The 72,089-nt window shown below is 41.1% G+C and overlaps 1 protein-coding gene across 1 annotated transcript; it reads right to left on the minus strand.

Annotated features, from left to right (window-relative positions):
* Nucleotides 1-12,802: 12,802 nt before the first annotated feature.
* mylipa (myosin regulatory light chain interacting protein a) lies at nucleotides 12,803-44,241 on the minus strand. Its single transcript, XM_080787490.1, has 7 exons — nucleotides 43,983-44,241; nucleotides 42,201-42,391; nucleotides 25,439-25,624; nucleotides 22,607-22,804; nucleotides 21,800-21,964; nucleotides 20,114-20,525; nucleotides 12,803-14,781 (listed from the first exon to the last, which is right to left on the minus strand). Exons 1-7 carry the CDS (start codon nucleotides 44,067-44,069, stop codon nucleotides 14,566-14,568), a joined length of 1,455 nt encoding a protein of 484 aa, XP_080643616.1. The 5' UTR covers nucleotides 44,070-44,241; the 3' UTR covers nucleotides 12,803-14,565.
* Between the last annotated feature and the right edge of the window lie 27,848 nt (nucleotides 44,242-72,089).

The following is a 72,089-nucleotide window of genomic DNA, read 5'->3' on the forward strand; positions in this document are numbered from 1 at the left end:
ACGGCATACTATAGCGCGCCGTTTTTCATCATTTTTGAAGATTTGAAAAAAATGACGAAATGACAAAAACGATGGGTTATAGCGCATGTTTTTTGAAATTTTGAAAAAATAATTTAGCCTCGTTTCTCATCATTTTGGACCGTGGGCTATAGCCCATATCGTACGGCATACTATAGCGCGCCGATTTTCATCATTTTTGAAGATTTGAAAAAAATGACAAAAACGATGGGTTATAGCCCATGTTTTTTGAAATTTTGAAAAAATAATTTAGCCTCGTTTCTCATCATTTTGGACCGTGGGCTATAGCCCATATCGTACGGCATACTATAGCGCGCCGTTTTTCATCATTTTTGAAGATTTGAAAAAAATGACGAAATGACAAAAACGATGGGTTATAGCCCATGTTTTTTGAAATTTTGAAAAAATAATTTAGCCTCGTTTCTCATCATTTTGGACCGTGGGCTATAGCACATATCTTACGGCATACTATAGCGCGCCGTTTTTCATCATTTTTGAAGATTTAAAAAAAATGACGAAATGACAAAAACGATGGGTTATAGCCCATGTTTTTTGAAATTTTGAAAAAATAATTTAGCCTCGTTTCTCATCATTTTGTACCGTGGGCTATAGCCCATATCGTACGGCATACTATAGCGCGCCGTTTTTCATCATTTTTGAAGATTTGAAAAAAATGACGAAATGACAAAAACGATGGGTTATAGCCCATGTTTTTTGAAATTTTGAAAAAATAATTTAGCCTCGTTTCTCATCATTTTGGACCGTGGGCTATAGCCCATATCGTACGGCATACTATAGCGCGCCGTTTTTCATCATTTTTGAAGATTTGAAAAAAATGACGAAATGACAAAAACGATGGGTTATAGCCCATGTTTTTTGAAATTTTGAAAAAATAATTTAGCCTCGTTTCTCATCATTTTGGACCGTGGGCTATAGCCCATATCGTACGGCATACTATAGCGCGCCGTTTTTCATCATTTTTGAAGATTTGAAAAAAATGACGAAATGACAAAAACGATGGGTTATAGCGCATGTTTTTTTAAATTTTGAAAAAATAATTTAGCCTCGTTTCTCATCATTTTGGACCGTGGGCTATAGCCCATATCGTACGGCATACTATAGCGCGCCGTTTTTCATCATTTTTGAAGATTTGAAAAAAATGACAAAAACGATGGGTTATAGCCCATGTTTTTTGAAATTTTGAAAAAATAATTTAGCCTCGTTTCTCATCATTTTGGACCGTGGGCTATAGCCCATATCGTACGGCATACTATAGCGCGCCGTTTTTCATCATTTTTGAAGATTTTAAAAAAATGACGAAATGACAAAAACGATGGGTTATAGCCCATGTTTTTTGAAATTTTGAAAAAATAATTTAGCCTCGTTTCTCATCATTTTGGACCGTGGGCTATAGCCCATATCGTACGGCATACTATAGCGCGCCGTTTTTCATCATTTTTGAAGATTTGAAAAAAATGACGAAATGACAAAAACGATGGGTTATAGCCCATGTTTTTTGAAATTTTGAAAAAATAATTTAGCCTCGTTTCTCATCATTTTGGACCGTGGGCTATAGCCCATATCGTACGGCATACTATAGCGCGCCGTTTTTCATCATTTTTGAAGATTTGAAAAAAATGACGAAATGACAAAAACGATGGGTTATAGCCCATGTTTTTTGAAATTTTGAAAAAATAATTTAGCCTCGTTTCTCATCATTTTGGACCGTGGGCTATAGCCCATATCGTACGGCATACTATAGCGCGCCGTTTTTCATCATTTTTGAAGATTTGAAAAAAATGACGAAATGACAAAAACGATGGGTTATAGCCCATGTTTTTTGAAATTTTGAAAAAATAATTTAGCCTCGTTTCTCATCATTTTGGACCGTGGGCTATAGCCCATATCGTACGGCATACTATAGCGCGCCGTTTTTCATCATTTTTGAAGATTTGAAAAAAATGACGAAATGACAAACGATGGGTTATAGCCCATGTTTTTTGAAATTTTGAAAAAATAATTTAGCCTCGTTTCTCATCATTTTGGACCGTGGGCTATAGCCCATATCGTACGGCATACTATAGCGCGCCGTTTTGCATCATTTTTGAAGATTTGAAAAAAATGACGAAATGACAAAAACGATGGGTTATAGCGCATGTTTTTTGAAATTTTGAAAAAATAATTTAGCCTCGTTTCTCATCATTTTGGACCGTGGGCTATAGCCCATATCGTACGGCATACTATAGCGCGCCGTTTTTCATCATTTTTGAAGATTTGAAAAAAATGACAAAAACGATGGGTTATAGCCCATGTTTTTTGAAATTTTGAAAAAATAATTTAGCCTCGTTTCTCATCATTTTGGACCGTGGGCTATAGCGCATATCGTACGGCATACTATAGCGCGCCGTTTTTCATCATTTTTGAAGATTTGAAAAAAATGACGAAATGACAAAAACGATGGGTTATAGCCCATGTTTTTTGAAATTTTGAAAAAATAATTTAGACTCGTTTCTCATCATTTTGGACCGTGGGCTATAGCCCATATCGTACGGCATACTATAGCGCGCCGTTTTTCATCATTTTTGAAGATTTGAAAAAAATGACGAAATGACAAAAACGATGGGTTATAGCCCATGTTTTTTGAAATTTTGAAAAAATAATTTAGCCTCGTTTCTCATCATTTTGGACCGTGGGCTATAGCCCATATCGTACGGCATACTATAGCGCGCCGTTTTTCATCATTTTTGAAGATTTGAAAAAAATGACGAAATGACAAAAACGATGGGTTATAGCGCATGTTTTTTGAAATTTTGAAAAAATAATTTAGCCTCGTTTCTCATCATTTTGGACCGTGGGCTATAGCCCATATCGTACGGCATACTATAGCGCGCCGTTTTTCATCATTTTTGAAGATTTGAAAAAAATGACAAAAACGATGGGTTATAGCCCATGTTTTTTGAAATTTTGAAAAAATAATTTAGCCTCTTTTCTCATCATTTTGGACTGTGGGCTATAGCGCATATCGTACGGCATACTATAGCGCGCTGTTTTTCATCATTTTTGAAGATTTGAAAAAAATGACGAAAACGATGGGTTATAGCCCATGTTTTTTGAAATTTTGAAAAAATAATTTAGCCTCGTTTCTCATCATTTTGGACCGTGGGCTATAGCCCATATCGTACGGCATACTATAGCGCGCCGTTTTTCATCATTTTTGAAGATTTGAAAAAAATGACGAAATGACAAAAACGATGGGTTATAGCCCATGTTTTTTGAAATTTTGAAAAAATAATTTAGCCTCGTTTCTCATCATTTTGGACCGTGGGCTATAGCCCATATCGTACGGCATACTATAGCGCGCCGTTTTTCATCATTTTTGAAGATTTGAAAAAAATGACGAAATGACAAAAACGATGGGTTATAGCGCATGTTTTTTGAAATTTTGAAAAAATAATTTAGCCTCGTTTCTCATCATTTTGGACCGTGGGCTATAGCCCATATCGTACGGCATACTATAGCGTGCCGATTTTCATCATTTTTGAAGATTTGAAAAAAATGACAAAAACGATGGGTTATAGCCCATGTTTTTTGAAATTTTGAAAAAATAATTTAGCCTCGTTTCTCATCATTTTGGACCGTGGGCTATAGCCCATATCGTACGGCATACTATAGCGCGCCGTTTTTCATCATTTTTGAAGATTTGAAAAAAATGACGAAATGACAAAAACGATGGGTTATAGCGCATGTTTTTTGAAATTTTGAAAAAATAATTTAGCCTCGTTTCTCATCATTTTGGACCGTGGGCTATAGCCCATATCGTACGGCATACTATAGCGCGCCGTTTTTCATCATTTTTGAAGATTTGAAAAAAATGACAAAAACGATGGGTTATAGCCCATGTTTTTTGAAATTTTGAAAAAATAATTTAGCCTCGTTTCTCATCATTTTGGACCGTGGGCTATAGCGCATATCGTACGGCATACTATAGCGCGCCGTTTTTCATCATTTTTGAAGATTTGAAAAAAATGACGAAATGACAAAAACGATGGGTTATAGCCCATGTTTTTTGAAATTTTGAAAAAATAATTTAGACTCGTTTCTCATCATTTTGGACCGTGGGCTATAGCCCATATCGTACGGCATACTATAGCGCGCCGTTTTTCATCATTTTTGAAGATTTGAAAAAAATGACGAAATGACAAAAACGATGGGTTATAGCCCATGTTTTTTGAAATTTTGAAAAAATAATTTAGCCTCGTTTCTCATCATTTTGGACCGTGGGCTATAGCCCATATCGTACGGCATACTATAGCGCGCCGTTTTTCATCATTTTTGAAGATTTGAAAAAAATGACGAAATGACAAAAACGATGGGTTATAGCGCATGTTTTTTGAAATTTTGAAAAAATAATTTAGCCTCGTTTCTCATCATTTTGGACCGTGGGCTATAGCCCATATCGTACGGCATACTATAGCGCGCCGTTTTTCATCATTTTTGAAGATTTGAAAAAAATGACAAAAACGATGGGTTATAGCCCATGTTTTTTGAAATTTTGAAAAAATAATTTAGCCTCTTTTCTCATCATTTTGGACTGTGGGCTATAGCGCATATCGTACGGCATACTATAGCGCGCTGTTTTTCATCATTTTTGAAGATTTGAAAAAAATGACGAAAACGATGGGTTATAGCCCATGTTTTTTGAAATTTTGAAAAAATAATTTAGCCTCGTTTCTCATCATTTTGGACCGTGGGCTATAGCCCATATCGTACGGCATACTATAGCGCGCCGTTTTTCATCATTTTTGAAGATTTGAAAAAAATGACGAAATGACAAAAACGATGGGTTATAGCCCATGTTTTTTGAAATTTTGAAAAAATAATTTAGCCTCGTTTCTCATCATTTTGGACCGTGGGCTATAGCCCATATCGTACGGCATACTATAGCGCGCCGTTTTTCATCATTTTTGAAGATTTGAAAAAAATGACGAAATGACAAAAACGATGGGTTATAGCGCATGTTTTTTGAAATTTTGAAAAAATAATTTAGCCTCGTTTCTCATCATTTTGGACCGTGGGCTATAGCCCATATCGTACGGCATACTATAGCGTGCCGATTTTCATCATTTTTGAAGATTTGAAAAAAATGACAAAAACGATGGGTTATAGCCCATGTTTTTTGAAATTTTGAAAAAATAATTTAGCCTCGTTTCTCATCATTTTGGACCGTGGGCTATAGCCCATATCGTACGGCATACTATAGCGCGCCGTTTTTCATCATTTTTGAAGATTTGAAAAAAATGACGAAATGACAAAAACGATGGGTTATAGCCCATGTTTTTTGAAATTTTGAAAAAATAATTTAGCCTCGTTTCTCATCATTTTGGACCGTGGGCTATAGCACATATCTTACGGCATACTATAGCGCGCCGTTTTTCATCATTTTTGAAGATTTAAAAAAAATGACGAAATGACAAAAACGATGGGTTATAGCCCATGTTTTTTGAAATTTTGAAAAAATAATTTAGCCTCGTTTCTCATCATTTTGTACCGTGGGCTATAGCCCATATCGTACGGCATACTATAGCGCGCCGTTTTTCATCATTTTTGAAGATTTGAAAAAAATGACGAAATGACAAAAACGATGGGTTATAGCCCATGTTTTTTGAAATTTTGAAAAAATAATTTAGCCTCGTTTCTCATCATTTTGGACCGTGGGCTATAGCCCATATCGTACGGCATAATATTGCGCGCCGTTTTTCATCATTTTTGAAGATTTGAAAAAAATGACGAAATGACAAAAACGATGGGTTATAGCCCATGTTTTTTGAAATTTTGAAAAAATAATTTAGCCTCGTTTCTCATCATTTTGGACCGTGGGCTATAGCCCATATCGTACGGCATACTATAGCGCGCCGTTTTTCATCATTTTTGAAGATTTGAAAAAAATGACGAAATGACAAAAACGATGGGTTATAGCGCATGTTTTTTTAAATTTTGAAAAAATAATTTAGCCTCGTTTCTCATCATTTTGGACCGTGGGCTATAGCCCATATCGTACGGCATACTATAGCGCGCCGTTTTTCATCATTTTTGAAGATTTGAAAAAAATGACAAAAACGATGGGTTATAGCCCATGTTTTTTGAAATTTTGAAAAAATAATTTAGCCTCGTTTCTCATCATTTTGGACCGTGGGCTATAGCCCATATCGTACGGCATACTATAGCGCGCCGTTTTTCATCATTTTTGAAGATTTGAAAAAAATGACGAAATGACAAAAACGATGGGTTATAGCCCATGTTTTTTGAAATTTTGAAAAAATAATTTAGCCTCGTTTCTCATCATTTTGGACCGTGGGCTATAGCCCATATCGTACGGCATACTATAGCGCGCCGTTTTTCATCATTTTTGAAGATTTGAAAAAAATGACGAAATGACAAAAACGATGGGTTATAGCCCATGTTTTTTGAAATTTTGAAAAAATAATTTAGCCTCGTTTCTCATCATTTTGGACCGTGGGCTATAGCCCATATCGTACGGCATACTATAGCGCGCCGTTTTTCATCATTTTTGAAGATTTGAAAAAAATGACGAAATGACAAAAACGATGGGTTATAGCCCATGTTTTTTGAAATTTTGAAAAAATAATTTAGCCTCGTTTCTCATCATTTTGGACCGTGGGCTATAGCCCATATCGTACGGCATACTATAGCGCGCCGTTTTTCATCATTTTTGAAGATTTGAAAAAAATGACGAAATGACAAAAACGATGGGTTATAGCCCATGTTTTTTGAAATTTTGAAAAAATAATTTAGCCTCGTTTCTCATCATTTTGGACCGTGGGCTATAGCCCATATCGTACGGCATACTATAGCGCGCCGTTTTTCATCATTTTTGAAGATTTGAAAAAAATGACGAAATGACAAAAACGATGGGTTATAGCCCATGTTTTTTGAAATTTTGAAAAAATAATTTAGCCTCGTTTCTCATCATTTTGGACCGTGGGCTATAGCCCATATCGTACGGCATACTATAGCGCGCCGTTTTTCATCATTTTTGAAGATTTGAAAAAAATGACGAAATGACAAAAACGATGGGTTATAGCCCATGTTTTTTGAAATTTTGAAAAAATAATTTAGCCTCGTTTCTCATCATTTTGGACCGTGGGCTATAGCCCATATCGTACGGCATACTATAGCGCGCCGTTTTGCATCATTTTTGAAGATTTGAAAAAAATGACGAAATGACAAAAACGATGGGTTATAGCGCATGTTTTTTGAAATTTTGAAAAAATAATTTAGCCTCGTTTCTCATCATTTTGGACCGTGGGCTATAGCCCATATCGTACGGCATACTATAGCGCGCCGTTTTTCATCATTTTTGAAGATTTGAAAAAAATGACAAAAACGATGGGTTATAGCCCATGTTTTTTGAAATTTTGAAAAAATAATTTAGCCTCGTTTCTCATCATTTTGGACCGTGGGCTATAGCGCATATCGTACGGCATACTATAGCGCGCCGTTTTTCATCATTTTTGAAGATTTGAAAAAAATGACGAAATGACAAAAACGATGGGTTATAGCCCATGTTTTTTGAAATTTTGAAAAAATAATTTAGACTCGTTTCTCATCATTTTGGACCGTGGGCTATAGCCCATATCGTACGGCATACTATAGCGCGCCGTTTTTCATCATTTTTGAAGATTTGAAAAAAATGACGAAATGACAAAAACGATGGGTTATAGCCCATGTTTTTTGAAATTTTGAAAAAATAATTTAGCCTCGTTTCTCATCATTTTGGACCGTGGGCTATAGCCCATATCGTACGGCATACTATAGCGCGCCGTTTTTCATCATTTTTGAAGATTTGAAAAAAATGACGAAATGACAAAAACGATGGGTTATAGCGCATGTTTTTTGAAATTTTGAAAAAATAATTTAGCCTCGTTTCTCATCATTTTGGACCGTGGGCTATAGCCCATATCGTACGGCATACTATAGCGCGCCGTTTTTCATCATTTTTGAAGATTTGAAAAAAATGACAAAAACGATGGGTTATAGCCCATGTTTTTTGAAATTTTGAAAAAATAATTTAGCCTCTTTTCTCATCATTTTGGACTGTGGGCTATAGCGCATATCGTACGGCATACTATAGCGCGCCGTTTTTCATCATTTTTGAAGATTTGAAAAAAATGACGAAATGACAAAAACGATGGGTTATAGCCCATGTTTTTTGAAATTTTGAAAAAATAATTTAGCCTCGTTTCTCATCATATTGGACCGTGGGCTATAGCCCATATCGTACGGCATACTATAGCGCGCTGTTTTTCATCATTTTTGAAGATTTGAAAAAAATGACGAAAACGATGGGTTATAGCCCATGTTTTTTGAAATTTTGAAAAAATAATTTAGCCTCGTTTCTCATCATTTTGGACCGTGGGCTATAGCCCATATCGTACGGCATACTATAGCGCGCCGTTTTTCATCATTTTTGAAGATTTGAAAAAAATGACGAAATGACAAAAACGATGGGTTATAGCCCATGTTTTTTGAAATTTTGAAAAAATAATTTAGCCTCGTTTCTCATCATTTTGGACCGTGGGCTATAGCCCATATCGTACGGCATACTATAGCGCGCCGTTTTTCATCATTTTTGAAGATTTGAAAAAAATGACGAAATGACAAAAACGATGGGTTATAGCGCATGTTTTTTGAAATTTTGAAAAAATAATTTAGCCTCGTTTCTCATCATTTTGGACCGTGGGCTATAGCCCATATCGTACGGCATACTATAGCGTGCCGATTTTCATCATTTTTGAAGATTTGAAAAAAATGACAAAAACGATGGGTTATAGCCCATGTTTTTTGAAATTTTGAAAAAATAATTTAGCCTCGTTTCTCATCATTTTGGACCGTGGGCTATAGCCCATATCGTACGGCATACTATAGCGCGCCGTTTTTCATCATTTTTGAAGATTTGAAAAAAATGACGAAATGACAAAAACGATGGGTTATAGCCCATGTTTTTTGAAATTTTGAAAAAATAATTTAGCCTCGTTTCTCATCATTTTGGACCGTGGGCTATAGCACATATCTTACGGCATACTATAGCGCGCCGTTTTTCATCATTTTTGAAGATTTAAAAAAAATGACGAAATGACAAAAACGATGGGTTATAGCCCATGTTTTTTGAAATTTTGAAAAAATAATTTAGCCTCGTTTCTCATCATTTTGTACCGTGGGCTATAGCCCATATCGTACGGCATACTATAGCGCGCCGTTTTTCATCATTTTTGAAGATTTGAAAAAAATGACGAAATGACAAAAACGATGGGTTATAGCCCATGTTTTTTGAAATTTTGAAAAAATAATTTAGCCTCGTTTCTCATCATTTTGGACCGTGGGCTATAGCCCATATCGTACGGCATACTATTGCGCGCCGTTTTTCATCATTTTTGAAGATTTGAAAAAAATGACGAAATGACAAAAACGATGGGTTATAGCCCATGTTTTTTGAAATTTTGAAAAAATAATTTAGCCTCGTTTCTCATCATTTTGGACCGTGGGCTATAGCCCATATCGTACGGCATACTATAGCGCGCCGTTTTTCATCATTTTTGAAGATTTGAAAAAAATGACGAAATGACAAAAACGATGGGTTATAGCGCATGTTTTTTTAAATTTTGAAAAAATAATTTAGCCTCGTTTCTCATCATTTTGGACCGTGGGCTATAGCCCATATCGTACGGCATACTATAGCGCGCCGTTTTTCATCATTTTTGAAGATTTGAAAAAAATGACAAAAACGATGGGTTATAGCCCATGTTTTTTGAAATTTTGAAAAAATAATTTAGCCTCGTTTCTCATCATTTTGGACCGTGGGCTATAGCCCATATCGTACGGCATACTATAGCGCGCCGTTTTTCATCATTTTTGAAGATTTGAAAAAAATGACGAAATGACAAAAACGATGGGTTATAGCCCATGTTTTTTGAAATTTTGAAAAAATAATTTAGCCTCGTTTCTCATCATTTTGGACCGTGGGCTATAGCCCATATCGTACGGCATACTATAGCGCGCCGTTTTTCATCATTTTTGAAGATTTGAAAAAAATGACGAAATGACAAAAACGATGGGTTATAGCCCATGTTTTTTGAAATTTTGAAAAAATAATTTAGCCTCGTTTCTCATCATTTTGGACCGTGGGCTATAGCCCATATCGTACGGCATACTATAGCGCGCCGTTTTTCATCATTTTTGAAGATTTGAAAAAAATGACGAAATGACAAAAACGATGGGTTATAGCCCATGTTTTTTGAAATTTTGAAAAAATAATTTAGCCTCGTTTCTCATCATTTTGGACCGTGGGCTATAGCCCATATCGTACGGCATACTATAGCGCGCCGTTTTTCATCATTTTTGAAGATTTGAAAAAAATGACGAAATGACAAAAACGATGGGTTATAGCCCATGTTTTTTGAAATTTTGAAAAAATAATTTAGCCTCGTTTCTCATCATTTTGGACCGTGGGCTATAGCCCATATCGTACGGCATACTATAGCGCGCCGTTTTTCATCATTTTTGAAGATTTGAAAAAAATGACGAAATGACAAAAACGATGGGTTATAGCCCATGTTTTTTGAAATTTTGAAAAAATAATTTAGCCTCGTTTCTCATCATTTTGGACCGTGGGCTATAGCCCATATCGTACGGCATACTATAGCGCGCCGTTTTTCATCATTTTTGAAGATTTGAAAAAAATGACGAAATGACAAAAACGATGGGTTATAGCCCATGTTTTTTGAAATTTTTTATCAGGTTCCTGCGGGGGGATTTCGTCCATGCGCACCGTAAGACGAACGCCTTACGACGAACGCCACACGACGAGTGCCATTCGACCTCCTCCCCAAAGACTCCAGGGTCGGCGACCCCCCCGGAACCTACACATCCGCATTCCTTCATCCCTCCATCTATTCACTGTCAATAAATTCCTTAAACCTCCCCAATGGCGTGTTTATTCCTACTAGTGAAGAGAAAGTTTAAAAAATCAAAGCAAATACAGGTAATTCGAAAATGTTATTTTTGTACTTTTGTGTTTCTCTTCTTTATATATTACTTTACTGTTGAAATGTAAAATTTACATTTCAACGAAAGGACCTGTAAATGACAACACAAAAACTAAGGCACTGGTGTCGTACTTCTGGTTTACCGGAACGGGGTGCAACTCCCTGCAGTGCCCTGCTCAATTTGTTGTATTTACATGGTTCATTGGTGTCCATGGTCTCAGAGGTCATCGCTATAGTCTTAATCATTGTTGAGGATTTAAAAAAAAGTGAAAATCGTTTTTTTTATTATTCTTTTCTTCAAATTCCAATTTCAATTCCATTTCCGCAATTCCACAATTTCCGCAATTTCCATTTCCGCAATTTCCTAATTTTCCGCAATTCCGTAATTTTGGAAAAAAAGTTATCCACCATTTCCGCAATTCCGCAATTTCCGCAATTACCATTTCCGCAATTTCCTAATTTTCCGCAATTCCGTAATTTTGGAAAAAAAGTTATCCACCATTTCCGCAATTCCGCAATTTCCGCAATTACCATTTCCGCAATTTCCATTTCCGCAATTTCCGTAATTTTGGAAAAAAAAGTTATCCACCATTTCCGCAATTCCGCAATTTCCGCAATTACCATTTCCGCAATTTCCGCAATTTCCGTAATTTTGGAAAAAAAAGTTATCCACCATTTCCGCAATTCCGCAATTTCCGCAATTACCATTTCCGCAATTCCGCAATTTCCATTTCCGCAATTTTGGAAAAAAAAGTTATCCACCATTTCCGCAATTCCGCAATTTCCGCAATTACCATTTCCGCAATTCCGCAATTTCCGCAATTACCATTTCCGCAATTTCGATTTCCGCAATTCCGCAATTACCATTTCCGCAATTTCCTAATTTTCCGCAATTCCGTAATTCCGTAATTTTGGAAAAAAAGTTATCCACCATTTCCGCAATTCCGCAATTTCCGCAATTACCTTTTCCGCAATTTCCGCAATTACCATTTCCGCAATTTCCGCAATTTCCATTTCCGCAATTTCGATTTCCGCAATTCCGCAATTACCATTTCCGCAATTTCCTAATTTTCCGCAATTCCGTAATTTTGGAAAAAAAGTTATCCACCATTTCCGCAACTCCGCAATTTCCGCAATTACCATTTCCGCAATTTCCGTAATTTCCATTTCCGCAATTTCGATTTCCGCAATTTCCATTTCCGCAATTCCGTAATTTTGGAAAAAAAAGTTATCCACCATTTCCGCAATTCCGCAATTTCCGCAATTTCGATTTCCTCAATTTCCGCAATTCCGCAATTTTACAAAAACGATGGGTTATAGCCCATGTTTTTTGAAATTTTGAAAAAAAAAGTTAGCCTCGTTTCTCATCATTTTGGACCGTGGGCAAATGATTCATTATTTTTTTTACTTTAAAGCCTATAGTCTGTATTATTGTAATCCGGTTCCATTTGTACACTGTCAAAGTCACTAACTAATACTATCAACATCCATCTATTCTATATACCCTCTACAACAGTGGTTCCCAAACACTTTCTTGTCAAGGATCCCCGAATTTAACCTTTATTAGCCCGTGGAACCTAACCCTAACCCTAACCCGGCTATAATCCATGGTCAAAAATGATGAAGTGATTGTCTTTTTTACAAATCCCCGTTTTTCACACAAATGGTCAGTGTCATGATGTAACTGCAGATTAATCACAAATCCACAGGCACTCCAGGTGTTCTTTTAAAAAACAACTTTATTAATACTTTCTCTCTTGTTCCAGGCATAATATATAATATATATATATATATATATATATATATAAAAGTTTAATCCTAAGAGTTATGTCTACATTTTACAGAGCATAGTGGCCTTTGCTTCAGAAAACAGAAACAAATTGCTACCTTGTACAAATCATAAAAGTCCTTCCCCTGCAGTGACTCGTCAGCGATAAAGAATTATTCCTCTTCTTGCCAAGACAAAAAAAAAAAAAAAAGTGCAAAGAAAGGATATAGTCTAAACAGTAAACACACAGTGTTGCTGCTACATATAGGCCAAGACCCTATGGGTAATACACTTGGGAAAAAGTTCTTGGTAAAGTGACGTAGATTGTTTTTTTCCTTTGCATTTCTCCAATCTTACAAATGATAAAACTTGGGGAAAATCTTTAAAAAAAAGAAAAGAAAGAAAAAGCTTTTCAAAAACTGAGATAGTATTGCACAGACAGATCTCCTAGTACCATTATAAATAAAACCAAATGGAAACCCACACGTTGCCCCCAAAGAGGACAGCTGAGAGTTTCACAGGATGAAAAACACTGGACAAACAACTACATCATATCATTTCCTGTTGAACTAAATATATAAGAGGCAGGATTTCAGACAGTAGATAATCTCTATTACTTTTCAAGTAGGAAAGAAAAGACCCTCTTTTGAAAGGCTCCCTCGTTTCCGGGATTCTGTTGGCATGGATCATTTAAAAAAAATGGGGCGTCAAACCGCGGCAGTCCGTGTGAAAACAGGGCTTGTGGTTTTGGCAGTTATTCTAAAAACAATACAAGCCAAAAGAAGAACACAACAAACTTTTGTGAGGTGTGGAGTGGTGGGGTGGGTCTGGGGGTGTCAGTTTCTCATACACGGTCGGAGTTTTATGGTGGGATTTGAGAGGCCACCAGACCCCAGCCACCTCCCTAATCACCCTGCCATAGAGATGGCTGTATGGGCAGGAACAATGGCCGCCTTATCACCTCTGCTTCCTGATCAGTATGCAGCGCTGTGACCAGAGCAGAGCTTCCAAAAACCCCTTTAAGACCTCCTCATTGGCATGGAAAAAATCACCAGAACAAAAAACACATTTAAATGAGCAGAGAGGGAGGAAAAAAAAGAAACTGTTGCATCATAAAATGAATTCTGAAAAGTGGAAAAGAAAAAGCTTTAAAATGTAAGAAAGTAAAATTTCACACAAAAATCTCTTATATACAATGTTTCGCTGTTCTCCGAAAGCACACAATTTGGTACATGTTTTGTGGGGATATAGGAGTCTGATGTGGAGTAAAGACAAAACGTCTACAAATCAAAGCACAAAACAAGAAATAAATGATGCTTCTACTGTGTATCAGATCAACTGATGCAATAATTTAAGAAAAAAAAAACAATAGGAGTCTATTCTTAAAATAAAGTGGTAAATTAAAAAAACCAAAAAACAAGGAGTGACATCACTGCCTCGCCGGGTTACAATCAATCAAAACAAACTGGAGAAAATACTACCAACCAATAATGGCTGGCTGGTTTGAAATGAAGGCCAACGACCAATGAAAACGGCAACGCTAAAGTTGAGTGGAGTGGTTTTGGTATGAGACGAACCTTCGGTGCAGCAGATTTCATGTTGGGTGGAGTTGGGGAGCTTGGAAATCTCATGTCGGGTGGAGTTGTTGTGGAAAGTTAGTTCATTACTATTGTTGTTGGTTCCGGCCCAAGCAGACAACATGGATGGAGTTAACGGTTACGATGTGTGGTACGTCATCTTGTGGTCATAGTCACTAGAGGAGCAGGTGAGAGGTGGTGACGAGGCCATGTCCCTGTGAATGGGGGCCGGGCCGTTGTTGCGGTGATGGTGGTGGTTGTTGTTGTCGGTCAAGGCCAGGTTCAGCAGGCTGGTGCACGTGGGGAGGTAGACGTGCTGGACGTGTTCCACCTCGGAACGACACACGGGACACGACTGCATGGGGGGGGGGCATACAGAAGAGACATGGTCACACACCAGCGTTGTTTTTGGCAGTAAAATCGTTGTGTAAACACAATACTGTTTCAGTTAGTCTTAGTTAACTATAATAAGCTTGGTCTACACTGACCTCTATTGTTCCTGCTACAACAAATCTCTTAGGTGAACAACTTAGCCATCTACAAGCTGCGCTGTGAGCCGGTAGAGCAGCTATATTTATCAAATGCCTGCCGATTATCATGTACTATGACATGCCCAGAATAGTAATGCCATCAATTCATGGTCACGTTGTGACTATATTCCTGATAATGTCATGAGACGAGTCATAAAAATCCACCAAAACAGATAAGACCGTCACCACACACACACCCATCGATAACATTATTATGTCAGTGCGTTGTTCCACGGTGTCAACTCCTGACCTAGTGTTCCGTCACCGTGTCGAAAATGTTGGCCACAATACAAAGGCATAAAGTCCTGGTCAGCCACACAAGGTTCACAAAGACAATAAAACAATGTCTTGCACTGTATCAAAGTGTGCACAAGTTCAACCACCCTGTAATGTTTCCTTTGGCCTCCCATGTGGCTGGACTGCGGTTCTACTGAGCCACCTTGGCTGCGCAGGCCTCCGCTGACCACATGGCGGGCCATGTACTGCCAGCTCTTTGACACATTCCACACAAGCACCAGGACGTGCGCACAAAGGTGCCACATTAAAGGGCGGCGGCTGTGGCTCAGGGGTAGAGTGGCTGGATGGTAACCGCAAGGCTGCCAGTTCGAACCCGGGCTGACACTGACACCTGACACACACTTGCATGAATGTGTGTGTGTGTGTGTGTGAATGGGTGAATGTAATGCACAATCTTTGTAAAGCGCCTTGGATAAAGGCGCTATATAAATGCACCATTTACGGGCAAATATCTCAGATTGTGTATGGGAGGGAGGGATACAGAATTGCACTCAGCCATCAAAAATGCTGTTCTGCCATCAAACTGAATTGATTATATTAGTGAATTAGTTACGGTCATCAAATGAATCTTGGGGACAATGGGATCGAAGGACAGATTTGTATCCTGTCAGTCTGTTTTATGCCCATATATGGAGAACTGTCAGTCCTTGTCCATTTTAAGTCCATATATGGAGATCCCTGATCTGATGTCATCAGTATATGCCCACATATTGGAGTGCCCGTGGGCATATTGGTCGGATTGGCAGTTCTACAATTGACCATCTAGGATTGTGTCAGGCCCAGAGCCTTAGATTGTGTTACGCAATAGTTACGCAAACTGCGTTCACTTCAAGGGGCTTCAGTCTAATGGCGGCTCTCCTAGATAGACTTCTATTGAGAATGGGGCCAACCAAGTGGGACAAGTCCTGGACTGGAAGTAGGCAGAAATGCATTGGACTCAGGCAACAGCCCAGCTTTAATGATCTTGTTTTGTAGAAATAGTACAACAAAAACATTAAAGAGACTTTAGTTGTTGCTGTACAATACTTTAAAACAGCCGTCATGTTGCACACATGCTTAAAATAGCTCTTATTTGCGCCGCCCTCGTTTTTCATCATTTTTGAGGATTTGAAAAAAATGAAAAAAACGATGGGTTATAGCCCATGTTTTTTGAAATTTTGAAAAAAAAAGTTAGCCTCGTTTCTCATCATTTTGGACCGTGGGCTGACACTGACACCGGACATATCGTACGGCATACTATGGCACGCCGTTTTTCATCATTTTTGAGGATTTGAAAAAAATGACGAAATGACAAAAACGATGGGTTATAGCCCATGTTTTTTGAAAATTTGAAAAAAAAAGTTATCCTCGTTTCTCATCATTTTGGACCATGGGCTATAGCCCATATCGTACGGCATACTATAGCGCGCCGTTTTTCATCATTTTTGAGGATTTGAAAAAAATGACGAAATGACAAAAACGATGGGTTATAGCCCATGTTTTTTGAAATTTGGAAAAAAAAAGTTATCCTCGTTTCTCATCATTTTGGACCATGGGCTATAGCCCATATCGTACGGCATACTATAGCGCGCCGTTTTTCATCATTTTTGAGGATTTGAAAAAAATGACGAAATGACAAAAACGATGGGTTATATATAGCCCATGTTTTTTGAAATTTTGAAAAAAAAAGTTATCCTCGTTTCTCATCATTTTGGGCCATGGGCTATAGCCCATATCGTACGGCATACTATGGCACGCCGTTTTTCATCATTTTTGAGGTTTTGAAAAAAATGATGGGTTATAGCCCATGTTTTTTTAAATTTTGGAGAAAAAAAAGTTAGCCTCGTTTCTCATCATTTTGGACCGTGGGCTATAGCCCATATCGTACGGCATACTATGGCACGCCATTTTTCATCATTTTTGAGGATTTGAAAAAATAAAAAAACGATGGGTTATAGCCCATGTTTTTTGAAAAAAAAAAAAAAAAAGTTTGCCTCGTTTCTCATCATTTTGGACCGTGGGCTATAGCCCATATCGTACGGCATACTATGGCACGCCGTTTTTCATCATTTTTGAGGATTTGAAAAAAATGAAAAAAACGATGGGTTATAGCCCATGTTTTTTGAAATTTTGAAAAAAAAAGTTAGCCTCGTTTCTCATCATTTTGGACCGTGGGCTATAGCCCATATCATACGGCATACTATAGCGCGCCGTTTTTCATCATTTTTGAGGATTTGAAAAAAATGACGAAATGACAAAAACGATGGGTTATAGCCAGGGGGGCAGTCAGACGGATATTTTGTGAAGCCACTAAGGAAATGAAAGTTCATATAATGGCCTGTTGTGGCGCTCTCATTGGGCTCAAAAAAACCCATAGCCCCATAGAAGTCCATGTATTTGGGCCCAACTTCACCTAGACTGTATTACCTTAATAAACATGGTCATGAATACTTTTTGCTTCCAGTCACTAGTTTAAAGTCTCATTTCTAATGTCATAATATTCTTTTTGGAAAATTATGGTCCCATTTATTAGAAAAATGACCATAAAGTCGCGCATGTTCTGAGGGGCGTGGCTACCGTTACAGTCTATGAACGGGATCCCCCACCCACTCGAGTCAAAATAAAAACCAACGAAGAAGAAGGGGGAAGTCCCGCCTCGTTGTCTGGGCCAGCCAATGGGCCAGCTGGCCTGAACTGGGCCAAAACGGATCTAGAAAGATGGCGACTTCCATTGCAAGGACTGACAGGCTTCATTTTACGTTCACGTTAGACCCGCGGAACGCTTTGTCCATATTTTTTACAGTCTATGGTTATAGCCCATGTTTTTTGAAATTTTGAAAAAAAAAGTTATCCTCGTTTCTCATCATTTTGGACCATGGGCTATAGCCCATATCGTACGGCATACTATAGCGCGCCGTTTTTCATCATTTTTGAGGATTTGAAAAAAATGACGAAATGACAAAAACGATGGGTTATAGCCCATGTTTTTTGAAATTTTGAAAAAAAAAGTTATCCTCGTTTCTCATCATTTTGGACCATGGGCTATAGCCCATATCGTACGGCATACTATAGCGCGCCGTTTTTCATCATTTTTGAGGATTTGAAAAAAATGACGAAATGACAAAAACGATGGGTTATAGCCCATGTTTTTTGAAATTTTGAAAAAAAAAAGTTAGCCTCGTTTCTCATCATTTTGGACCGTGGGCCCATATCGTACGGCATACTATGGCACGCCATTTTTCATCATTTTTGAGGATTAAAAAAAAAAAAAAAAACGATGGGTTATAGCCCATGTTTTTTGAAAAAAGAAAAAAAAAAGTTAGCCTCGTTTCTCATCATTTTGGACCGTGGGCTATAGCCCATATCGTACGGCATACTATGGCACGCCGTTTTTCATCATTTTTGAGGATTTGAAAAAAATTACGAAATGACAAAAACGATGGGTTATAGCCCATGTTTTTTGAAATTTTGAAAAAAAAAAGTTATCCTCGTTTCTCATCATTTTGGACCATGGGCTATAGCCCATATCGTACGGCATACTATAGCGCGCCGTTTTTCATCATTTTTGAGGATTTGAAAAAAATGACGAAATGACAAAAACGATGGGTTATAGCCCATGTTTTTTGAAATTTTGAAAAAATAAGTTATCCTCGTTTCTCATAATTTTGGACCATGGGCTATAGCCCATATCGTACGGCATACTATAGCGCGCCGTTTTTCATCATTTTTGAGGATTTGAAAAAAATGACGAAATGACAAAAACGATGGGTTATAGCCCATGTTTTTTGAAATTTTGAAAAAAAAAAAGTTAGCCTCGTTTCTCATCATTTTGGACCGTGGGCTATAGCCCATATCGTACGGCATACTATGGCACGCAATTTTTCATCATTTTTGAGGATTTGAAAAAATAAAAAAAACGATGGGTTATAGCCCATGTTTTTTGAAAAAAAAAAAAAAAAAGTTAGCCTCGTTTCTCATCATTTTGGACCGTGGGCTATAGCCCATATCGTACGGCATACTATGGCACGCCGTTTTTCATTATTTTTGAGGATTTGAAAAAAATGAAAAAAACGATGGGTTGTAGCCCATGTTTTTTTTTAATTTTGAAAAAAAAGTTAGCCTCGTTTCTCATCATTTTGGACCGTGGGCTATAGCCCATATCGTACGGCATACTATAGCGCGCCGTTTTTCATCATTTTTGAGGATTTGAAAAAAATGACGAAATGACAAAAACGATGGGTTATAGCCCATGTTTTTTGAAATTTTGAAAAAAAAAGTTATCCTCGTTTCTCATCATTTTGGACCATGGGCTATAGCCCATATCGTACGGCATACTATAGCGCGCCGTTTTTCATCATTTTTGAGGATTTGAAAAAAATGACGAAATGACAAAAACGATGGGTTATAGCCCATGTTTTTTGAAATTTTGAAAAAAAAGTTAGCCTCGTTTCTCATCATTTTGGACCGTGGGCTATAGCCCATATCGTACGGCATACTATAGCGCGCCGTTTTCCATCATTTTTGAGGATTTGAAAAAAATGACGAAATGACAAAAACGATGGGTTATAGCCCATGTTTTTTGAAATTTTGAAAAAAAAAGTTATCCTCGTTTCTCATCATTTTGGACCATGGGCTATAGCCCATATCGTACGGCATACTATAGCGCGCCGTTTTTCATCATTTTTGAGGATTTGAAAAAAATGACGAAATGACAAAAACGATGGGTTATAGCCCATGTTTTTTGAAATTTTGGAAAAAAAAGTTGCAAAACAATGCATTTCCAACTCCAGCTTGTCTCAGTTCAGGCTGCATGAACAGCGCTCGGTTTCTGCCCCCTCAATAATCGCAACTCTTCTATTAGATGGCTCTGGTCAGGCCTACCTGGAGCTGGTTGGCGCAGGTCTGGCAGCACACCATGTGGCCGCATGGGCAGAATGCGGCGTCGATCTCCTCCTCGCAGCAGAGCATACACAGCAAGGCCTCCCTCAGCTTCTGCAGCCTCTCCTGCAAGGCCCGGCTCTGCTGGCAGCTGCCACAGTCCAGGCCCTCGTCCTGGTGGTCGTCATCCCTGTTCGGGGAGCGAGAGGGGGGTGTGCGCTCGCCGTTGCGGGCCATCAGGTCGGCGTTGTACAGTGCGCGGCGCGCGTGGTCGTACACCTCCTTGGACGTGCGGCGGATGTCGAAGACGTACTTCTTGCCCAGGTTGATGTTCTCGTTGAGGAAGAGCGACGCCAGGTGGCCCTTGAAGTCGCGGCTGTACTGCATCATGACCGCGTTCGTTACGGTGTCACACCTGGGAGGAGGAAACGTCGTTATCTCACCAAATATTAAAATACAGTACAATCTGTATATCTGTCGTTTTTTTCGTCGATGTCATGGCAATGCAAGTACAAATAAGTGAATTTGCTGTACTCAGCTTTCAATGCTGGTGTGAGGTGAAAATATATTAGATGCACTAGAAAACTCAGTCTAGCCAAAACCCTACAGACTATAGACAGACGCACCAGAGCCTGTTGAAGACATTCCAAAAAATATGCAGACTCAGAGCTGTATCCCATCCCAGAAACAAAGGGAGAGGCTCGTCTTTTGTACCATTGTGACTGTGGCTGAGAACAATTTCATAGCTCAGCCATTTGGATTGTCTATGCTCGCTGCAAACTGCACGCATGCACATATTTAACTAGGAACCGAACAGAAAAAAAAGAAAAAATAAAAGAATCATGCCACCCATCCCCCACAAGACTGTCCTACATGCTCTGCTTTCACGGAAACCACTGCACAACAACACTCAGATGGGAGCGTTAGCTACAGTACATGATGTGTTGTGTGTGTGTGTGTGTGTGTGTGTGTGTGTGTGTGTGTGTGTGTGTGTGTGTGTGTGTGTGCGCCTTCCTTGCACCACGGTTGTGAGGATGCATATTCAGCAAGTGAATATAAGTGCTCTGTGCCAAATAGAGCAGAACCTGCCTTTAGGAAACACATTTAGGACAGGTTCTCTCCGTTGCGCTGCATCTGGTGGTTGTTTATCAAAGCAGTGGTGATGGTTGGCTGCGTCATGATGGCACCATCATGACACGCTACAGTGGCCAGGAATTGTTTGCCTTCTCTTGGCACAGTAAAGATGGGTAAATGACTGACAGAGCCATGTTTCAGAGCCAAGCAAGCCCCTTCCAAGAGAGGGCAATGTTTGGATCTCTGTCATGCAAAGATATTGCTTTCAAATGGTTGTATACTACATTAACGATCAGAGAAATTACAGTCAATAAGTTGACCGATCCAATGCACAGACCAAACATCACTGTAGTACGTTCCAACTTGCTTGAGGGAGTGAATTCAACAGAACACCATACAACGAAGTATATGCTTTTCAAAAAGTGAAATGGGGCTAATGTATTGATTTAACCCATTTTGGGCGGGAACCCCTTTTGGTGTTTTAAACATGTTATGATTTAGCTATTGAAAAATCATGAAAATATTTATTTCAGAAAACTGTAGGATTTAGAAGAATCTTTTGAAATTTTGAGGTCAGGCCTAAATGGGTTAACGTCTATAAAAAAACAAGCCCACCTGTAGAAGGCGTGCGTTTCTGTGATGGCTCGGTACAGACCGCTGGCTGCCCGGTTACTGATCAACTTGAAAAGGAGCACCACGCTGTCACTAGTGTCCTTGGTCACCGTCAGGTAGACGCTCTTCCCCGACTGCGTGGCGATCTGGATGATGGGATAGCTTATTCTGTGTGGGGGGGGGGACACACACAAAAAGGGTAGGTTAGGACTGACAATATGGACAGTTATTTAACCTTTATTAAACACTTTGAGACTGTGTCTTTTACAAGTGGGAACTGGCCAAGAGGCAGAAATAAAATGACACTTCAATACCACTTCGTCAATGTTACATTTTGGACCAGCAAATACAACATCCATAATACACCTCAAAGTACCTATGAATTACAACACATCACCAAAGAAGCAGGGAAAATACACAAAATCTGAACAGACATAATAAATATATAGGCATGAACATAGGCTAGTACATATCCAATGATATGTATATAGCTAATGAGAACCAACCGACTGCAGCATACAACGTGCAGTGGTGTGTTCTGAAAGGTGAGTTAGTTATGAATCTCAACGCAGCATGGTACAATATACAAATAATATGGACAAATATCACAATATTGTTTTCCGAAACACCTCAATATTGTAATATTGTATTGTGACTATATATATTTTTTAAGATTGTGAAATTGGTTATTTAAAAGCTTACATGTTGCCATGTAATGTGATGCGTCGTCAAGTAGGGCTTGACAAATACAGATGTGTCAAATGGTCCTGACCAAGGAGCTCTGAAGCCGGCCTATAGATCTGCATGTACCTGTTGACTAAAGTGAAGTCCTCCTTGCAGATGGCGATGCCCTCGGGGCCGACTCCTATGGCCAGCCGCTGGCCCTCAGCGTCGCGGGCCCAGTGCCATTCTACACCGTAATGCTCCAGCGAGGACACCAGCTGAAGGGCCTGGTACTCCACAGAGCCTTGAGTCACACCCTCCAGAGCCTTGTGCCTGGCGATAATGCTGCACCGGAAAGATGGGAAAAGACTGGTTAATGCAGGGTTGTTGCTCAATATGTGCAAAGGGCACACGAGACTCCTGAACACAGAGGCGTAGGCCCGGTGGTGCACTGTATACTAATGATTACACATAAAGTAAGCCTAACTGTGCACTGTACACTAATGAGTACAGCGAGTACATTTAGTTCATTATGCAAGCAAGACAAGTATTAGGGCCGGCGGGGAGGTCGTTATTTAAAAATCGGCATCAGGATGGAAGAGGAAGATGTGAAGAAAACTGTTGGTGGAGCCATGGTGGATAATTAATTACGTATGCACCACAGTGCATGAGGAAGACAGGTTTCTCTGTCACGACAAGACTTTCACAATATAGGGATGCCAGGTTGAAAGCGGTTAAGTAGTTGGCAGAGGGACAGACAATTATGTAACAAGTGATTGTTGGAGACAGATGAGGTGTGCGTTAGTTTGCTTGGTTCGTGTTGTTACCCAACCCCCCCCCCCCCCCCATATCTTGGAATCTGATTAAATCACTTACTAAAGTAACTGAACTGCTGTGGGATTACGATACAATAACTACTGTGCTGTCGCCAGACCACAATCAATCCTTTACTCTGTAATCACTTAAATGTGACCCCACAGTAATGCGGTACTTGTTTACATCCGATAAACACATTGCGTGTTAACAAGCCTCTCACATCAAACAGTCATCAGTGGTTCTGCCTCTTTTCACTGATGTGATTAGACGTCGATGTGTCCCAGACATTTATGAACAATCTAAACATTGTGGTCGCTGATGTGGACATTTAGCGATCAAATGATAAACAACAACACGTCATTAAGAGAAAGGGGCACATCATAGCGTAACAGAAATCCTCCTTTAATTTCCTTGTTAGCCTGATTAAGCTGGTTGGAGCAACATAGTACGGCAAGTGCGTTTGTGAAAATGCCAGAGATTGTGCAGCATTTGTAAACAAGAGGGGTGGTGGGGTTCACTGTGGAGTGCTGTGATGTGAGCCAGGACTAACATTGGAGTGGTTTGGCAACACTACTCTTCTCTCATCCTGTTCTGTCATTTTCCCTTCCCTCCTCTGTGTCAATTACCACTTTTCTCGAGTTCTCTCCCCCTTCAGCACATTCTGTTTTTGCTTTTTTGCAATTTTTGCAAAAGTATCACAAGAGACACCTTGGGATGTATGCAATATCAGTGAATGGGTGTAAATAGGTTTTCAATGTAATGGGTCCTGAGACCCAGGTGTGGTCTTTTAGATGGGTCCCATGGACATTTTAGGAGTGCCGCTTCAACGACATTAGGAGTCATATTTTGTCATTTTTACAAATTACAGCATTTAACTCCCATTTCATCTTATTCTTTCACCGATTATTTCTGACCTTTATACAGGTCATTATGCTGCATTTCTCTAAAATGAGGGCTGGGGGCATGGGTGGGAGAGGAACTCCATCTGTACGTGTATAGTATAGGGCATTCACTTCTAGTCATTTTTACTAGTTGCCTAGTAAACTAGTCAACTAGCTGCTTAATGCCCTAGTATAGTACATCATGTTTGACCTGTGCTTACAGTAGGACCCCCTCTAAAAATATCAAGGGGCTATCCCCTCTATAAATTGACCAAATTAGGTTTTAGTTATTTTAAATAACGATGACTGCCACATAAAAACATCTTTCCAATGAGTTTAATAAAGGCATATTTGGCATATACTGCCAGCTTGGTTGCCATTTCACAGCAGCCAGAAGAATTCCAAGGATGTTTTAGACTAAATACCCCATGCTGTATGACTCCACCGCCTTTGCAAGAGTGTTAGTTACACTTTAGCTACCCCAATGCCCAACATGATGGGCTCAGAAGAGAGAAAAACACTGCATGAGAGACAGTGGTTAAGGCTTTCTCCGTCAGAGAACTCAGTAAGGGCGCATATCTGGTTTCCCAGTCTGCTGCTCAAGCTGGCTCATACTGATGCACACGCAGCATGTTGTATTTTCAAAGGCAAGTCTGGAATGGTTTGTGTGTCGAATGTTTACATTGTGGGGTGGTGTTTCAGCTGTGAAACAGTGGATGAAACAATGCCATAACATCTGATAGTGGCAAATATTTACTCATAAAGAAGACTCTTCTAAAAAGGTAAAGTAATACAAGCTACAAGCTCCAGTAATGCACAACGTCCATGGTTTGGATCTTGCTCAGTAATTACATGAACATTGGCATTAAAACTAAGGTCCTTGAACACACACACCACTCCTTCACATCATCCGACACATCAATCTAATCTGGAATTCATTGCATATTTAAATCCGATATGATTGAGGTCATAAGCTGTTATGAGTGACTGTTCTGTACATCATTATACAGTAGTTTCATAATAACTCAATTACATATCCATGACATTGACCGGTCACAATGCGCCATGACTTGCTCAAGGTCAGACCACTGTCCTTTTATCACATTAGATGGTTCTGCTCTATTAATGTGTCTACATGCAGTATGTAAAAACACATATGAAACCTATAAATTAATTAAAATGCAAACCCAGAATCCTTCCTACAACATTGAGGATATGAAAGGCCATGCAGTGTCTCTGCTCTCCTGAACTTCACTGCCTAGTCCCTCAAAGTCTTCCGTACCTGTTGACTGTTGCGGGGCTGGGCTCTTCGCCACACAGCTCAGAGTACCAGTACTTGGCTGTGTTTTGATTGTAGTCGCCAAACTCCGCCTGTGCCAGGAGTGCACTCAGTTCCTCGGCCTGCTCCGAACCCATGCGCAGGTGACCCCTCTGTAGGTCCTCCTTCACGTGCATGAAGAACACGTGCCTGTGTGGGGCGAGAGGCAGACAAAATTAACCATGAATTAATTAGGCACGTCATGGTAATTACATAATTGCCTCATTGCAATTATTTTCATAATCGTCAGTCGTTTCCATGTTCATACATTGCAAACATTTTCAGAAACAGATCGCAAAACAAGCTCGCAATGTGATGTGCTGAGTTGTGCACTGTTTTTTGTAAATGTATTAATGTCAGAAATGTCTTTGTCATATCTACCCTATGCAATGTTTGTCTTTATCCAGCCTGGAAGCCAAAACAGAAATGTAATGCATTATATGTCCCAATGCCAAAAACAAAAAAACTATTACATTATTTGTATGACAATTTCATCAATTAAAATGTTATGTGGATAATAACCTAATGCTTCTTCCATGTCATGTCACTTGACGGCAAACCTTTAAGTTCATATGTCCAGAGTAGTAATTCAGATTAAAGTGCATTAGTTGCGTGATAATTATGGGTAGGATTACCCATATGCACATCTTTCATGAAAGAAATATTTGATCACATTCTCTGCAAGTCTCTCTCCCGCTTTCTCACGCACACAAATAAACTGTGTTCTTATGTACAGCGGGAACGTATAAAGTAGGTTCGCGTTGTGAGCTTGTAGATCTGCTATTTTGAGCAAAGACGTGTAGAGGGAAAAAGACTGCACCAAAAACAGTGCAACTTGGGTCAATTGAACTAAGCATGTAGAGGGTCTAAAAGTGTTTAAAAGTGTCGTTTCCTAGACACAGGGGAAGCCCAGAGCAGTGGACTTTGTAACCTAGCCTGTGAAGTGCTTTCACTTTTACCTCTGTGGCTCACTGAACTATTTGTAACCTCTTCTTTATCATCCAACAGAGATACGAGTGCATTAAGCAATGGAGCCCATACTGTGACACCATGTGACGTTGAACCCTAGCTAGCCGCCTGCTGCCGCAGAGCGATAAAGGCCATCGGTGTTGCCACATGGCCGGGGTCCAAGACCAAGTGTGATAACGGAATGCAGCGGCCCTGCCGTCTGCCCTCCCACGCCGTCTCAGTCACAGTCAAGTTGACGTTCGTTCACTGACCCCATAAATGCTCCAACTCCCATGTTAGGACACACTAACTGAGGCCGATGTTATCACCCCCAACACTCCCGTTATTACTAGTGTTTCCTTTTTGATGCCCGAGGTGATGTGGGAGTCAGGTTTGTGTGCGCGTGTGGTGACGCGGCGCTGAATTTTTTTTGCTAAATGTCAACATGAGTCAAAAACAACAAATGTCATTGTTCAGGCCTCAGCGATTAGGTTAGGAGAACAGCGGGTGCTGGTGCGCCTAACAAAAATAACCAAATTCTCTAAAGGGATCATTCATGGCAGGCCTGTTCCATTGTTTTGACCGAGGGATCTGAAGAATTCCTTCCTTTCTGCAAGCGGCAGGAAAGCCATCCTGGACGAACAGCCTTGAAATGATGATGTTGATGATGATGAATTTAAAGGACAACTTTAGTTTTTTTCAACGAAGGTTCATGTTTGAGGTAGTTATTAGAGAAAGTAAAAGATGAGTTCCTTTTTTTTCATTTGCTGCTTTCTTTCGTTTTAGCGATTTTAGCCATTTTTGACAGGGGGCGGGGCATTTGAACATGGGGCTAAATATGTATTTCTTTACACAATTTTATAGTGATTTATTTATTTACTATAGCCCTACTAGACCCCAGGAAATTACATCTGGCCACAAAAGATCACAGCATCTACTGAATGTGAAGGGTACTATAGGGGGCTGCCATACTGTGTTGTATGGCTCAACATGTCAGTTTGTCACCCCCTTCACATTCAGTAGATCCTGTGATCTTTTGTGGCCAGATGTAATTTCCTGGGGTCTAGTAAGACTATATTAAATAATAAAATCGCTATAACATTGTGTAAAAGAATACATATTTAGCCCCATGTTCGAATGCCCCCCTGTCAAAGAAAGCAGCAAATGAAAAAATAATAACACTCATCTTTTAGTTTCTAATAACCTAAAACATAAACCTTGGTTGAAAAAAACTAAAGTTGTCCTTTAAGTAAGAAAAAACCTGGCATGCTCACCTTTCAGACATTTTACTGTGTATGCTACACTCTAAATTCAACCCTTGACTATACATTACATTCGCATGCAAGTAAAATTTGTCCTCTGCATTTATTCATCCTAATTATTAGAAGCAGTGATACTGATACTGTAGCACTTTGGGGGGGAAGTTAAGGAGTGTCTTGCTCAGTGATACTTACACGGGTCCAATTTATTTGGTTCCATTTGTACATTCTTCCGAGTCAAATTAAATCTTTGCTTCTGAGGCAGTCCCTGGAACAACATCTTTTCAGATGGGGTTCAGCGGCCTGGGGCGGCGGTGGCTCAGGGGTAGAGTGCCTGGATGGGAACCGCAAGGTTGCCAGTTCGAACCCGGGCTCCCCCAGAGTTACTGTCGAAGTGTCCTTGAGCAAGACACTGAACCCCTAATTGCTCCCGATGTGCTAGTTGGTGCCTTGCATGGTTTCCGCTGCCATCGGTGTATGAATGGGTGAATGTAATGCACAATCTATGTAAAGCGCCTTGGATAAAGGCGCTATATAAATGCACCATTTAATAGGCCTACATATAATTCTGGGGCTCCTTTTTGACATTAAATTGTTTGAGAAACACAGGTCTTTCAGAAAACAAGCAAGCATTCTCCACTTATCCAGATCTACAGTATGGAATAAAGTCTGTCCTAGAGGCAGGTTTTCACAGGCTTTGACCACCTGTCACCTTGCATTACAATCACCTGCTACTGTAACTCAAGAGCTCAGTGGCCTTGTGGATACAGTGTCCGCCACAGAGATTGGTCATACCAAAGACCCAGAAAAATGGGACCCAGTGCTTTACTGCTCGGCACTCAGCAGCATCATGGGATAGATCGGGGTAACAAGCTACCTCACACTATGGAAACAGGATAGGCACCTGCCCTATAAATGGGCCTCATGGCTTGGCAAGGCTTACTTAGTGTAACTCAGAGCTGCCAGAAACCGGTCTGGCAGCTAGCAGCTGGCTGACACTGTTTGGAAACTCCGGTTTGGAACTTTGGAAACTCCTTTTGGTTTCGTCTTTGTCCTGCTTTCTCGCTGATTTCTCCCAATCACTCGTTCCATTTGTCGGTTTTTGACTAGGGCATAGTACATTCAATCATATTTCTTCCCATCTACACATTATGTAGTACTTTAGGAGAACTTTTAAGCTGTCATGTGAAGAAAACAGGACACAGGTAAACACAGGAGACACTCTTCATCATCCTGCAGAGCCAGACCGTGAAAAAACAGGGTACACACGTCATAAGATGATGCATCTACCCTGATGAAGGCTCTTGTGCTCAGCTGGCCAGTAAGTGTTATATTTCGTTATCGTTGCCAAGCCATGCATCAAAAAAGGCTTTTTACTAGTTTGACGGAAGTTAAAGTGCACATGTTACCAAGGACTTGGTCCCCAAAGAGCACAGCTTCCCAGTTGTATGTACCAATGGGGAGGGGACAAATGGGGGCACCAGGTTTAAGGTCGTTGAACTACGAGATCAACTATTTCATGAGATAAATACTTTTATGAATTGAAATAAAATAATTACATGTACATTTTCCTTTGAAAAACGTGTGCCAAAGAGCACCCTATTCATGTGTGGGATAGTGGACCGACGCAACTTACGCATCGTGTATCATATTTCATCCCTTTTGAGATAGAGGTTAGCACTCAACATGACTCTGCTCCCTCCGTCTCCACCTCTCCAGGCGCGTCGTTTTTCTCCGACAGTAGCCAGTCGGCTATGAAGGGAGACCGCCCTTGTTTTTCTGACCTCGGAAACATAACTCGCAAAGCCCAACACGGCTGTCGGCGCACGCAGTGAACCAATGTAACCCCCATTACCCAGAATATGATCCAGTTTCGGATTGTAAATCATTGCATCGACTAGTCTGCGAAGAGGACATAAATTAAAAGGTTGACGGGTGTTGCTCACACTCATTCATAGATGGAGAACAAACACCGTCCTCCTCGTGACAGAGGGGATTCACAGGTGTGATGGGAATACCCTGACGGGAAGGTTAATTTCCGCATCTTGCGTGGAGAAAAAGAAAAAAAAGACTGCAAAACACACTGGCTGTAAGAACGCAGACAGGATGACACAAACACATACTGTATAAGGTGGCTCAGTGCAACAGGGCAGTGGTTCCAAAACTTGTTCATGTCGAGGACCCCTAAAATCAACATTTATTAGCCCGCGGACCCCCCCATTTGAAAAGATATGCCATATACCATAAGAGAAGATTTTTACGGCTCTAGCAGTGATTAACCATGGACCCTCCAGTTTGACATGCATTAGCCTACGGATAATGCCATTTAATGGCATTTCTATCTCTGGGACACCCAATTTATATTGTAAAATTAATGTTAATTTAACTCTGAGACAAATGGAACCAAAACAGACCCGTTAGGGTCCGTTTGTACACTCAGAGTTACAGACCCATAAGGGTCCATTTGGTGACAAACTATTTAGCTGGGGACACCCTGGAACTCCCTCAGGGATCCATGGGGGCCCCCGGACCTCACTTTTGGAACCACTGACATAGGGCACACAAAATGAACAGATCTACAACAAGCAAATAAGTGGCATCATGTTAGCTTTTGTAGATCAAGGATTATTTGGCAAACTATACTACAGCCCCATGAGAAAAAATAGCCACCACAACTTCCTAAGGAACACAGAAGGCAGCCGTAGAGCAGCACTACTGTACCTCTGATAATAAAGCCAGACCATAACAACAGACGCCCCATGGCTGGCTAGCCTCAGGGATAACAAACACGGCTCTTTGATATGGTGTCAAACAAGCCATTCTCTGGACACACACACACACAACAGGCAGTTCCATTGTTGTCAGGCCCAGCAGGTGTCATGTGATGGAGCGTTGCAAGTCAGCTACCTGACAAACAATAGTCTGCCAAGGTTACTACAGGGCACCTGGCCTAGGTTACTGTAGGGCACGCCGCGGCAGTGTTCATTTCTACGACTAAAACCAAGACGAAACATGTTCCGTCGACTACCTTTTTCCCACCGACAAACTAAATGGAAACTACATGAAAACAAAGCTATGGTGACTAAAACTAAATATATTGACAATTTCGTCAACAAATAAAAACTACATTAAAATGTTAGGAAGGGACTAGTGGACAAGATATCCAGTATAAGTCATTTTATAATTGGTTGCATGCTGAAAATAGCCGATCTACAAGCTCACAACGCGTCACGCTGCAACGTGTTGTGGGCTTGTAGATCAGCTTTTTTCAGCAAGTGTAAAATCTGTCATTACGATGGCATCAAGGCCCGCCAAAATACAATGTAGTCGACTAAATCAACTGTAGATTTAGTCGACCAAAATCGCATGACACTTAGTCGACTAAAACTAGACCAACACTAAAACATTCCAGGTGACTAAAACAAAAAGGAAAACTATTGAAAACCTGACTAAAACTGCTGCCAAAAACAACACTGCACCGCGGAGGTTACTGGAGTTCAGCTGAAGGATACCGTGGGAGACTGACTGTGCCACTGAGCAAGGCAGTTAATCCCAGCAAAAAGCTTTTCCAGTCCTGTCATGAGGTCTGGTATTGTTGAGGATACCGTGACAGTGTTGTTGACACACACACACGTGCAGCAAAAAACAATGAGCTAACATTATTGTGTCCAGAATACATCAAAGCATGCCGTGCTAAAATCCTTTGAGCACAGCATGCAATCCTATATTCCCAGTTTCCCCACCTTCACTCGTGCATACAGTAAATGGGCCATGCACATTGCAGTGATTGAACACGTGTAGCCCAGAGCCTTAGATATAGACAGTTACGCAAACTCTGTTCACTTCATGTAGCTCTCCTACATAGACTTCTATTGAGAATGGGGACAACCAAAGTAAGCAGAAATGCATTGGACTCAGGCAACAGCCCAGCTTAAATTATCTTAAATCCCTTTATTTTAAGATTGTTTTGTTGTGAACGCAGTGAGCACTTACTATGAGACCTAGCAGATCATGTCTGTCTGTCTGTGTGTGTGTGTGTGTGTGTGTGTCTGTCCCGCTATCCAAATATGGAGTGTGTTGCAGCAGCAATCACTCAGCTCCATATATGGGCACAAAAGGGGCCAGGTCCACTCAGCTCCATATACAGTATGGGCACAAAAGGGGCCAGGTCCACATATACAGTAACAGCGGGACAGACACACACAGACAGACAGACAGACATGATCTGCAGGGTCTCAGCTGCGTTCGCTTCCCGCGTTTGCGCGTCTTACTGGTAGTAATAGTACAACGTAAACATTAGAGAGACTTTAGTTGTTGCTGTACAATACTTTAAAACAGTTCATGTTGCACACATGTTGCTCTTGTTTGTGCCGCCCTCGTTGAAAACAATGTATTTCAAACTACAGCTTGTCTCAGTTCAGGCTGCATGAACAGCGCTCGGTTTCCACACCCTCAATATGGTAACTCTTCTATTAGATGGCTCTGGTGTAGCCCAATACCCAGCAGCCCAATGTGCTCAAAGGCTCATTTAATTTGTGAACATAAACAAGACATTTAAGTAACTAGGACACAGTTGTGCTTCGGGGTAAGAGGTCACAGGGCAGCTCTGAAGTAAACTACAGTTCACATGCCTAAATGTCAACTCTGTTTTTCCGTCTCCAACACCCCGAGGGTAAAATGAGTGGCTCCTGTTCCATGTTTTGCCAAACTAAACTTAACATGACTAATATTGGCTATAGACAGACAGCCGTGTCCACAAACAGAACTGCTTCTCTTACAAACACCAAATGCACACAACAGCAGTAAACCACTTAAGCGTTCTGAAAGTCAATGATGCAAGCTTTGGAGTAAGACTTTGATTGTGGTGTAATCTTTTGCAAAGAATGGAAATGCAATGATTTGATACAAGGCTGTGTTACAAGGCTTACCAGCTGCTAGGTCTTGGATACCAATTGATCAAAGTCGATCACAGCATGTGGCACTATCCTTGCCATGCCTCCACAGGTGCTAATAAGCCAATCAAGAATCCGGCTCTGCAGCGGTGAGTCGGTTGACCCAGTCCAAATCACTAAGTGGGCGTCTGTTGTGCGGCACACCCTTTTGCAGCTGCCAGGGTGCGCTGTAAACCCTAATATAAAGCATGGCAGAATGACGACAAAGTCTAATTTGCCGTGTACAGAAGCTGCATCTCAAAAAGCTACTTTGTGAGCAGGCTACGGTTTGAGAATGATGCACGGATAGGAGACTATGGCAGGTGGCGAAAGAGCTGAAATCCTGCTGCTGGGGAAAGTTCTCAACTCTCTTTCCTAAACAGATGTTTAAAACTCTCCAAAGAACAGAAACGGCCCAAACACACGCCAACAAGACAGGGGACGACGGGCTGATCAACTCCCAGCAGGCGGTCAGGCAGAGCAGACAGGTAGATGGTGTTGTGATGTAGGCTGTAGGGGACAGACAGTAAGACCACATGATCTTTATGCTGACTCAGTCAGCAGCACCCCCTCCGCGTTGGAAGGTGAGGTGCCAGTACGCATCAGGATCTTGACGAGAGGGTGCAGAAACGAGATTATAAACACGACAATAACCGATGCATTTACAAAACCACCACATCCATCGTCACTGCGAGTGCAGTCTCCTGCACGACCTGTCGGCCTTGATACCAACATACAGACAGATCAGTGCCTCCTGGCCTAGTTCACTGCATTATATGCGTTCTTCTCTGTATAGATGACCCACAATCACATTCTCAAGAGGCTTAGTAATTCTGTCATTCAGTCATAACACACCCATGAATAATGCCTTGAAAGATGACTTGTTTTGATTGTCGTGTAGCCGAGGGCAGGGTGATGCGTGTGAGCATGGCAGGATAACCAGTCATCTGGTATTAATACGACCATGTGGACATGCTGAAATAATTCAATTAAAGAATGACGGAACCCCTAAGAATGAAAAGGTCTGAAATCGGTCACTGCCCTACAGGGAGACGATGACAGACAGCGGTATGGATGGCAGGAAGGGGTTGGGTGAGGTAATGTGTGAGGATTATTAGAGGTCGCTTTACTGAAAGGAAATTAGATAGTTTGCAGTTGGCACAGTCTGCTTTTTCAAGAGTTTAATTAAAATAAAATCATGGCCCTCGTTCCTCCCTCTTTTTTTTTTACAACATTAAGTGGATCCGCTAAAAGTTTAATCACCATTATGCCTGATTTACGCTCGATTGCACACAACATTGCTGCACCGAAAATGGATCTACAAGCTCACACAACACGCTGTATTGCAACACCCACCGATGCACATCCAAGTATATAAATCACCCTTAAGGTTCACTATGGTACTAGACGAGCGAGCCGAGTCGAGGGAAATTTGCAGGCATCAAGAAAGTAGTAAGTAACTTTCCGGAAGTAAAAGCCGTCGCTGGGTATTAATGTTTTCTACAGTGCAGAAGTGGTTATCATCAGCCATGTGTTGCTTGCAGTCCGTCGGCCCGCTGGCCTCACTGTGGAACAAAAAGTCCCTGGCAGTTGAAATACAACACCTCTGCCTAGAGACTGGCCCCGCCAGCCAATCACAGACCTCATCGGTTGAGCTCTCGACAATGCGGTTTCTAAGTTAGTCAAATAATGGCTGCTGCTGCGTGCTGCTGGGAGCTAAGGGGTTACTAGCAGTCAATGAACTCTAGTAACCCTTCTCTTGATTGTAATCTTCTCTCAAGCCTGGGCTGAACGGAAAGTTGGAAACTACATTTTCTTTCCAAATCATACATGGTGGTGTAAATCAGTCATGCAATTCATTGGAAGAATCACGATATTAATCAATAAAAACAATAAACCTCCAAATATATATATATATATATATAACAGAAAGAGAAGAGTAAATGAGTATGTCGGAGCTGAATTCAACAAGTGCCATGTTCAGGAAAAGATATAAGCATTGAACCATGCAGAAGAAAAAGTACACAATGAAGCCGTTTGTATTCTAAATGCTTTGGGTTACAGGCTGGTGAAATAGTGATTAAAATCTACCCACAGGCATTGTCTCACTGTACTCTAAAAGATTCCAGCCCTTATTCCTGGATGGATGCAATGTGGCTCCACTTCAAGGGAAAAGGCTCGCTCAACTCAGGCAGTCTTTTAAAGGTTCAGGCGTGTGCTGGCAATGTGGCTCCAAACTAGATCATAGAAGGTAAAACAAGCCCTGAAGGAAAGGAATAATGGTGGTAAAAATAATAAGAATAAGAATAAAATAGATGGAATCTTGCAATGGAAAGATGAGTTCATTTTAGTAGTAGTAAAGTACTCATTTATTGTAGCTCATGGATAGGAAAGAGATGCTGTGTTTTAACACACTTGATCCATAATACTTTTGTCTCATGTTTAACCCATTTAGACCAGACGTCAAATAATTTTAAAAAAAGTCAGTTTTCTGAAATACCCATGTTTCCATGTCAGTCGTTCTCAAACATTTTTATGTCAAGGACCCCCAAAATGTATGTAATTGGCTGCCGCCGACCCTCATCTGAAAATATGTTGTTCCAGGGACCCCCCTCCCAGAAGCAAAGATTTGAGTTAAAAACGCTCTGAAAGAATATCTAAAGATTTGTGCCACATTTCACGATTTTTCAAAAATAGCAGTTCTACAAGCTTGTAGCGCGGCACCGAGTTCCGCGCTATGAGCTTGTAGATCTGCTATTTTTCAATAGCTAAAGTATAACATAATGCTTAAAACACCAAAAGGGTTTCTCGCCCAGAATGGGTTAAACTACCAACTACTTTCCAAAAGTAGATTAAGGTACATAACCTATGACCCAATAGGTCTGCAAAATGACATCAAGAAATTCTTATTGCCAACTTCAGAAGATACCGACAATACATAAGATGACTTTCTTCACATTGGATCCAGTTTGCAGAGAGGAAGTGGTAGAGGTTACAATTGCAATTACTGTACATACTGTAAAAACAAAGCTCAACTGTATGGGGATTACAAATGGGGTCTTTGGACTAATCTCTTCACGCATGGTTAATTTTCCAACCCAATTAGCTGCCAAATAACACTTTTTACTCTGTTGGTTTAGCTTTTAAAATCGTTTTAGATTAAAAGACAAAGATTTATTAAAATGGTCAGGAACCACAGGCCATGATGACCCTCGTTAACGGGCAATGGATGCCCTTGGTGATTCAACCACATTATCCAGATCAGAATGCTAAAAATGAGGCTGCTTAAAGTCCCATTTTATACCATTTCACAAAAATTGCCCAACTACATGCTCAGAAGACGTTGTGAGACTAGTGTAGATAGTCAAATAGAAAGGTTTTATTGAAACAATGGATTTTTTTTAAATATAATCAATTAGATAAATTACCTGTTGCACCCTCATGCCTAACAGTATCGCCAAATGGAAAGGAAATGTTTTCATGATCAATCCTTTTGTGAGTGGACGTCTTGTTTATTAAGTGTAGATACTACAGAGGCCCAGTCAAAACATTCCAGGTGACTAAAACTAAATTAAGTTTCATTCAGACTGACTAAACTAGACATTTACTGGCAAAAAAACAACACCGTTTCCTGCATTCATTAGCACTCAAATGAGTGCTTAAAACCACTGTCAAGCACAATTAAGGCTTTGCCCAAATTCTTCAGAGATGGTCCATGCTTTTATGAAAAACCATTGAGATTATAATATAGTGGGTCCGTTTTCCCAAATTCCCCTTTCACAATTTACACCCAATCTATAATTAAACCATAAAATGTGGACGCAAGCCCAGATAGTAAGACCAAAAAGTTTCCCATGAATGCATCAATCACCTCAGGCTGCCAAAAGAGGAAAATGCATTAGAACGTGCCTGTATGTGCGTGTGTCGTTCCCGTGATCTATCGTAGTAGCTCCATGTGGCCAGAGGCAGCAGCGCACACAGCAGCTTATATAAGTAGCTTGCCAAGTTGTGTGTGTGTGTGTGTGTGTTATGTAACCGCGTCCTCCCAGGAGAGCGCGGAGCGAGAGAGAGAGAGGGGCCCCGCGCTCAGTTCAACCTAGATTACCCAGAAGCCCATCTGTTGCTTGACTTTTGGGTGTGTGTGTGTGTGTGTGTGTGTGTGTGTGTGTGTGTGTGTGTGTGTGTGTGTGTGTGAGAGAGAGAGAGGGGTACAAAGTATCCACTCTGCCTGCACAGCACGCTCCAGACCAATTCCAACAAAGTCACACTCCCTCGTTACTAAAGCCTGCTGCCCCGATTCATACTTGGTTGCACAAGTTCCGCTCAAACAACGCTGCAATGCATTGTGTGAGCTTGTGAATCTGCAGTTTTTTGGGTGCACTACATAATGCGCAAACGAGTATAAATCAGGCGTGAGTTTGAAGGATGGCGAGTGTGTGTGTGTTGCATGCATTATGTGACTCGGAGGGTGTGTGTGCGCGTGTGCGTTGCATGCATTATGTGACTCAGAGGGTGTGTGTGTGCGTGTGCGTTGCATGCATTATGTGACTCAGAGGGTGCCAATAACTCTGGAAATCCTATCACGGGAAAAGTCATTTAAAGCGACTGCCACTTGCCAATAATAGTCTGCTCCTGGGCATTTATGGAGGGACAGTCGAGAGCATGCAATCCTTGCAAGATGACTGTGCATGTGGTGTATAACTGTTAACTGTATATAATATATCAAATGACAGCAACAATGTAATGCTCGTACGCAACAAGCTGACAGATTGCAAACAGAGCACGTGAAATGAGGTATTAAAAAGCAACCCTCCCTCCGACTGAGTGACAGTTCTGGAGACACATTCCAGAGCCACTGTCTTCAGCAGAGCGGCCTGTAGGAACTTACTGGACAGACATTAAATGACAGAGCCGGCCGGGTGCTCTTTGAGTGCTTCAGAATAAGAGCGCCTCTCTTCCTGGGAGCCCGTTTGCAGTTAGCAGCACATGACGTGCAGAACGGGGCCGGGTTATATACCCAAGTAGGGCAAAGGTTACCGCGGCACAAAGGGGGAGTGCAGGAAATGTGTCTCCGCTGGGTTGCCGTGGCGCAGGCAGGCCTTGCTCATCTCGTGAAACAAAGACTTGTTTTCACGGACCGGCGGGGAGACCGGCCTCTGCTCAGCATCACATAGTCTCTCTCTCACACACACACGGATCATAATGGACAGACAAAGAGCACGTGCTCATTAGAAATCATGACTCCTCATCCTGATCCTGGCTCAGTTTGCGGGGGGGGGGGGGGGGGGGGGGGGACGACATTAACTGGCAATTTATGCTCCATGCATGACATAAAAGAGCAGATCTAATAAGCTTACGATGTGTCTCGTCAGCGGTGCGTTGTGTGAACTATACAGATCGGCAATTTAGACGCACAGCACAGTCATACAACGAAGTATAAATGACAATCACACCGATGACCTCTCTCTATCATCAACACTACGAGCAACGTGTTGACCCGAGACGTGTTCACTGTGCTTATATCGTGTGCTTGTGTGTTAAAGGAAAGCTACCATGTTGATGTTAGAGATAACAGAACAGGTGAAAAGGATTCATGTTTGAAATAGCATGGTTCAAGTCGTTGCCCTTTTGATGCGAAAAAATTAATAAAACAAATGTATCTGGTCCAAAGAAAGCGATCTTGCACAGTCACCGCATCTGGCCCTTCGTCTCGAATGGATGCCCAGGACGGGACAGATCTCACACGACGTACGAATTACTACATCTCACTGAGCAGACAGATGCTTAGTGACAAATACGGAGTCAAAACTCCTGGGCTGATGCACATGGTGGCAAGCGGCATGTGCAACGTAATTAGTGATACCACAAATGTCCCCCTAGTCTCCTGTCTTCATCTCACCACCTTCACATCCCTGCGCCCCCTATGCCTGCCATCTGTTGGCAACCCTCCACCGCTAATCTGGACCAGGTCAGAGCGATGGTGGCCAGGTGACCTCTAAGATCCCTCTTACAGCCCCCGACAGACAGATTTAAACTAAAAAAGGGACAGGGCGAGGATGGATGGATTCATCTACTTACAATATTCACAATCATCCCCCGCCTCAAAAAAAGGGACAGAGGCTGAGGCCTGATTTATATTTGTGCACCAACAATATCAGATCTAACAAGCCATTTCAGATAGAGATGCACCGATCGATCGGCCTCCCGATCGATCGGGCCCGATCACGTCATTTTCAAAAGATCGGGATCGGGAAAAAAATATCGGGAAATATTTATTTATTAAATATTTTTTATTTTTATTTTTATTAAATCATTTCATAATTGTATTTAACGTTACAGAAGAAACGTGACCATCTATAAGTCTTAAAGTCATCCTCCCGAGTCTTTTGTTTTGTTTTTTAATACAGATTGGTTCATATAACAACAAAACATCCTCCTCTGAGTCGAAACAGCCTCTTGCTGCTGCTCCTAGGAAAACTTGTTGCACGACAGTGACGTTGGCCCTAAACAGCAGATCTGCAAGCTCACAAAGAGTTGCTTTCGCAACGCGCTGTGATCTTGTAGATTTGCTATTGGGCGACGAATGGCGACGTTCGTGTAACTTGCGTGGCTAGTAGGCTAATAGCAGAAAGCTAACGACAACAAGCGGCAGCGGCTGCACTGAAACAACCGACGCTTAAAGCGACTTTTAAAAAGAAGGAACCACAGAGAGAGAGAGAGAGAGAGAGATGATGAGGAGAATCCAGCCCTCGTAAAGACCACTCGGTGGAATAATTATTGATCGTCATACACAGAGACACACACAGCGGAGTAACCTCGAATCAACAGGCTTCTAAGCACCGTCTTGTTCAGATCTGCTTCTGCATCTGCACTCGCTGTTTGAGTGCTAAAAAGGGAGAGAGAGAGCAAAAACAACTCGTTGTTGTTGCTCTGTCCACCCGGAGCAGGAGAAGAACATTCCGTCTGAAAAGTCCCAACAAAATACTCTATGTCCAATCCATGACTGTAGATAGAAACCCTTCTTCTAATAATATAAGCATAATATCTCATGCAGAGATCTTTATTGTAAACTTTTGTAAATGTTTCTGTGCGACACGGAATCCCTCCTCTCCCCAGTGAGCTCTCCTCTCCTCCCTGCATGTGCTGCGACTCTGCACCACGTGTGAGCGCATAGGTGCATTATTTTTCCCTTGAACATAATGATGAGGCACATTAAAATAGCAATATAAGGTTTTTTTTCCCCCTTTAAATAATGAAAAGGCAGAAATGTCTAATAAAATAATATATGCTAAAAAAAGAATAAAAGATAATGCTATAAATAAACTTTTTGAGTGGTGCAAGCCAGTCCCTTGGACTTATGTGTGTGGGTGCCTGCCTGGCTGGCTGGGTATGAGCATGAAAACAGCATGGTTGTTTTTCACCACCTGTGTGCAACCTAACACACGCACACAAACACATGCCCATATTAACTGTATATGATGATTTCGTGTGTGCCAGTACAGTACAGTAGAGGGTACAGTAGAGGGACCGGCACACAGTAACTCTGTCATTTCTCAACCGTTTCGGACACGGGGTGGCAGTTCGGAACCGTTTTAGTCCCTTTTTTTTTCTTACTGCATTGCCAAAATGTATCTGATCGGGAAGAATTATCGGAAATGATCGGAATTGTATCGGGAGCAAAAAAAAGTGATCGGATCGGGAAATATCGGGATCGGCAGATACTCAAACTCAAATGATCGGGATCGGATCGGGAGCAAAAAAACGTGATCGGTGCATCTCTAATTTCAGATAGTCTGGAAATGCCTATGTTAGATGCACATCCCGAGCATAACCAGAATTAAGAGTGAGAAATAACAGAAGAATGTGTGGCAGTAAAAGGGGGAGCGTGAGAGCCTGTGAGAACTGAGAACATGGTCACAGAGGCCAGGGAGACACATCGTGCTTGAGCCAAGTCAGATGGATGTCACTTTAATGAACAGCTTTAAGTGGCACGCTGTGTGTGAGTGAAGGGGTCAGCGTGGAGGAGCGGCACTTAAAACACACACACACACCAAACAGATTCCCCTCACAGCAGCGTGCATTCATATCATATCCCTCCTCTTCAGTTCACCTCCCGCCCGCCCCGTGACTCCAACCCGACAATAAATAACAAACGCTCGCGGAGCTGCTCCGAGCAGATTTACCCGTGTGATGATGATATTATGCTGGATACAGCAGCATGCTGGCTGCCAGATTATTATTTTAGCCCGAACAGGAAGACCGCAAATACACCGGCTATATATACACACAACATCAAAAGACGAGGGAGTGGGGAAGAAGACTGCATCAAAGTCAAAGATTGGAGGTAGGTTGCAGTGAAAAGAGTTAAGTGGGAGATTCTTAAGATTATAAAGAGCTTGTATACTGCGACAAAGCCAGCGTGTTGACAGTGTGTCACAGGCGTCTAACATGAGCTTCTGAAGGTAAATGACCGAGGAGCTGCACTTAACTGTGTCTGCAAGCATCATAATGAAAGAAATTGTGTTTTGATGGCCTTAAATAACCACTATGTTGTCTACATGGAAACAAGCTGAACTATGAAAGAAATGGCTCAATAACAAGTACTCATAACCTCTGCGAACCATCCGATATGTAAAGAACACAAAGCATAGAGCTAAACGTCTAATCACTAAATGCACACATTATCATTTCCAATCAGCAGCTGCAAAGAGTGGGTTGATGTCTACTAGGCATCTTGAAACCGATTGTTTTGTTCAAACAAAAGACAACAAACGAAATAAATTACAAAAAGAGAGGAGGAGTTATTTGAACTGCAAGACCCCGAACTTGAATAGAGGGCAGTGTGAGGGTTGCTGAGATGTCTGGTCCCAGGGTCTAGCTAGCTGCACGAGGGGTGACAAAGACAGACCCTGGAACCACGGACAGAAATGTGCACAAGCACTCAAACCGGCACGATCATATTTCTTGCCTAGTGCTCTGTGACGAACGACCTCAAGTAACCCTGCAGAGCTCAAGGAAGAGGTTACTATAGGGCATTACACTGTACAGGACACTTAACATTCACGTGGTATGCTGTACTTAGAGCCACTAATTAACCATGGCTATGGCTACAGTCTGCCGTAGCTGCCTGGTGGCACCGTAAAAGGCCATGAAACCTTAGTCTGATCATAGAAGGGTAAAAAAAAAAGATATGCTGTGGTATGCCGTTTCCAGGTGACTAAAACTAAAAACTATTCAAGAGACTACGACTAAAACTAAAATTTGCTGCCAAAAACACTGGTGTGCCGGTGCATGCGATGCAACCAAGTAAAAGTTCAGTGTTGCCACCATTTGACAATTGACACCAAGATTATAGAAGACAACAAGAGTTGACGACGGAACGCAATAGGTTGGTAGATTCATATTTCAAAGAGACAAGCATGCCTTAGATTAAAATGTTGTCATAGCTTTTTTCCCCCCTAACAGAAGAATGTCAGCAAGAGAGCGTGAGTGTGTGTCTGGCTGCTAAATATGTTGGTCATATTATGCTCATTGCTCAGACCATGTAATAAATGTTGATGTATTCAATATTAACATCGGTAAACATACCTGGTCTGTTCCTGCAGAATGAGATGAGGCTCCACAAAGAACTTCACCCGCAGCCTCAGTCTGCAGGGCGTCAGGTTGTCCATCTGCTGGCAGATGCGGTTCCTCAGATTCAGCCACAGGCTCTCCCCTTTGCTCCCCGAGAACTGGAGTCCAAAGTAGTCCACTTCAATGATACCCAACTTCCTGCAAACCTTGATGGGGGGGCAGAAAGAAGAACTTGTGAATAAAATGACACGCGTGACGTTTTGAGGTCACTTACACCATATTTGGATGAAACACGAGGACGGACAATGTTGTCACTTTGTTCAATAGGATTCCTGCAGGCTCTCACTGACTCATCGTTGGAAGTGCATCAATATACTGCTCATATAAAGCTCAGCTGAAATACATGAGGAGCCCATCTGAATCCTCAGAGACACATCCCATTGTCCCTCAGGCCTCAGCATAGACTGGATTTGGGGTTATTAATTATGCAACATGAGGGATGAGGCAGTGGTGTTTAAAAAAAGATTAAATAATATCGATACACAAATGGTGAGTTGATATTGTGCATACTTAATGTTATGCCTGGGATTCGAACTCAGGCCTCCCGTGTGAAAATCTTAACCACTACACCAAAGGGATATCCATCTGAGGCCATCAGACAGAGGCTCTGAGCCACTCTGCTACATTAACAGTAGCAGTTATGTTCACTTCCATTGATAGAGAAAAGCAACAACTTGGTATTTGAGTTGTGACTAGTCCTGCAATTTTGATTGATTGAAATATGTATTAACAGTTTGCAGAATTACAGTACATTTCAAGCACAGCTCAATACAAATACTGTTAACTGTGAGTGGACGACACCATAAAGCACTACACTTGTTTATAAGAGGGTCCACCTTGTTCAATTGATCAAAACATTTAGAGACGTACAACTAAACACTTCTATATAGCCAAAGAACAGAACAGGGATTAATCACAAAAGGAGGTAAAAAGGGAAAATAAACATAGTGAGGGGAAATAATAATAGTTTGTATCAGTCAGTGCAACAAGTTCGAATAACTAGCCTAACAAATGTCTTTAATGAAACTCATTGTGTCATCCAAGTGGAGCACCATGTAATCTACTGGAGTTCCTGCTAACTTGAGTCTGACTCTCAATGAACTGCAGTAACCTCTGCCTCCGGCACAGACAGCCAGCCAGGTAACAACCTTTGTGAGACCTTTTCCAACAGTAGGTTGGAAGAAGATGTGCAAACAATGCGACACGTGAAATGAAATGTTGTTATAATAGTTCTAATCTGTGTTGTTCGTGTAAAAAAAGAACACTTTGTTTCTTGAGTTGCGGCAGAATTAATGACGTGCAACAATATGAAACAAACCGATGGAACGATACATTGTGGCGGGGAGAAGTTCACCGCGAAAGCAAAGCGTGGAATGAATACACAGTAACACAACTTTATGTATTGCATTTATGTTTGTGTCACCACCTGAGTGTTCAACATTCCAGGTGTTGTGTGTATATGGTACGATTTCGCCAAAAAAAGGGAAACAAATTATAAACGAATCCATTAATAGCTACCGGTGGCCACCATGACAATGCATTTGACGTCACAACAACAAAGAGTAAAACATATGTGCAGGCAGGCTATCACAAAAATAACCCGAAAGTCCGATTTATATTAGTTTGTGCGGTGTGAGACGAAAATAGCGTATAACGTGTAGCATCCAGGAGCGTTGTTGTTTACTCTGCAGCTCTAATATGTTCCTACTAGAGACATTGAGCATATAAATGTTTTACCTTATTGAGACAATCTTCACCGTTCGCCTTCCCATCAACTTCCACTTCCATCACCACCGAATCCGGACGAGTAACGTGGCAAAGCATTTTGGCTACTTTCTTGTGTACGCTTATTTGGTTCTATTTCCACCACTCTTTAAATAAAACCCAATGTCCTAAAACAAATCACGCAAACGTTCTTTAAAAACCCCTACATGAAGCCTTCTTCGTTCACTTTCGGTGTCCTCCTCTCTGAGTCCTCTCTCTCCACGGCACTCACTCTCTCTAACTAGCCTGAGCAGCAGCCGCTCCACAGCTGTAGCCTATATCAATGAATTGCCGTGCGAAGCACCGCCCAGTCTGAGGCGACCAATCACAGTCTGTTTATTGCGCCGGCTCTCGTGCGCATCTTATCCGGTCTACACAGTCCTATTGTATCCGGTGTCACTTCCACAACAAACACACACACATTCACTTTACATACTGTTTCCGTATCAGCTGCTCTAGACCGGATATTCGAGCCGCAAAGTGAATTGATCCCAGTTGAAAGGGGGTCGTATTGTAGTCAGGGACGGTCACGACTAGACTATTTGACATTCAGTTAACTTTTTCCCACAAATGAGTCTTGAGAAATGGGGGTCGTCTTATAATCCTAGTAGTCAGGTTCAGGTTCATTTATTTGTTTGTCCCCGAGGGGGCGATTTGTTGTACAGCAAAGGCAAAGCATCATAACAGGCATCACATAACATGAATTACATAACATAACGATTCCTAACATGAATCACATAAAATACAGTAAAGACACATGGTACACATAAAAACAATGAAACAGGAAGTCAGTTCAAGTTATCAGTGTAGCATTGGAATTCATCATCACTTGCAAGAACTGTTGTATATTAAAACCAGCGGCGTTTCCAGGAATTACATTTTGGGCAGGCAAAAATTACATTTTGGACAGGCAAGATGTGTTAATTGTCATCTCCCCACGCACAATCGTAGCACTAAAGGTTTCCAAAGAGACACCTACCTGCCAGACAAGTAGGATACAAAGGCTGAAAGGCATGCATTTACATTCCAATGGGTGATTGAGGGTCGCGCTCTACCACGACAGCCAATCAGCTGTCCACTAATAGTTCTCATGTCTTGTTTCTGTCCTCTTTTTTTCCTCATTGTATTGTATTTTGGCCAGGCCATGATGGCCTGGCCACCTCGCCTTTATGTAGATACGCCTCTGATTAAAACATACAAGAAAAGTTACCTCCTCCTCATATCAGCATTTAAGGCCTGGATAGAGGACAATTTATATCTGTTAGTAGTGGCCCCTGACGGAGGCCAGAAGGGAGCAGCCTGTATTATATTCTTATATTAGAGTCTTATATTCGGCACAATACGGTACAAAGACATGGTATTATTATTATACAATAATAATTTACTAAGAAAACCTGCATATATTATATACGCCTTGTGACATCTCACCTCCAATATGGTCACGCCTCATGACATCACGATTCCATATATGGTCACGCCTCGTGACACCAAATATTGCCAATGAAGATCACGACACTGAAGACTAAATCATCACCTAGATCTGCATATGGAGCCGGACAGCAACTCTACATCAAACCTCAAACCCTTAGATCTCCATATGGAGCTGACCTGTTCTGATATTCCATATGCTGATTCTTCCCCACCTGTCATTCCTGTTCCGACATTCCTTATGTTGATCTTACCGCATCAAACCCTGTAGACTCAAGACACGCTCCATATATGGCCAGTACATAATTCATTCCATATGATGATCTGACACCCCCATGCCAAAGCGCCAGCACTCGCCCAGCAGTATGCCGTCACCAAGGTGGATGCGTGCATGCAACCTCGAGCTTTTTTCGCACTCGGACACAGGGACACAAGGACCCAGGGACACACATAGCTGTCTATAGGAGTGGTTGCACCAAAATATAAATAGTTTCTAAAAGTCTGCTACAGTGGTAAGGTTAGGTTACCTGTCCTGACCCAAACTATATCTAGGGCCGTTGGCGCATCGGTCAAACCATTTCGTTATAATCGAGGCGCCCCCATTTGGCATTCGTTTCAACTCATTTGACATCTGAACAATCAAGTTTAATATGGTCTACGTCCCAGCGCAGGACCCAGGTGAATTATTTACGAGAATACGGTTCCGAAATAGCCGTGATAACGGGAAAGATATCCGACATGCCATTCTGCGCTTCTTCTTGCTTTCCAACCATGTGCATTTTTAATGGTGGATCCATTATTGTGTTACTAAACAAACCATGGTACACTTTTTCCATCACCGTTCCTCCAACAGTCGTCAATGCAAAGACCTGTGGTTATCTAAGATAACATAAGATAAGATAGCACTGCAGCCCACAATTGATTGTCCCACAAGATAATTGTGTATTGGGTTCCATGCTGCTGCCTGCATTACAGTGCATTAGGCACACACTTGCAGCAACATACAGTTCCCTGAGAATATATTTATTCCACATGAACACAAGCCTAAAACATAATCATAAGAGGACAACATTCATGTAACATGAATAAATAAACACACAATATAGAATACATCAATAGCTACACACAACTGATAATGATTATGGAAAATGTATATAAAATGCCTACACAAACCTACAGTTTGCTATAGAGGGTATGCACATGCATAAAGTGAATGGCAAATTGAGTGGCAAAATTAGTAACAAAGTGAGTTTCAATGTTGTTTATCGTCGTTTAAAGCAATCAAATAAGCTTTTCTGTTCGGATAAATGGGCTGTCAAGGCCAGAAAGTAGTTTTTTGCCACTAAGTAGGCGTTCCTGGATAACCTCTGGGTTTGATGATGACGTATACCCTCTATAGGCTATAATTCTCAATTCAACTTCCATTAGCCCCCAAATAAAAGTAAATATTGTTTTGCACTTAACAAAGGCTTGTATCACTTTGGTGCGTCTTGGTGAGTCATGACTGATGGGAGGCCATTGTCTTCAGACTCAACACATAAGCCTCTTTGTGTTTTCATATTAACATGCAAAGCTGTGACAGGCGCCTGTACAGTGTACACATGGCTGGCATTCAGAATGTCACTTAAAGGGGTAGTTTAATACCCTTAAAAACACTTCTGTGCTCATTTTAATGTCTACTTGGGCTTTTGTGTGCACATCAGATAATTGTTTGATTCAATATGTAGATATTTGATACTGATTCATTTTGATCAGGCACGCCCCTTCCTGTAGGCCTAAAAGCCCATTGAACGCCATTTTAACCATGTTAGACTAATGTAAAACACATGCTCCTGGTTCTGCTGACTGATATAGTTCTTCTAATCTAGTGTTAACTTGAGAGCAGACACATGATAACATGATTATTTCATGGGTACATTTCCTCATAATGATGACTCAATGAGGCAAACTGGTACATTTACCCCTCTTGAGATTGAGATCTGTGTAATTTCTTAACCTCAGACTTCCCAGTAACTGACAGCTGACGCACTTCCACGGAACACTGCACAAAAGTTTAGTGCTCTGATCAAATAATACAAAATCTTCACTTAGCTTACATTACTAAATGCATGGTCCTTCACAGATCACCAGTGGTCCACAGACCACCTTTGAAACCCCCCGATATATAGAAATTTTCTTTGAGTGGTGCAGCCACTCCATTGTCCAGCAATGTGTGTCCCTGGGTCTGTCCGAGCACGGAAATAACGGAAGTAAGTCTAATTGTTCTGAAATGTTGATGTCCGCACAAGTATAGTAATACCAATGTGTGTGTCAGTGTTGTTTTTGGCAGTATATTTTTATTTTGGTTTTAGTCATAGTCTCTTGAATAGTTTTCATTTAGTTTTAGTCACATTTTAGTCACCTGGAATGTTTTAGTGTTATTCTAGTTTTAGTCGACTAAATATCATAAGATTTTAGTTTAAACAACCCTGGTGTGCACCGCGTGTGCAGGTACGAATGCGTGCAGGTGCGTGTGCGTGCAACGTGCATGTGTGTGTTACTGTGTTCCATCCATGTCATTGGTGTAATCTCTGCAACAGATCAAGGCATTGCAGTAGCTGCAGATGACCTGTAATGATAACATAGCGTATTCTTATCTGTCCACGGAGGACAGCGACAACAAACTTTACTTTCACTAATGCACATACTGTGTGTGTGTGTGTGTGTGTGTGTGTGTGTGTGTGTGTGTGTGTGTGTGTGTGTGTGTCTTTAATGACTAGCTCACTGAGAGTTACAGCAGTGTGACATGGAAGTGGTGCTACTGTACATACACAAATAATGCAAATTGTGTGGGGGCCCCCGGGGGGTCCCTGAACATCCAGATCCCCAGGAATGCGGCCAGGGGGCCGGGCCGGTTCCGGCGAGCCCCCCACTGCCCCACATCCAAAACGGTTGAGAAATGAGACTTACTTCCGTTATTTCCGTGCTCGGACAGACCCAGGGACACACATTGCTGGACAATGGAGTGGCTGCACCACTCAAAGAAAATTGCTATATATCGGGGGGTTTCAAAGGTGGTCTGTGGACCACTGGTGATCTGTGAAGGACCATGCATTTAGTAATGTAAGCTAAGTGAAGATTTTGTATTATTTGATCAGAGCACAAAACGTTTGTGCAGTGTTCCGTGGAAGTGCGTGAGCTGTCAGTTACTGGGAAGTACCCCAACACTCAAGACACTGAACAGTAAATCTACAAGCTCACTACAAATCCAAACAAGTACTGTATAAAGCAACTTGAATCTTTTACTAAGCCCAACTCTTAAGGTGATTGCACACCGGCCGCGTTTTTCGGAAAACCGACAAAAAATAGATTTTTACTACACATTGCTGTATGCACCCTCCCAGAACGCTCATTTATGGTGTGATGATGACTCTGGTTGACGTTAACTCCACTGAGACAATGAAGAAGATAATGATTATTATAATAATTAAATTGGGAATAAAAATGTTCCGGCCGTTGGACTCAAATAGAAACATGATTTAATGGTTCCATCTGGGGGTTCCTATAGCCTGCAGCTATTTTCTGATCAAACTAGAACCCTGGCGTCCTTATTTACAAGCTCACAACAAGTTTAAGCTTACAGATCTGTTATATTTGGCAAAGACATTTGAGGTAGAGGGAAAAAAGGAGGGCGCCTAGTATAGATGGATATGCCTGGGGGGACTCCGGTCAGCAAAGAAATATAGTGGTTAAATCCAGCTGAACCATTTGCAGCCGGGGCTACAGTAGGTATGATATCATGCGGTGTGACATCATTTCCCTCTAAGGCAAATCACATACTGACTCGACTGACTGGAGCGTGAACGCATCGCCATGATGCAGGACTGTCTTATGTGTTTGTGCCTATGTCTGGTGTGTGTGTGTGTGTGTGTGTGTGTGTGTGTGTGTGTGTGTGTGTGTGTGTGTGTGTGTGTCACTGTGTGTGAATTGGCGCGTGTCATTGCAGTGTTATCACTGCCCCCAATCTACATTTCCAGAGCTTCTGACTTGACGCGGAGGTTATGTCATAAGGCTAGGCTAGCAGAGCTGGCTGTGCTGTTAGTTATTTTGATGGTATAGCCCTGATTAAAAACAGTCCTTATATTCACTCCAGCGTGTGTGTTTGGAGGGGAAGGATGTGGGAGCACACGGATCAAAAGTAGTAACCGGAAGAACTTGCCACGTTCCAACGATGAGGAAAGGTCAGAGGGGGAGCAGATCCTTCTGCTTTGGAGAGAAGCAGCGGTCAGCGTTAATAAAGGACAGGGATCCTAAAGACGGACGCTCACTAGACGGACGCTCGTCAGAGAAAGAGACAGCGACGGCCGAGTTGGATTCAGAAGTGGAAGAAGAGGCAGAGAAAGAAAGGCAGAGGTGCAGCAACGGAGACGAGAGAGACCAGGAGACCGTGGGTGGACTGCCGGCCGAGGAGGACTCCAGCAGAGTGGACGCTCTACAGCAGCCGGCGACCGAATATTGTGTACGTTTGAAGAAACAAGACTCCTCTTGTGAGACGAGTCATTCTCCAACTAGGCTACTGGGCATCTTCAGGCCTCAGGAGCTGTGGCTGTCCATGACCAGATGTCTCCCCCTCCGATGGCCATCCGCTTGTCCATCCCTCTACCGGCAGCAGAGAGACATGAGAGTCACACACCTGGTAGACCTCCGCCACTCGGAATCCAGGCAGTCCTCCAGCTCGGATTCGGCCAATGGGAGTCCTTCGAGTACGTCCACCTCAGATACCGGCGGAGACGCAACATTGGTGGGAAAGAAGGAAGAGGAAGTGAGCAGGAGGAGAGCGTGTAGCGGTCCGCCCCCGGCCGGTCGAGGAGGGATCATGTCATATTCCTCAAGAGCCAAACCAGCCCCTGAGTCACAGTCGGTTGCGATGAGTCTGGAGAGAGACACGTTCCTGAGGGTGGAGCTGGTCGACATGGGGGAGGAGAGGGGAGATCTGCGCTACAGGGCATCATGGAGGCTGTCAGAGAGACACAATGAGCTGGCACGTGGCATTTGGCTTTCTGTAAGCGAAACATGAACGGACTAGTTTTTACTTTAGTTAGAGGTTTGAGGCAGTTATATAATGGATACCTTTTTGGGTATAATGGATACTTTTTTTGTGGTGAGGGCTGTGTATCAGTATTAGGCTCATCCAGTCTCAGTGGGGTTTCTTCCGAAATTGTTTAAATTATTTATCGTTTTGAATTATTATGGCTGTGAATGGTTATTTCTTGTGTTTCAGCACATGACATCTGCAAAGGGCCATAACCGATTAGAAATTTGGGGCGGGAACCCCTTTTGGTGTTTTAAGCATTGTTATGCTTTAGCTATTGAAAAATAGCAGATCTACAAGCTCATAGCATGGCACAGAGTACCGCGGTACGAGCTCTGCTATTTGTTTTATCGTGAAAATGCGGCACAAATATTTGAATATATTCTTTCAGAGTGAACTTTTTTAACTCATATATTTTCTTCTGAGGGGTTCCTGAAACAACATTATTTTCAGATGGGGGTCGGCGGCCAAATTCAATATCATTTTTGGGATCCTTGACATGAAATATTGAGCACCTCTGACATAGGAACATAGGTATTTCAGAAAACTGTCAGAATTTAGAAGATATTTTCTTCAGGCCTAAATGGGTTAAAAAACAACACGGCTATTGTTATCTTTCGGCTCATGCCTTTGTAGGTCTCACAGAGTACGTTTCATCTTTGTAGGTCTCACAGAGTACGTTTCATCTTTGTAGGTCTCACAGAGTACGTTTCATCTTTGTAGGTCTCACAGAGTACGTTTCATCTTTGTAGGTCTCACAGAGTACGTTTCATCTTTGTAGGTCTCACAGAGTACGTTTCATCTTTGTAGGTCTCACAGAGTACGTTTCATCTTTGTATAGGTCTCACAGAGTACGTTTCATCTTTGTAGGTCTCACAGAGTACGTTTCATCTTTGTAGGTCTCACAGAGTACGTTTCATTCTCGGCTGAATGGCTGATTCCTTTATGTGGGACACTAGGGAAAGCCAAGATAATGTCATGCTGTTATGAATACAATTACTGTGCTGTTATATTTATGAGGATCTACAGTAGTAACCTACATACCAGTGTTGATTTCGTCGACTAAAACCAAGATGAAAAATGTTCGTTGACTACCTTTTTTCACTGACGAAAACTAAATGGAAACTAAATGAAAACTAAGCTATGATGACAAAACTAAGACTAAATATATATTGAAAATTTCATCAACAAATAAAAACTAGACTAATGTTAGGAAGGGAGTAGTGGACAAGAGATCCAGTATAAGTCATTTTACACTTGGTTGCATGCTGAAAATAGCAGATCTACAAGCTTGTATATCGGCTATTACGACGGCATCAGGGCCCGACAAAATATATTTTAGTCGACTAAATCAGCTGTAGAATTTGTCGACTAAATTCTTATGATATTTAGTCACACTAAGACATTCCTGGTGACTAAAATGTGACAAAAACTAAAGGAAAACTATGCAAAAGACTATGAGAGACTAAAAATAAATTGCTGCCAAAAACAACACTGCTAGATACTGTATATAAAAGTGCATTGAGTAAATGCTGCAAAAAAAACATACCATGTGCAAAAATGTAGTATACAAATCTGTAATATTGTGACGCACATATTTTCAGGAAGCATTGAGCACAGTCCAAACCGCGTTGCAGTTTTTCCCACTATGTGAAGGACTAGCAGTCAAAACTTCATTAATTCAATTGTCTCATATACAGTCTGTTCTGCCTCAAGCCTATGTTAATGAAGATGATGAGAATGGCGGAAATAATTAAAAATTCTGTCTGTGCTACAAGAAAATCTCTGAATTCAGAAACCAAATCTATACCGGAAGAATTAACACAGGGGGGATTTATAATAGTCCAGTTCCAGTCAAATAACCTTCCATTATAAGACAAAGAGAACCCAGAGGAAAGTAATTTTCTAACTGTCAAATAATTAAACCTCTTTTGTAGCCAGGGCCATATTGTCAGCATTTAGTTTGACATTGTGGGAATATGCAATTAGTCTTAATCATAGTTGTACGTGAGCAATATGATAATTTATGTCTCTTTACACCGAAGAATCATGCATAGACATAATAAATGATCTGTATGCATATTGCATGCACACATGCTTAATCCATGACAGATGTGTTTTGTCAAAGGCAAGCACCAGGAACATTATTTGTATATAACTATATATAGTTATCCATCATTAGCAATAATGTAATGCTTGAAAGGCTAAAGCACAAAAAAACAACATGCTTCACAGCAGCGCTCCCTCAAATGTCAATTTAGGCAGTAAGCAGACACAGTTGTCTCTGTCCAGGCACATGCAGTCAGAGTGTTAGAGATGCAGGGGGCTGAAATCCCATAAGAGAACAGGCCCAAAATAGCGAAAATAGCAGATCTACAAGCTCACAATGCGTCGCGCTGCGAGCCTGCGACGCGTTGAAAGCTTGTAGATCAGCTATTTTCGGGGCGCAAACCCTGCACTCTTTATCTACTGGAGATGCGGTGTGTAACGACATGGATTTCTAAACAAATTAGTTCAATGCAAAATTCTGCGTTCCAAGTTCAGGAGACCTCGGGGAAAAAAAACGATATTCTCCTGAATGCTGCCTTCTGGCCTGGCATGGAAAGGAGAGGAGAGTGGAATTTGCATTTCTTTCATTATGTAGTAAATGCTGCATTCGTGGTCTGGACTGTTATCAGTTCACACTTTAAATGTTTACTTTTATTTAATAATGTGAAATAAAATGTTTAAGGCGGAAGCCCTATTTCATACTTAACCCGGGAAGGGAACCATGCAATTCGGGAACAATGAAAGTTGGAATGCATGTTTGCCCCACCAGTTATGCAATACCCACCCATACCCCGTTGTCAGAATACCCGTTGTACACGCCTGTTGTCCCTGTCCCCGTGTCCTCTGTATTGTTCAATGATGATGCGCACAAAGGTTTGATATAGTAAATTAACAGATAATCAATAAATATCTGTATAGTTGTATATATAATAACGCAATAATAATGTGTGGTTGTCACAAAATCTTATCTCACAGGCATGCCAGTACTGTGTGCCTCAGCACACAGCTTGTGAACCACTATCTAACGTTTTCTGCATTCTAACTGGACCATGTCATGTTAATCAGGTACACTTCCCCCTTTCCCCCCTAGACCTTGTGCAGCAGTCACTCTAACAATCAACTATCTCCTTGACCGACTTCCCTCTTTCACTTATCACACTTCCTGCTTCTATACTAGAGTTGTCCCATTCTTTTCAGATCGAGTACAAGTACTTAATTTAGTACTCACCGATACCGAGTACCAATACGAGTAGTTTATTTTTGTTGAGTATGCTTGCAGATCGTCTGTTTTTGGCGATTTGCTGCAGTGTTGGGTCAGACTTGCTCCTGTTGCATTCGTTCAGCCTTGTGTCAATTGGATATTTTGGTACTCGGGTCAGAGTATCTGGGCCGGTTCCGAGTACCGAGTACGAGTACTTGAGGGTGGTATCGGCCCGAGCTATCGGAACAACTCTATTCTATACTGTATATCCGTTTGTACTGTATCTATCTGGCTGTGTGACAAAAAGACAAGAGAGTAAAAAACCTGCACTGCAGAACGGAAACAGAGCACTCCATCATTGGGGGAACTGTCGTACCCTGTGGCACACACACAGGATTAGGACAAAACTTGGATTTTACTACACATCGCTGTATGCACCATCCCAGAACGCTCATTTATGGTTTGATGAGGACTCTGGTTGACGTTAACTCCACTGAGACAATGAAGAAAAATGTGTGACAAGACAAGAGAGTAAGAACCTACAGTATGCAGCGGACGTGTGGCCATGATTTCCTGGGCGAGAGCTGGATGCGGCGACGTGTTTTGCACTGATGAGCAGAGTACACGACAGAGAGGCGTGGAGCAGGAAGGTGTTCACTTGGCAGGGAATACCGCTGGCAGATTCTTCTCATCACCGTAATGAGGAGCTCTGGGGGAAGTGGGAAGGAAGGAGCATGAGGGGGAGAGGCAGTCAGCAACCATAAAGAAGACTATAATGTTGAGCGGTGACAAGCTGGGAGTTTAAGACACTGACAGGTGACAGACACAAATTGGCGTGGGGGGGAATTGAAAAAAACACTTCCATCCACACACAGTCGGCCAGGTGTTTCATCCCATCATCGCTAACGATGTCCTCATTAGGCAAATTATGCGTCCGATGAGTCCACGCTACGACGTGAAGGGAAGAGTGGCGGTCAAGGCAGAGACTCATTAATGATATTCACTGACATCTCAGGTCCTGGTGGGTCACGTATGAAACGAGTATATCTGTCATGGCTCAAGCAATAGTAATTTATTTAAATAAAAATGAAATGAGAAAGAACATCATCTCTATGAATTAGTATGCAAGGAGCCACATTGATGGCGAAACCATACAGAACATATATTCCTTTGGAGAGGAAACTAACGTCTCCTGTCGTTCTATATTGGGAGAACTTGTGTTCTGTGTTTAGAGTATGGAAAGATATATTTTACGTATAAAATGTGTCGTCGTGTGACACTAGGCCTACTAATCGTCCAACGATATTTGAGTGCTTTGGCCTTCCATATTCGAGAGCTCACTCTGTTGGCGCTGGAATATCATAATTAAAACTTATTTTTCATAAGCTGGTGGTGTTTTTCCACGTATCGGGAAGAGTCATGTTTGATTATCGGATTAAAATAGCTTTCAGCAAAGTTACTTTTTAGTCTTTATTTTCTTTAAGGCCAATCTTATTGTGATAAGAGGTGCATTATGTCCTTGAGGCAATTTGTCTCCACACTGCAGTTGTTTGCATACAAAACATAATTTAGCATGCAGGAGACGCTTTAGGCTTGGGAACGTTCTATTCTACCGTATATGGAACAACACCTCCTGGAGCTCTGTCTCTTTATTTTGACACAGTCAGAATCACTGTAGCTGCAGAACATGTTGTTGGACAGCAGTGTTGTTTTTGGCAGCACATTTTGATTTTATTTTTAGTCATAGTCTCTTGAATAGTTTTAATTTACTTTTAATCACATTTTAGTCACCTGGAATGTCTTAGTGTTTAGTCTAGTTTTACTCAACTAAATCTACAGTTGATTTAGTAGACCAAAATGTATTTTGGCGGGCCGTCGTAATGACAGTTTTTGTTTTATTTTCTGAAAATAGCCGATCTACAAGCTTGCGACAACGCTGTGAGCTTGTAGATCGGCTGGTTGGACAGCATCCTAGATGAGTCACATCATGAGAGGTGATTGAACGTATTGAGGTTCACCTGTTTCTGATGAAAGTTTGGCTGGGATGAAACACAGTCATAAAGTATGCAGTTTGTAATTTAATAGTAACAGTTTGCTCTCAGTATGAACATACATATATTTATTTAGTTTGAGGTGATGGGCTTGTATACCTGGGCCAGAGCCATAGAGTAAGACAGAGAGTAAATTATAGTTTGGAACCAAATGGGCCCTTATGGGTCTCTAACTCGGAGAGTGTTCCATTTGTACACTCTCAGAGTTAAATTAACATTGGTTTTACAATATAAATGTGGGTCCCAGAGATGGAAATTCCATTAAATGGGGGTCCGTAGACTAATGCATGTCAAACTGGGGGTCCTTGAAATAAAAATGGGTTGAAAATCACTGCTAGAGCCGTAAACATCTGCTCTTGTGGGGGTCCCTGGCATATGTTTTCAAATTCAAATGGGGGTCCGCTGGGCTAATCAGTGCCAACTTGGGGGTCCTTGGCAAGAATGTTTTTGGGAACCACTGATGTAGGTAGGTTATACAGCAAGCAGAAAGTATTCACACCGTGAAGAATGTAGCACCGTTTTGTCAATTCTGCAGAAAGATGTCCAGAAACAGTTCCCAATGTTCTCATGTTCCCAGCATAAATCCTATGTATGACAGCCAGGAATTGTTGACACTCACCAGAAAGGCTTCTGGTGAGTGTCAACAATTCCTCCTATGGAGGAAAAGAAGTAAGAACTCTTAATACCTTGTTGTGGAACAGTCCATGACACTTCTTTATGAACGGAGACACAGAGATTTGGGCGGGAACCCTTTTTGGTGTTTCAAGCATTATGTCATGCTTTAGCTGTTGAAAAATAGCAGATCTACAAGCTCATAGCGCGGCACCGAGTGCCGTCCTACGGGCTTGTAGGTCTGCTACGTTTTTAACTCAAATCTTTGCTTCTGGGGGAGGGTCCCTGGAACAATTTTCAGATGGGGGTCTGCGGCCAAATACAGATAATTATGGGTTTCCTTGACATGAACAAGTTTGAGCACCACTGATATAGAAACATTTTCAGAAAACTGTCATGATTTAGAAGAATTTTGTAGAATCGAGCCCAGGTCTAAATGGAGAGAACAACAAAGAATCATGGGGGTATAAGGTGCCTTTGTTGCCCATGGTCATGTACGTGTATAATTTATGCTGGAAGGAAATCCTCTGTCAAGACGGTTACATAACACGTCGATAGACTCTTAATCCCCACGAAGGACAAACGTTCTTGTTGCCAGGGGACGAATGACATGCATTGGAATTTTTGAGATGTAAGGCGCAGCCAGCAAACTGAGCAAAGTGATTGTTTTTATCTCCGTGGCCTTTTAGTAATGCTTGGCTGGATTTGAGGCGTTTGAGAAAAGCCATTATACTATTCTGCCGCACACAGTTAAGCCTAAATTATACTTAGGCGAAGACCTTTTCACTTGATGAAAATATGGATTTTCAACAGGGAAAGAAAAGTGTCATCATGATTCATGACACAACAAATTAGGGTAAACCCAATTTAAACACTATATACTTTGACCCCCAGGCATCTATACTAGACCCTTTGCTGTTTTCACTGTCTACACCAAATCTCTTTGCCAGAAATAGCTGAAATACAAGCACAAAGCAAGGAGGTTAGTAGCTTGTATTGTATGTATATGTATTCTTTACCAAATGTTCTCCCCAGAACAGGGACGCTAATGTTCTTGTTGTAAATCCCATGTCTTTTTAGATTTCTAGGGGTTATAAAGCTGCAATCCCTAAGATTCATGTCCTACCATACCACCCCCCATGGGAAGGCACGTGCAGAGAGTTTTAGAGAGGCATGGGCTAAAATCCCATAAGAGGGCACTTTTGGCCCAAAATAGTGAAAATAGCAGATCTACAAGCTCACAACACGTCGTGCTGCGACGCATTGAGAGTTATTGCCTTTTATGCCTTTTATGCAATACCTCTTAGTTGAAATTATAAAATCTTTAAAACGTAATTGCGTGCATCACACTATTCATGTCACGACAGCGTAACAGAAGAAAACCCTTCATGCCATTCACAAAAGCATGAACTCACTGGAAAAAGTTGCTGTGACTTATACACAGCTGATTTAAAGTTTGCTGTAATGTAATGCACTTGACAAATCCTTATCGGATGGCATATTTCACATAATAGGGCCAAAGAGAGATCATTTGGTAGACAATTGCACAAAGATGTCATTCCGACTGCTTTTATCAAGCTGTTTTCCTAATCTCATTTCCATTCTCATCACTCTCCATGAAGGAGAGGAGAGCCTACATCTCAATGAACAGGGAGAGCAGACGCAATTTAAAGAAATGCAGAATTACGACTGATATATCACACACCAGATGACTATTGAATACACAATTACTGACAAACACCGTCGGATGTAAACTGTTGACATTGATGTTTTGTGTTTATAGTAAGTGTATTGTTCTTGTGAGCTTGTAGATCATTACGACGCCCACCAAAATACATTTTAGTCGACTAAATCAACTGTTGATTTAGTCAACTAAAATCATATGATATTTAGTCGACACTTAAACATTTCAGGTGACTAAAATGTGACAAAAACTAAATGAAAACTATTCAAGAGACACAAAGTAAAAGTAAAACTAAAATCAAAATTTGCTGCCAAAAAACAACACTGATGGACATTGCCTTAATTTTAACAAAGCGTGGCTACAACAAGGAATTAGTCACATTATCCACAAACCCTCAGTTGTGTAAGATACGACAGTAAAGTAAATGTGTTTTCTGACTTCTGAGGGAGGAATATTTCCAAATAACACATATGTACTAACTGTACTGTACAGTTGGCAGTTAAACCTTCAATACACATGCACGCCATGTGTGCCCGCACATAAACAGTAAAACAGAATATTGTGTGTGTGTGTGTGTGTGTGTGCGTGCGTGCGTGCATACTTGTGCACGGCACAGAGCAAGCAGCAGTGATTGGGACTTGGGCAGCAGAAAGGTCAAAGTAAAATGCTGAGCACGTCAGCGGAGGTGTTTATGGAAGCGGCAGAGGTGTCACGGAGGGGCAGAGGAGACACTGGCACGTTGAGGACCCCACTAAGTCTGATGATTTGAAGCCGGGAGGTGAAGATACGTGTGTGTGTGTGTGTGTGTGTGTGTGTGTGCATATATAGCGCTGACTAATCTTGGCTGCTGTTACTCAAGGAATCATCCATCACAGTCCCCTTTGTCCTGCTCCAACGCACGCACGCATGCACGCACGCACACACGCACGCACGCACGCACGTCACACGCACGCACGTACGCACGCACACATGACACTGGAATTAGTAGTCTGGTGACATCACTAGATGTCTGGGATGCTTGCGGGACGTACTTGCATATGTGTGTGTGTGTGTGTGTGTGTGTGTGTGTGTGTGTGTGTGCGTCTGCTACACCAGCTTGGTGTCATGCTCCTCCACAGAGCCAGTTGCTCCAGCCTTGAATGATGGATTGCAACGGTGAGAGTTCTCAGTATGTCACACACACACACACACACACACACGCACGCACGCACGCACGCACGCACGCACGCACGCACGCACGCACGCACGCTAACAATAACACCATGATTTAGATAGATTTATAATGTACCATGCAGTAAAAACAATAGAAGTTTAGCATTAGAAGATAGATGACCAACATGGAAAGCCGAAATCTGCCTTGATTAGTGGTTCTCAAAGTGTGCTCCAGAGACCCTCTGGGTTCCTTGAGAGGGCTCCCAATGTCTACTAACATGTCCCATGTTAGACCCAGAAATGTTGCTTAGTGTAAACTTGTGTTTGATTCAAATGTCATCTATAGGCTTAGACGATGAGATTAAACGTGGTTGCTAAAAGTTGCACGTTGGGCAATTTGAGTAATTAGCATAATATGTGGCCATACCACAACCATTATAAGGCTAAATTTCATTATGCTTTAAGTAGCATGTGACATGTTTCATCATTCTGAATCCATTCCAAGCATTAGTTTTGCACAAAAAAAACGTGCAAAACTAACCGTCATCACAAATGTGATGAGGTCAGCTCATTCAGAATGATGAAAACCCCCTAGTTTGACACGCCACACGCTACTTAAAGAATTATTTATGTTGATATGTTTTAGCCTTATACAGGTTGTTTTGCCAATTACTCAACATGCTACAGTACTTTTAGCAACCAAGCTGAATTTAATCCATTAGGCCTATAGATAACATTTCTATCATAAAAGTTTATACTAATCACCATTCCTGGGTTCATGAAAAGTCCAGTAGACTATATGAGTTTTCCTTGGAATTAAAACTTAAAAGGTTTGAAAATCTCTGGATATAAAAATGCTAGATCCGCATCTCATCTTCAAGCATTCTGTACTGAACACTGGGCAGCTCCCCATGGCATGCATGCATAATTGGATGTGTATCCAATTATGCATGCATACCATGGGGAGCTGCCCAGTGTTAACTACTGCAGTATTCTCCTGTGGTGGTGACCTCTCCTCTCAGGTTGGGCATCAGTGCCTTGCTCGAGGGCACCTTCAAGGCAGTTCATTGCCAGGGGAGGAGGCAAGTGTGTTTCTCATTTTCTCACTTTCCTTGCGCGCGCGCACACACACACACACACACACACACACACACACACACACACACACACACACACACACACACACACACACACACACACACACAGAGGTTTGAAGTCAGTCGGATATATGGCTCTGGACAACCGGATCTCTGTATCCAAGCCTCCCTCTCATGGCCAAGTGTAATATAGTGTACAATTGTACATGATATGACACATTATATTTAGGGATGCACGATTAATCGGTAGCATAATCGGAATAGGCCATATCGGCCATAAAAATGCCGTATCGGAGCGGTCTCAAAATAATACAGATTATTGAATCGGTTTTCACCAGCAAAGAAAAAATGAAAAATGAAAAAAGAAAAAATCTAAATTTAATTTGTGCACTCATCTCATTCAGTAGTCATTCAGTTGTTAAAACAGACACTTGGAAAAGAGTATAGGCTATTTATTGATTGATTGGAGGCTTTGAGCCAAGCCCCTAGGGCCTATAGGCTTGTTTCCATTGTGGTCCTCTGTATAATATCGGAATCGGTCAGAATCGGTATCGGCAGATATGACCCTGCAAATAATCGGAGATCTGATATCCGTCATAATTTCATAATTTTGCACCCCTAGTTATATTTGCTTCATGTACAGTGTAACAGTGTAAGATCAGGTCCTGATCAATTCTTCATGGTTCTGAGCCACTTGTACTCCCTGTGGTCATTATTCCCACAGTGGCACCAGAGTGTGATGATTCGGTACAAGGAGTACTTTCGTTATCAGCAGAGCTCTTCGTCGACCAAGGTCAATTAGTGTGTGAATATGCACCTGGTCAAACAGATGATTAGCCAATTATGCTCTACTGTAGACTCTTATCAGAAACAGGCAAACAGCGTGGCAGACCATCTGGGCAGAAATTACATTTATAATCCTTCTATCCTCACTGGTGATTTGCAATTGGTAAATGTAGTGCGAATGTGTGCGCATGTGTGTGGCTTTCTATAAATGCCTCTATAAACGTTTTTAAAGGTATTCAGTGATTTCACTTAATTCAAATATCACTTTTTTTGTTTTGTTGTGATAATCCTCCCTACTATAGAGTGTGCTGACCATATAAGGAGTGCCTCCCTGTCCCTAGTTAACCCCTGGGGTAAAACAAACCTTTTGTTTCATTTTTGGCTAGGTGGCCCAGCCTTCATCCAATCAACACTACAGTGTTCTAAATAGAAACTAAATGAAAACTAAGCTACGATGACTAAAACTAAATATACTAACAATTTTGTCAACAAATAAAAACTGGACTAAAATGTTAGGAAGGGACTAGTGGACAAGAGATCTAGTATAAGTAAAAGACACAAGTCATTTTACACTTGGTTGCATGCTGACAATAGCAGATCTATAGAAATTAGCTGCCAAAAACAACACTGTACTGCCCATACAGAAAGGAAATCCTGTGTGGCAGCCTGTGTCGACTTGTCAACAGGTGAAACTCACCACCTGTGGTGCTCAGCACCAGCATTACAGGTACTTACATTAATTATGAATCAATTAAAAAGTTATTTGAATTATCAACATTCAGTCATTGTTGAAATATTAAACTAGCTTTGTATGTAAATGGTGCACATTGACATACAGGCGTCAACAGTTTAATAAGAGACAAATTACTCCTCCCTCACAGTCCTAATTTCATGTGCCGTCACGGTCTGTCAGCCTTTGATTTGAGACAAGCCTCCAGATCTGGTTAGTGGTGAATGACTCAGCAGCATTCCAAGTGATATTTCACAGAGGTTACTATCGTGCAGCCAGAAAAAGCTTCCCCAGAAGGGATTTTTTTAATAAGCCACATTGGTGAAGAAAAAAAATAATCTTTGGTAAAAAGTTCTCTAGCTCGCCCGTGGTGGTATTTGTAAACTTTGAGATTCAAAGAAAGGATGCTAGGGGAAGCTCTGGAATGTCAATGTAATAGAAATTACAACATAAAAGAAATAAATGCCAGAGAAGTTTGAATAAGCTCTGGGTTTAGTGGCAGCGGCATGGTGGGAACCACAGAGAGATCAAGGCTTCCTGCAGTCAGAGCTAATCAGATTCTGCTGACTGTCTATGGTAAGAACAAGGTTAATGTTCTGATCTGAATTATAGCGTTCCCCATGTAAAGATAATCTCTCTGCGATTTTCATTTGGAAAATGCAATCTGTCCATTAGTGAATGTGTACAATCATAGGTTACATTTCAGCCAAAAAAGTTCGGGAACCCATTTGAAAGATTACGGCACACTGGAAGTGTTAATCTGAGCATCTAATCTTTCTACTAGTAATCTGAACTCCTACTGATGGTGATAATCTAATCTTCGCTCCTATTATTGATGCTAATCATTAGGGGTGTAACGACAATATTAACTGCATCGAAAAATCGATTTTGAATTTCAAGAATGGAAGTATATCGAAATGAAAACAGCAACATTGACTACCGCTATGTATCGTATCGTATTGTTTCGCAATGGATATAATCGGTATCAAATTGTTTTTCTATGCAATCAATCGATTGTAATAATACTACATTTGTGTGCTTGGTATTTAGCAATTTTTAGAAGAAAAATGAAAAAGAGGGGTTTAATTTCTTAATTTAAAAAAAATGTCAATGTATTTTAAATAGTTACTGTATCGATTTCAAAGAATAGGGTCCATTTGGTTTCATTTGTACACTCTCAGAGTTACAGACCTATAAGGGTCCATTTGGTTCCAAACTATCATTTAGCTGGGTACCCCCTGGAACTCCCTCAAGGACCCCTGGGGGTCCCCGGACCCCACTTTGGAAACCACTGACGTAGAGCACTGTATGTATTGCAGGCTGTGCACAATATGGGACAGAGTAAATAAAAAAAATAAAACATCTGCTTTCAGTGGATTACATAAGAAAGATGAGTAATGTGTTTTCTTTTTAATTGAGTTGGAAACTCAGAGAGCCGAAGGCAGGGTGGGTATTATTTTTAGGCAGGGTTGCATAATATAAGGCCTTGTCATTCTCATTAGGGGCGTTGTGGATCAAATGGGGCAGCGGACACAATGCGTGTGGCCACTGGCCATCGGCACCAGATGGGGCTGAGTTGACTAAAAGTTTGCAGCATTTTTTTGGCTTGCATAAACCAAAAAAGTTCTCTGTGGACAAAATAGTTTCATACTGCTTTGAGTGCTGAATGTTAGACTCCTCCTCCCTGGAACAGTGACTTTGCCATCTGTATCTCCACCTTTTGTGGAGCCTTAAGGCTCATTCATAGTCTGGATTTTCGGTGGTAGGGTGACCACCGCTCCGGTGGTGAGGTGACCACCGGAGCTGAAATAACGTTGAGCGGTGGGGAGTAAAAACAGAGAGAAGGGCTGGGGCGGTGGTGGTGGTTTGCTCTTCACCGCGGCTCAGTGACGTCATGTTGTAGTAAATCCATACTATGAATGAGACTTAATTCCATGGAAAAGTGCATTGACACTGGAATATAATTAATTTAATCACGAGCATCGTAATGTGAGATTCTTGAAGGTGAAAATAACTTAAAGGACAACTTTAGTTTTTTTGTTTTGTTTTTGTTCTAGGTTGTTAAATAAAAAAATGTGTTAGCGATTTTAGCTATTTTTAGGGGCATTCGAACATGGGTTCGCATAAACTAAAGTTGTCCTTTAAACAAGGCACTGTATTTGTTTGCCGTGATTTTTTTACACCCTAAAACATAATCATCAGGTGTTATTATTATATAAGGAGGAAGATTTATTTCAAAAAAGTGTACAGTATTTGTTAAAATGTTTTTATGTGGACACGCCCACAGGTTTATTAAAGGAGAGTTCCACACAGCCCGATTAATATCAGAATACTGATATATTATTGATTTCAGCTAATTACTAGTATTAAAATGTTGTCTTTTATTTATGTCCACTGTATAATAATAAAAGGTTACTTTTCAGGATTCCAATAAAAAAATAGCAAAAACATTATTCGAGTTAAATTCAAATATATATTAAAAAATAGCCGATCTACTGCGACGCATTTTGAGCTTGTCGATCAGCTATTTTTACTATGACAGTAATGTGCAATGTGGCCGTCTGGAGTGAGTGTGGAACTATAGTGGCCCTCGCCATCGTCAACGTTGCCCACCCCTGTTCTAAATGATAATGATTTATTTTGACAATGGAGGGCACATTTTAGAATTTTTTCTCTTAACCCCTATAGCTCTCCTGTTGAAGTTGTTTACTTAAGAAACCAGTTGTCACTACATTTTTTTTTTTGTTTTTGTTTCACCGTCTGCTGACGCTGCTGCGTCCTGTACTTTTCAGTGACATGTCTCCTTTTGTTGTTTATTTTGTTTCTTATTTTCCCGTGCGTTTTTTCTGTCGTTTTTCCCTGTGTTTTATAGCTATACAGTGTATTTAGCTTTTGATTCGCCGCGCAGAATTTTGTAAAGCTTGAGTTGTAAAATGTGCCACCGGTATATAAATAAAGTGGATTGGATGTCGGTGTGCATGCATCTCTGTTAACACGTGCTGTGCCTATTTATCCCCCTAGCAACGTATGACATTCTACCAACCTTTTCCTGTAAACCATGCCCCGTGGAGTTTAGTCTTAATGTCCTGCCATGACTCATGACTCACCACTCATGAGCACAGCAAAAAGAGCAACACCTCATCGCTCACCTAAAGGTCACTCCTTTTGCGATGGTGACGAAAAGGCCAAGCAAGCACGATGCCTAAACTAAACTGTCACTGTGAACTATTTGTGACTAACACTAACTTGTGGAAATGTCAACAAGGAAAGCCTATAAAACAAAAATGTCTCTCAAAGTTACGTCGGCAGTGTTCTCAGATTAAAGGTGAGATGATTCACAGTTCCTCTTATGATACATATGGTTACCCGCACATGCACACACACACACACACACACACACACACACACACACACACACACACACACACATAAAGTACTATGAATAAATATACACACACTCATGCACACACAGGCACACAAACCTATACCCCCCACGTATACAATCAGCAGCCTTTTTTTTTGCTGATGGCTATAGGAAAGGCGGTCCCTCACCCAGATGTGCGGTGTAAGATGTGTAGCGTTCAGTACATACTGTACATGTACTGTACGTTCACCAGCTGATATACATATGTGTACAGCCAGCAGAATAAATATGGGCAGTCATCAGGCCAGCTGGTATTCTGTCCACTAAGCTGTAGCATGCATGAGGCAGACGAAGGTGTGAGGTAAGCAAATCAGTCTGGTATCCAGAGAACTCGCCAGTTTGCCGATTTAGTGCATTTTAGTTTTACTTCACCTTCATTTCAGAGAGAGAGAGAGAGAGAGAGAGAGAGAGAGAGAGAGAGAGAGAGAGGATAGTTGTTTAGAGTTAACACTAGAGAAAGTAGGAATGCTAAAAGTTTAAACACCAAAGAACCGAAACAATGTCATTCATTAGTAAACAATATCCTGAAATGGTAGGACTACTTATCACTGGTATGCACATACTCACTTAATTATTGTTTCAAAACAATTCAAAAAAACATTCCCCAAAAAAATCAAAATGTTAAAAAAATATATATGTTTTTTTTGTCCTGAATGTCCTGAAGAAATTCCATAAATTACAAAACGAATGTTCAAGTAGTGAAAATAGTCCATCTACAAGCTCACAACGTGGCGCTTTTTGGATCCCGGGCAAACATCTAATATCTCTTTTGGGTCACAGGCTAAAAAGTTTGGGAACCACTGCTGTATATCCAACAGTCTGGCAAACTACACGTGTCGTGCAGGGTAATTGGAAGGTTTCACACATTTATAGAAGATTCAGCTGTCAGTATACAGGGTGGAGGTGAACTCGGAGAAAAAGAACAGAGAGATTAGAACGCACAAGCTGAAATAAGACACGTACTGTTCTGCTGACTTCAAAGACTCTGACGACAGGGAAAATTAAAATCTTGGGACAGATAGCCAGGTGGTTTATCTGTAAAGGCAGCTATGGCCCAGCCAGGTGTGTGTGTGTGTGTGTGTGTGTGTGTGTGTGTGTGTGTGTGTGTGTGTGTGTGCGCGTGCATTCATGCGTGCATATTTGTCCTATTGACATTGGATTTTTTTTCTTACTATCTCTTACTTGTCTGTCTGTCTGTCTGTCTGTCTGTCTGTCTGTCTGTCTGTCCTGCTTCGATCAGACCAATCTTTTTTCTAGTTAATTACTTCCTTGCCCTGAGGAGCACGCACATCTCAGAAAGAAAAGAAGAAAGATCGATGGTGTAAGGAATGTGTGCTGAATAGTGATCTGTAGGATTAGATGGAACACTATAAATTGTGTTATATACTAAACTGAAGTAGTAGAAGTCAACCTTATGCAGAATGGAACATGAAAAATTGGACAGATCTGTTTTGATCACATGACTATATCACTTAGTATATACTGTAGTATAATGTGTAGCGATTTGCATGATGTAATTGTTTGGACAGAATCTGTAGGAGTAATATCAAAAAAAGTGTTTAGTAAAAATTGGCCTCCTGCAGTGGCTATACTGTATATATATAGTCGACTAAAACAAGACAATGTGAAAAGGTTGGTATTTCTTCTATGGCGCATTATTTGGAATCCCACCGCGGCTCCAGGAAAACGCTGCTGTGATTGGCCAGTAGTCGCTGTGAGTGACAGTTCTTGTATTTGCAACTATGCATAAACCTGAAATAATAAATAATACAATATATTGTTGAAATAATATAAAAAATATATATATCATAGGACAGAAACCTAAACCTAACCTCAGTTAAACTAACCATACCTTGCCAATCAGAAATTCAGAAATGCAAAAATTGGCCTCCTGGTGGCGCTATAACAGGCGAATGTACAGCACACACGCACACACGTGTGTATGTATGTATGTATGTATGTATGTGTGTACTGTACATATTTAAATGTACAGGCATGTGGCCACAAAAGTTGACCTCTGTAGTTCTGTGTCTTACATGGTGCCAAACCATGCAGACACAGGAAGTTGGTCACCAGTGACAATGTGGTATTGCGTAACTATCAGTTTATGGTAGTCTTATCTTTACATCCCTATCGATTTAGCCTCAGTAGATAAACATGACACACTGAACTGCTGTGTCACCACTGACTTATATAATGGTGTGAAGTATAGGTGCTGTTACCATTATGACATTGTAGTCGATGATTCACTTTCATCATCATCATATCATATCATATCATATCATATCATCATGCTATAATTAACTCAATGTCTGTCTGAATGTCTGCCAGAAACACCGCCGTATCTCCTCACCGCCTGCACCAATCGCTCCCACTTTTCACACAGGGATTGACCATAATAATATGGAGGTCTTAACGAAGCCCTTTTTCCAATTTAACAAATTATAAATGAATAGTGTGAGTCAGGGAGACGTCCCTGTTCACTGCATGCCCCGCCACCAGGAGATGTTCTGGATAAACATCCATGTGGTGGTCGCCAGAAGTGTTGATTTCGTCGACTAAATAAAAGACGTATAATGTCCGTCGACTACCTTTTTTCTCTGACGAAAACTAAATGGAAACTACATGAAAACAAAGCTAAAATCCAGTAAAAGTATTTTACACTTGGTTGCATGCTGAAAATAGAAAATCTACAAGCTCACAACGCATCGCGCTGTGACGCTTGTAGATCGACTATTTTCAGAAAGTGTAAAAATCTGTCATTACGACGGCATCAACGCCTGCCAAAATACATTTTAGTCGACGAAATCAACTGTAGATTTAGTCGACTAAAACTAGACTAACACAAAAACATTCCAGGTGACTAAAATGTGATTAAAACTAAATGCTAACTATTCAAGAGACTATGACTAAAACTAAAATCTATCAAAAACATCAAAAACAACACTGGTCCCCAGCTGAAGACCCTGCAGCAAAACGTCTTTTTTGGTATGCGGTCAAGTTTAGTCCTGGGCTGAGGGAACCACCATGATCCACCATGGGCACCGTTGGAGGTGCGACAAGCGAGGCCTAGCAGGAAGAGACCATACAATAATGCATATATGGCGTGAATTAAGTAGGGCTGCCTGTTACGACCCAGACATGTCAGCGTGGCACACAAAAGCAGAGGGTTGGTCAGGTCACCAGTGATAATAATTATGGCACTGTGTGAGTGATATGACTATCACTTTATGGTATGAGCCTCAGTAGATAAAAGCAGGCGTTATATCAATGACACACTGAACTGCTGTCCACTGTCTTATATAATAACTACATATGGTGTGAAGCAGGGCAGTTACCATTAGGACATCTTAGTTGATCATTCACTTTCATACTAGGGATGTTAATAGTTAATCGTTAATCGACTTATCAGACCTGAACTCGATTCTACGTGTCTTCTAAATCCTGACAGTTTTCTGTTTCTATATCAGTTTCTAGATCAGTGGTTCTCATACTATTTCATGTGAAGGACCCCTAGAATCATATGTATTTGGCCTCTGACCCCCATCTCAAAATATGTTGTCCCAGGGACCCCCCCAGAAGCAAAGATTTGAGTTAAAAACGTCCGCTCTGAAAGAATATATATATTCCAAATTTGAAAACGATCTTTCAAAAATAGCAGACCTACAAGCTTGTAGCGCGGCCCTCGGTATGAGCTTGTATATCTGCTATTTTTCAATAGCTAAAGTATAACATAATGCTTAAGACACCAAAAGGGGTTCCCACTTTATTTAAAGTAACAGTTAATGATTAATCGAAATTTCTGCGGTTCCATCATTGGACGGTTTTCTGTGCATGCACACAGACAGCATGCGTACTGCACGCGGACGAGGAACACGGAAATTATGGAAATATTACCTTCCAGTTAATTTCACTGTTCAGCTGTTTTCATGCCGATAATAGAAACGATTCAAATGATTATGCAAAAAATAATGGTGATTAGCTCAAATAATTTGCTACCAGGCGATTATGAAAATAATTGTGCCAGGCTAGGGTGAAGCTGGTATATAAACTCTGCTCAGTAGAGCAGACTAAATGGGGTTAGGTAAAAAATCACGCATGTGGATCTGTATCTCTGCACTGTGTGCACAAGGCTGTAAAAAGTCTTCTGTGGAAGCGACGCAGCAATTACAACGTGTTGATTTTATGAGCCTATGCTGTGGATTTTACAATCTGAAGGGAGCAATGAATAGATAATCCAGCTTGATTGATGGCAGACACTATTGAAATGAGGACGAGTCTTCCTTGTGCTTGGTGTGTTTTCAAGGCCTGCCTGCCAAATGGACAGTCTACTTGCCAATGTTGCACATTGTCAGACTCAGAAGCAATGTGGAAACATTTATTTTCCTTCCTCTTTTTTTCACCACTTTTATCTCATTCCAGCTCGAGACAAAATCATTTCCAACTTCTTAGGAAAACAGGCAATACAAAGTAATTTGGCAAACCTTAGATACGGTGATGTAATCCATAATCCATGCGGCATTGGATTATTGCAAGGAGTTCAAGCCTACTGTAATTGTGAAATCAAAGGAAAGCGTTGCAGAATTTGAAGCTATAATTCATCATCATGTGTTACAATAGGCTATACCAGTGGTTCCCAAAGTGGGGTCCGGGGACCCCCAGGGGTACCTGAGGGAGTTCCAGGGGGGACCCATCTATTTTGTTCATGTTCATAAAGTGCTAAAGTGTTGAAAGCAGTGGTTCCCAAACTTACATTTAGACGTCTAAATTTAGACGTCTGTATACATTTAGACCAGTGGTTCCCAAAGTGGGGTCCGGGGACCCCCAGGGGTACCTGAGGGAGTTCCAGGGGGGACCCATCTATTTTGTTCATGTTCATAAAGTGCTAAAGTGTTGAAAGCAGTGGTTCCCAAACTTACATTTAGACGTCTACATTTAGACGTCTACATTTAGACGTCTGTATACATTTAGACCAGTGGTTCCCAAAGTGGGGTCCGGGGACCCCCAGGGGTACCTGAGGGAGTTCCAGGGGGGACCCATCTATTTTGTTCATGTTCATAAAGTGCTAAAGTGTTGAAAGCAGTGGTTCCCAAACTTACATTTAGACGTCTACATTTAGACGTCTGTATACATTTAGACCAGTGGTTCCCAAAGTGGGGTCCGGGGACCCCCAGGGGTACCTGAGGGAGTTCCAGGGGGGACCCATCTATTTTGTTCATGTTCATAAAGTGCTAAAGTGTTGAAAGCAGTGGTTCCCAAACTTACATTTAGACGTCTACATTTAGACGTCTACATTTAGACGTCTACATTTAGACAGTGTCCCCCTGAGTGCCTCCCCAATGCCTCCCCAGTGTGCCTCCCGAGTGCCTTCCCAGTGCCTCCCCAGTGTCCCCCTGAGTGCCTCCCCAATGCCTCCCCAGTGTGTCCCCTGAGTGCCTCCCCAGTGTCTCCCCAGTGCCTCCTCAGTGCCTGCCCAGTGTCCCCCAGTGTCCCCCCCAGTGTCTCCAATAGCAATACAAGAGCAATAATACAAATTAATCTTAATGTATTAATCTTATTAATTAATGAATCAAATTAATTAATTAATTAATCAAAATTGCGGCCTGTGCCCAGCACCATGCCAAAGCTTTTTCCTGCAGGAAACACTGCTTGTGGTTGTAAATATATTGTTATCCGTGTTGCGAGGATGAGAGGGTACCTGGGAAAATATCTACCCCAAAAGGGGTACCTGGTCCAAAAAAGTTTGGGAACCCCTGGGCTATACAATTCTCAATTTTTCTGATAATTCATGGTCAGCCAGGCAGGAAAATGACACAGGAAAAACGGATTGAAAGAATTTGAGACGAATAACCAATTTATTCTGACCCCTCCCCGAAAAGGCCTTTTTGTCCTGACCACTTATCCATGATTTGTATACATTATGGACTATTAGTTTGGACTTTGGATGGTTATTCGTCTCAAATGCTCAATTCTTGCCACTGTCTCGGATTGTCTTTGATGCTTTGAAAAGTTCAAAGCAATCACTTCAATATAGAAAGTGAAGAAGTAGAAAGAAGACAAAAGTACAGAGATGGCCATGGAAATAGTAACAATAATATGCTTGACTATTAAAGTAATTATTTACTAATTGCTCGATCTACGCCTTCCCTCTCAGCTTTGTACAAAGGGTTGAGGAAACCGCGACATGCTTCTTTTAAAACCACTTCACTAGTTCACGTTGCTTGAAAAAAAAAAGTGTGAAGGTCAAACCACTCTCCACTGCTTTTCTTCATCGTGTCTACTGGACTAGTATGCATTTTGTATTCATGGTAATATTTCATTCTGTATGTCCGTGGCAAACATTTAGTTTGAAGAAAATGTCCATCACAAGCCTGCATGTTGATGACCCCTGCTCCGGACAAGTGACTTTTATGTCCGGACAAGTGAATGGGAAATGTACTTCCGAAGGTACAAGAGCCTCAAAAAGTTATTGTCAAGCCCTGTTGGTTAATTAGAGTGAATCAGTGAATGCAGTTCTACAGCTTATAGAACTGAAGTCAAGTTAAAACTCTTAAAGAGTATCTCTCTCATACATAGAGTACTACAGACACCTATGTTAAAACTCTTAAAGAGTATCTCTCTCATACATATAGAGTACTACAGACACCTATGTTAAAACTCTTAAAGAGTATCTCTCTCATACATAGAGTACTACAGACACCTATGTTAAAACTCTTAAAGAGTATCTCTCTCATACATATAGAGTACTACAGACACCTATGTTAAAACTCTTAAAGAGTATCTCTCTCATACAGA

This window comes from Protomyctophum bolini (assembly GCF_963924005.1).
Source record: "Protomyctophum bolini genome assembly, chromosome: 17".
NCBI lineage: Eukaryota > Metazoa > Chordata > Actinopteri > Myctophiformes > Myctophidae > Protomyctophum > Protomyctophum bolini.

Bases quoted from the DNA above. Each gene is read 5' to 3' on its own strand.
- mylipa (XM_080787490.1), bottom strand. From the start codon at position 44,069: ATGCTTTGCCACGTTACTCGTCCGGATTCGGTGGTGATGGAAGTGGAA. The intron at 42,392-43,982 runs GTAAAACATTTA...CCCCCCATCAAG, and splicing joins GTGAAGATTGTCTCAATAAG to GTTTGCAGGAAGTTGGGTAT. The intron at 21,965-22,606 runs GTACATGCAGAT...CCCCCCACACAG, and splicing joins GACTTCACTTTAGTCAACAG to AATAAGCTATCCCATCATCC.